At 42.1% G+C, this 72089-nt stretch overlaps 1 protein-coding gene across 4 annotated transcripts; it reads left to right on the forward strand.

Moving 5' to 3' along the window:
- The first annotated feature begins 5634 nt into the window (after window positions 1-5634).
- Window positions 5635-53388, forward strand: LOC135549760 (tyrosine-protein kinase Fes/Fps-like). 4 transcript variants are annotated; one of them, XM_064980032.1, is made up of 20 exons: window positions 5635-5845; window positions 6333-6486; window positions 7894-8123; window positions 9466-9639; window positions 17420-17516; window positions 17798-17981; window positions 26871-27008; window positions 27120-27239; window positions 38017-38139; window positions 39634-39829; window positions 43944-44021; window positions 47051-47260; window positions 47336-47458; window positions 48623-48676; window positions 48799-48917; window positions 49000-49094; window positions 49199-49322; window positions 50111-50268; window positions 50714-50836; window positions 51503-53388. In XM_064980032.1, exons 2-20 carry the CDS (start codon window positions 6480-6482, stop codon window positions 51652-51654), a joined length of 2505 nt encoding a protein of 834 aa, XP_064836104.1. In that variant the 5' UTR covers window positions 5635-5845; window positions 6333-6479; the 3' UTR covers window positions 51655-53388. The 4 variants fall into 4 exon arrangements, with proteins under 4 accessions (XP_064836104.1, XP_064836130.1, XP_064836121.1 ...); XM_064980058.1 differs by lacking the exon at window positions 43944-44021; XM_064980049.1 differs by lacking the exon at window positions 6333-6486 and having other exon boundaries at window positions 7863-8123.
- Window positions 53389-72089: the final 18701 nt, after the last annotated feature.

A 72089-nucleotide genomic window follows, 5' to 3' on the forward strand; every position in this document is an offset into this window, starting at 1 on the left:
ACCTTCGGTAATATTCGTGACATTTATGACTATCAACTCCCGAGATTAGGCTGGCAATACTAAAGTTCCTATAAGAACATCCAATAGTCAACGGTATATGAGATACAAATAATCAACGCGGCATAATTCCTATAATAACTACAACCTAAAACTTCTTAACTGAGAATATTGAAGACTCATGTTAAAAGGAACCTCCAGCTTTCATATCCATGCTTTCCACCTGGCCATCCTACCCTGGGTCATCACCTCTGCACCCCCCCCCCACATCAACTTTCCCAAGCCTCCCCCATTTCTCCTTCACCCAGATCCAGATAGCTTATGTTCTGAAAGAGCTGCAAAATCTTGACCCCTACATATCAGCAGGGCTAGACAATCTGGACCCTCTCTTTCTAAAATTATCAGCCGAAATTGTTGAAACCCCTATTGCCAGCCTGTTCAACCTCTCTTTCGTATCATCTGAGATCCACAAAAATTGGAAAGCTGCCGCGGTCATCCCCCTCTTTAAAGGGGGAGACACTCTAGACCCAAACTGCTACAGACCTACAGTGGGACAAAAAAGTATTTAGTCAGCCACCAATTGTGCAAGTTCTCCCACTTAAAAAGATGAGGCCTCTAATTTTCATCATAGGTACACTTCAACTATGACAGACAGAATGAGAATGAGAAAAATAAAATCCAGAAAATCACATTGTAGGATTTTTAATGAATTTATTTGCAAATTACGGTGGAAAATAAGTATTTTGTCAATAACAAAAGTTTATCTCAATACTTTGTTATATACCCTTTGTTGGAGGTCAAACGTTTTCTGTAAGTCTTCACAAGGTTTTCACACACTGTTGCTGGTATTTTGGCCCATTCCTCCATGCAGATCTCCTCTAGAGCAGTGATGTTTTGGGGCTGTTGCTGGGCAACACGGACTTTCAACTCCCTCCAAAGATTTTCTATGGGGTTGAGATCTGGAGACTGGCTCGGCCACTCCAGGACCTTGAAATGCTTCTTACGAAGCCACTCTTTCGTTGCCCGGACGGTGTGTTTGGGATCATTGGCATGCTGAAAGACCTAGCCACGTTTCATCTTCAATACCCTTGCTGATGGAAGGAAGTTTCCACTCAAAATCTCACGATACATGGCCCCATTCATTCTTTCCTTTACACGGATCAGTCATCCTGGTCCCTTTGCAGAAAAACAGCCCCAAAGCATGATGTTTCCACCCCCATGCTTCACAGTAGGTATGGTGTTCTTTGGATGCAACTCAGCATTCTTTGTCCTCCAAACACGACGAGTTGAGTTTCTACCAAAAAGTTATATTTTGGTTTCATCTGACCATAGGACATTCTCCCAATCTTCTTCTGGATCACCCAAATACTCTCTAGCAAACTTCAGATGGGCCTGGACATGTACTGGCTTAAGCAGGGGGACACGTCTGGCACTGCAGGATTTGAGTACCTGGCGGCGTAGTGTGTTACTGATGGTAGGCTTTGTTACTTTGGTCCCAGCTCTCTGCAGGTCATTCACTAGGTCCCCCCGTGTGGTTCTGGGATTTTTGCTCACCGTTCTTGTGATCATTTTGACACCACGGGGTGAGATTTTGCGTGGAGCCTCAGATCGAGGGAGATTATCAGTGGTCTTGTATGTCTTCCATTTCCTAATAATTGCTCCCACAGTTGATTTCTTCAAACCAAGCTGCTTACCTATTGCCGATTCAGTCTTCCCAGCCTGGTGCAGGTCTACAATTTTGTTTCTGGTGTCCTTTGACAGCACTTTGGACTTGGCCATAGTGGAGTTTGGAGTGTGACTGTTTGAGGTTGTGGACAGGTGTCTTTTATACTGACAACAAGTTCAAACAAGTGCCATTTATACAGGTAACAAGTGGAGGACAGAGGAGCCTCTTAAAGAAGAAGTGAGAGAGATCTGTGAGAGCCAGAAATCTTGCTTGTTTGTAGGTGACCAAATACTTATTTTCAACCATAATTTGCAAATAAATTCATTACAAATCCTACAATGTGATTTTCTGGATTTTTTTGCCCTCATTTTGTCTGTCATAGTCGAAGTGTACCTATGATGAAAATTACAGGCCTCATCTTTTTAAGTGGGAGAACTTGCACAAATTGGTGGCTGACTAAATACTTTTTTGCCCCACTGTATATCTATCCTACCCTGCCTTCCTAAGGTATACGAAAGCCAAGTTAACAAACAGATCACCGACCATTTCGAATCCGACCGTACCTTCTCCACTATGCAATCTGGTTTCCAAGCTGGTCATGAGCGTGGCTGAGGTGCACCCAAGGTCCTAAATGATATCATAACCGCAATCGATAAGAGACAATACTGTGCAGCTGTATTCATCGACCTGGCCAAGGCTTTCAACTCTGTCAATCACCACATAATTATCGGCAGACTCAACAGCCTGGGTTTCTCAAATGACTGCATCGGCTGGTTCACCAACTACTTCTCAGATAGAGCTAAGTTTGTCAATTCGGAGGGCCTGTTGTCCGGACCTATTGCAGTCTCTATGGGGGTGCCACAGGGTTCAATTCTCGGGCCGACTCTTTTCTCTGTATACATCAATGATGTCGCTCTTGCTGCTGGTGATTCTCTGATCCACCTCTACGCAGACGACACCATTCTGTATACTTCTGGCCCTTCTTTGGACACTGTGTTAACTAACCTCCAGACGAGCTTCAATGCCATACAACTCTCCTCCCGTGGCCTCCAACTGCTCTTAAATGCAAGCAAAACTAAATGCATGCTCTTCAACCGATCGCTGCCTGCACCTGCCCGTCCGTCCAGCACCACTAACTCTGGACTAGAGGTCGGCCGATTAATCAGAATGGCCGATTTAATGAGGGCCGATTTCACGTTTTTGTAACAATCACCTTTTATTTAATCTTTATTTAACTAGGCAAGTCAGTTAAAAACACATTCTTATTTTCAATGACGGCCTAGGAACAGTGGGTTAATTTCCTTGACAGATTTTTACCTTGTCAGCTCGGGGGATTCAATCTTACAACCTTACAGTTAACTAGTCCAACGCTCTAACCACCTGATTGCATTGCACTCAACATGGAGCCTGCCTGTTACGCGAATGCAGTAGGCCAAGGAAAGTTGCTAGCTAGCATTAAACTTATCTTATAAATAACAATCAATCAATCAATCATAATCATTAGTTAACTACACATGGTTGATATTACTAGTTTATCTAGTGTGTCCTGCGTTGCATATAATTGATGCGGTGCGTATTGTTGCTCCAATGTGTACCTAACCATGAACATCAATGCCTTTCTTAAAATCAATACACAGAAGTATATATTTTTGAACCTGCATATTTAGCGCAAAGAAATCCAGGTTAGCAGGCAATATTCACTAGGTGAAATTGTGTCACTTCTCTTGCGTTCATTGCACTCAGTCAGTGTATATGCGACAGTTTGGGCCGCCTAATTTGCCAGAATTTTACGTAATGATGACATAACATTGAAGGTTGTGCAATGTAACAGGAATATTTAGACTTATGGATGCCACCCGTTAGATAAAATACGGAACGGTTCTGTATTTCACTGAAAGAATAAACGTCTTGTTTTCGAGGTGATCGTTTCCGGATTCGACCATATTAATAACCTAAGGCTCGTATTTCTGTGTGTTATTATGTTAAAACTAAGTCTATGATTTGATAGTGCAGTCTGACTGAGCGGTAGAAGGCAGCAGCAGGCTCGTAAGAATTCATTCAAACAGCACTTTCGTGCGTTTTGCCAGCAGCTCTTCGTTGTGCTTCAAGCATTGCGCTGTTTATAACTTCAAGCCTATGAACTCCCAAGATTAGGCTGGTGTAACCGATGTGAAATGGCTAGCTGGTTAGCGGGGTGCACGCTAATAACGTTTCAAATGTCACTCGCTCTGAGACTTCCCCTTGTTCTGCATGGGTAACGCTGCTTCGAGGGTGGCTGTTGTCGATTTGTTCTGGGTTCGAGCCCAGGGAGGGGCCGAGGAGAGGGACGGAAGCTATACTGTTACACTGGCAATACTAAAGTGCCTATAAGAACATCCAATAGTCAAAGGTATATGAAATACAAATGTTATAGAGAGAAATAGTCCTATAATTCCTACAACCTAAAACTTCTTACCTGGGAATATTGAAGACTCATGTTAAAAGGAACCACCAGCTTTCATATGTTCTCATGTAGAGAGAGGAGAGAGAAGAGACTCCAGAGCCTTCTGACCAAGTAACTACCTGTGACCTCTCCACAGCACAGAGAAGTAACCTATACTCATAATAGTATAACTGATGCACTATGTCAACCTACTTCACTATGGCAGTCTGCCTGTGTGACATAGCATATTATCCCAAGGCCACTGATTGGATTTACTGTACCCAAGCCAAAGCTCATGTGCTCCCCTCCCTGTAAAAGTCTCCCAGACATTTATCAAAGCTAACATGTATCCATCCCCCTATCCCCAGGTGAGTCTGCTGGGCTATGGAACTCTAGAGCAGCACATCAAAAAAACTGCCACCCTGTTGTCAGCTATCTGCATAAAGTTCACTGTGCAAGGAGGCAACTATCAAGGCTTTCAAAAGGCCACATCTTTCGAATGACCAAATGCAATAAAGTTTTGTATAAACAAATGTTTATTTTGTTAGATTACTAAACACGTTTTTCATAGCATGTTTGTCAAGTTGTTCTTCACACTTACTTCTACTAACTTAGGTGGTAAACTTAACAGAGACATCAGTTCTAAAGTAAATGCAAGTCTCATTTCCAGGCTGAATACATTTGTATTAATGTATATCATATACATCACACACAATAAATAATATACAGTATATCCCAGAAAAGATTGAAGAATGGGACAAGTTGACAAAGTGAATAGAAGTCAGTGATTGCATCCATAGCAGTTTGTATAAATTTACATAGAATACATGTTAACAGAATGGAGAGGGGGAGAGACTGTTGCTTTACTCCCATATAAGGCCCTTGCTTCCAATACAATCGAAGTCCACAATTTTCACAGCGATCTAGGATAACCTCCCCCTTGTCAATGTAAACTTATCCTAAAATCAGTACTCTTTGTGAATATGGGATCTGGCCTGTCAGCAATGTCACTTCGCCTGAAATGCAACAAAGAAGTCACCTTTTCCTAGAGAGATTTACACTGTTATCAAAACGTCACGCCAGGGTAAGCCGACACGAGCCACAGCCCTTATTTTTTGTGTTTCTAATATTTCCGATCGGGAAAATGTATGTAGGAAAACGATTGGAACAATTTCCCTGTTTGCCCGCTAGGTTTTATGGGTATTATGACTCATACTGTGATGGTGCATTCCTATGCATGTACATTTCATACTTATACATTTCATTGTGCTGTAGGTTGGTGTTATGTATGTGGCAGGTGTTCTACAGCATTTTCATAAAGTATAATTTTGGATCATGAATGTCACTAGGGCAAGTACTCTAGGCCAACCGATGCTCAAGCTAATGTTGTGTTCCAATTTAGTCACCTGCTTAGCGTAATTATTGTCCCCGTTAATCCACGCAGTTAATGAGCTGTTATGTTCTTGAACCGTGCTGTACACATAGACATTAAAACCAGGGCTGTACCGAGCCTTCCGTCCCGAAGAGGACGCAGTCACTCACCTCCCCAGTCAGTCCCGCTTTGATAGGACAGCGCTGGCTTCCTGCTTTTCATGTTTCTGATGCGAGTATGGTCGCCGTGCCAGACCAGTGATATCAATACTACCTCACTGTAATAGTTTATGTCGGCACAATTAATGCCTCCTCGATAAGAATCGTCATAGCCTACTTATTCTATAAATACTTGAAACGTCGGAGTGAACTGCTTGCAATAACCTGAGGTGAGAATATTTTTTTGTCGACGTAAACTACACTACAGTATACTATTATTTAACTCTTAATGATAGCCGACATGGGCTATTGATAATGATACCATTTGTATCGGATTCAACAGCTAGCTACACATGCACATCTCCCTATGAAGTTAGATAAAGGATTTTATGTGATCGAATTTCGATCAAGGTAAACTCAGCAGGGCGTGTTTACATGTTCAGTTGAAGGTTTCGTAAACACATTACTCATCCCTGCTTTATGTACACAGAACAAATATATAAATGCAACAATTTCAAAGATTTTACTGAGTTACAGTTTATATAAGGAAATCAGTCAACTGAAATAAATAAATTAGGCACTAATCTATGGATTTCACATGACATGCATCTCTTGGTCACAGATACCTTAAAAAAAGGGGCGTGGATCAGAAAACCAGTCAGTATTAGGTATGACCATAATTTGCTTCATGCATTGGGATACATCTCATTCTCATAGAGTTGATCAGGCTGTTGATTGTGGCCTGTGGAATGTTGTCCCACTCCTCTTCAATGGCTGTTCGAAGTTGCTGGATATTGGGTGGAACTGGAACACGCTGTCATATACGTCGCTCCAGAGCATCCCAAACATGCTCATTTCGGTGACATGTCTGGTGAGTATGCAGGCCATGGAAGAACTGGGACATTTTCAGCTTCCAGTAATTGCGTACAGATCCTTGTGACATGGTGACGTACATTATCATGCTGAAACATGAGGTGATGGTAGGGGATGAATTCCATGACAATGGGCCTCAGGATCTCGTCACGGTACCTCTGTGCATTCATAATTTGCCATTGATAAAATGCATTTAAGTTTGTTGTTCATAGCTTATGCCTGCCCATACCTCCACCACAACCATGGGGCACTCTGTAAACAACGTTGACATCAGCAAACTGCTCACCCACACGACGCCATACATGTGGTCTGCGGTTGTGAGGCCAGTCGGACTTACTGTCAAATTCTCTAAAATTAAGCTGGAAGCGGACTTAAATCAAATCACATCAAATGTATTTATATAGCCCTTCGTACATCAGCTGATATCTCAAAGTGCTGTACAGAAACCCAGCCTAAAACCCCAAACAGCAAGCAATGCAGGTGTAGAAGCACGGTGGTTAGGAAAAACTCCCTAGAAAGGCCAAAACCTAGGAAGAAACCTAGAGAGGAACCAGGCTATGTGGGGTGGCCAGTCCTCTTCTGGCTGTGCCGGGTAGAGATTATAGCAGAACATGGCCAAGATGTTCAATAGGCTTATGGTAGATACATTAACATTCAGTTCTCTGGCTACAGCTCTGCTGGACATTCCTGCAGTCAGCATGCCAGTTGCACGCTCTCTCAATTTAAGAGATCTGTGGCATTGGGTTGTGTGAGAAAACGGCACATTTAAGAGTGCCCTTTTTTGTCCCTGACACAAAGTGCATGTGTGTAAACATCATGCGCTTTAATCAGCTTCTTTGATATACCACACCTGTCAGGTGGATGGATCATCTTGGCAAAGGAGAGTGGTTATGGATGATGCCAGAGTTCCACAGTAGGCTGCATTATATTAAGCCTCAAATTCAACTTACTTTACCATTCTACTCTGTACTAGTATAATAACTCACTTAGTAAAATTACACTAAAACCAATAAACAGTTTAGAGTCGTGTCACCCTTCTGATCAGTTCTGTATTTCAAGAGGAAGTGCCTCCTAACTGTTTTCTCCCTTGAAAATAAGTAACCCAGAAGTGAAACCCTCCACATGCCACAACTTGTTTAAATAATCAGTTGTGTAGTCTTGGTATTATTTATACACCTTGCCTCACAAGTTTAACTAATTCACCTGACTCTACAGTCCAGTAAAGAAAGTACACCCAAAGTTCTGAGTCTAGACTGAGGATAAATCCCATGCATTCTCATTCAGTTTTTATTTTCATCTTTCTGCACCTTATTAGCCAGGTCACATGTGTGTGTGGTTTATTCTCACATCCACTCCAGTGTTTACTGTCTACAGTTTGACTGGGTTCCCACTCCTCTGGGTGCAGATCTGATGGGGTTTGGGGAGGACCTGTGGTGTCCCCAGGCCCACGCGGCCCTGATGCGGCTGCAGGACTCGGAGCTGCGTCTGATGGAGGTGATGAAGAAGTGGATGAGCCAGCGGTCCAAGAGCGACCGGGAGTTCTCTGTTCAGCTGCACCAGATGGCTGCCATGGTTGAGAAACTGGAGGGGCCCCAGCCTGGGGGAGGACCGGACTACATCAGCCAGCTCAATCAGGTACTCTCTGGGTCTATTTGATTGACATTTTTTCTTGTTGACCGCACCTCTTTTGAATTGAATGAAACTTTCAATACATATTTGCCCATCATAGAAGTGGTCAGAAAGTAACTTTTTGGACCTGAATGCCAAAACATTTAGAAGATAGAAGTGCTTAATGTTGAACCATTTTGCATACCCCGCAATGAGACATCCATGTCTTCGTCACAGGAAAAGATAAACGGTTGGGTTTGCTATAATTTAAAAGCTTACAAACAGGGTTGTCATTATTTTATTATTTCTTGAAAAAAAATCTATAATAATAAAACAATTTTTTAACCTTTAATATAAATTATTTAACACGTGAATTTATTTGACAATTTTCTCATATGTTGTAGCTTAGATGCTATTTTACATAATCTTATGTGTTTGTGTAGTGCCTGCCATCAGTTGATACACATCATGCTCTTGAGTACAGGGTGGGTGACAGTTGTTTGAAATTATACTGTCAATCTTCCATAGAAAACCTATTGAATTTTGTATTATTCGAACCAGGGACTGCAGTGACGCCTCTAGCCATTCCTATTTAAGTTGACATTCGACGGTGGGTGGGTCAGTTGCCATCTTTGTGGTAGTAATTGGAAGTAAAAATGGATATTATATTTCAATGATGTACCAGCTAAATTGCAGTGGTCTGGGATATGTCCATATATTTTCATGACACCCACCCTCTTTTCAAAAGTATACTGCATCTCAACCGATGGAGGGAACAATATAAACATCTCAGATTATGTAAAATAGGGTCTAAGCTACAACATAAGGCGAAACAAAAAAAATGTATTTTACTCATTCGTAGGTAATCGACGTTAAAGGATAAAAAATGACATTATTCTTTCTTTGACAACCCTGTTAAAGTTTTTAAATTATGTCAAACTCAACCATTTATCTTTTCCAATGATTAAGACATGTACAGTATGTCTCATGGTGGGGTAGGCGAAATGGGTCAACTTTGAGCACCTCTAACTCCTAAATGTTTTTGCATTCCGGTCCATTAAGTCCCTTTCTGACCACTTACTTCAACCATGGGCAAATATGAATGGGAAGTTTCATTCAAATCAAAAGGGGCGGTCAAAAAGTGATTGAAATCAAGTGGAATGACCCTTACACTATATCAGTAGCAAGCTCACTGGTTTAGACATGAGACCACATCCACCCCCAGCTGCAATGTAGACTTGACCTTTCAAACATGATTGATGATTGAGCATTACGTGTGATCAGTAGATGGCGATATGCAGAGCATTCACTTTATTAATTCTGTCTCTCCCTGTCTCTTTTTCTCTCTCTGACCTCCTTCCTCTTTCAGTCGTGGGGTGTGCTGGTGGCTCAGACGGAGAGTTTGAGTCGTGTGATGCGACGGCAGTCTGAAGACCTGCAGGTTGGGCCTCTCAGCAAACTGACCCTGCTGATCAGAGACAAGCAGCAGCTCAGGAAGACCTACGCAGAGCAGTGGAGCCAGCTCAGCCAGGAGCTCAGCAGGGTCAGACACACACACACACACATAGATGAACATATCACTTATGAGTTCTGATAGTTTCTTTGGTTACCACTCTATTTTAGAGCCTTTTGTCACTGATCATGTCAGTGGCAAAAAACACTTCAGCGAGCAGGCCTTTCTAATCGACCCGGCCCGGGTATCCTGGAAGGATATTGACCTCATCCCGTCAGTAGAGGATGCCTGGTTGCTCTTCAAAAGTGCTTTCCCCTCCATCTTAAATAAGCATGCCTCATTCAAAAGAATGTAGAAATAAGAACAGATATAGCCCTTGGTTCACCCCAGACTTGACTGCCCTTGACCAGCACAAAAACACCCTGTGGCGTTCTGCATTAGCATTGAATAGCTCCCGCGAGATAAAAAACTTCAGGTAAGTCAGGAACCAATATACTCAGTCAGTTAGGAAAGCTAAGGCTAGCTTTTTCAAACAGAAATTTGCTTCCTGTAACACAAATTCCAAAAAGGTTTGTGACACCGTAAGGTCCATGGAGAATAGGAGCATTTCCTCCGAGCTGCCCACTGCACTGAGGCTAGGAAATACTGTCACCTCCGATTAAATCTATGATAATCGAGAATTTCAAAAAGCATTTTTCTATGGCTGGCCATACTTTCCACCTGGCTACAGCTCTGCACCCCCTGCAGCAACTTGCCCAACCCCCCGCTTCTCCTTCACTCAAATCCAGACAGCTGATGTTCTGAAAGAGTTGCAAAATCAGCTGGCCTACACAATCTGGTCCCTTTCTTTCTAAAATCAGCTGAAATTGTTGCAACCCCTATCACTAACCTGTTCAACTTCTCTTTCGTATCGTCTGAGATCCCCAAAGATTGGAAAGCTGCCGTGGTCATCCCCCTCTTCAAAGGGGGAGACACTCTACACCCAAATTGTTCAGACCTATATCCATCCTGCCCTGCCTTTCTAAAATCTCCGAAAGCCAAGTTAACAAACAGATCACCGACCATTTTGAATCCCAGTGTACCTTCTCCACTATGCAATCTGGTTTCTGAGCTGGTCATGGGTGCACCTCAGCCACGCTCAAGATCCTAAACGATATCATAACCGCCATCGATAAAAGACAGTACTGTGCAGCCGTCTTCTTCGACCTGGCCAAGGCTTTCGACTTTGCCAATCACTGCATTCTTATCGGCAGACTCAATAGCCTTGGTTTTTCAAATGACTGCCTCGCCTGGTTCACCAACTACTTCTCAGATAGAGTTCAGTGTGTCAAATCGGAGGGCATGTTGTCCGGACCTATTGCAGTCTCTATGGGGGAGCCACAGGGTTAAATTCTCGGGCCAACTCTTTTCTCTTCATATATCAATGATGTCGCTCTTGCTGCTGGTGATTCTCTGATCCACCTCTATGCAGACAACACCATTCTGTATACTTCTGGCCCTTCTTTGGACACTGTGTTAACAAACCTCCAAATTAGCATCAATGCCATACAACACTCCTTCCGTGGCCTCAAACTGCTTTTAAATGCTAGTAAAACTAAATGCATGCTCTTCAACCGATCGTTGCCCACACCCGCCCGCCCGACTAGCATCACTACTCTGGATGGTTTTGACTTAGAATATGTGGACAACTACAAATACCTAGGTGTCTGGTTAGACTGTAAACTCTCCTTCCAGACTCGCATTAAGCATCTCCAATCCAAAATAAAATCTAGAATTGGCTTTCTATTTCGCAACAAAGCCTCCTTTACTCATGCTGCCAAACATACCCTTGTAAAACTGACTATCCTACTGATCCTTGACTTCGGCGATATCATTTACAAAATAGCCTCCAACGCTCTACTCAGCAAACTGGATGTAGTCTATCACAGTGCCATCCGGTTTGTATGCTCTCGTTGGCTGGCCCGCACTACATATTCGTCGCCAAACCCACTGGCTCCAGGTCATCTATAAGTCGTTGCTAGGTAAAGCCCCGCCTTATCTCAGCTCACTGGTCACCATAGCAACACCCACCTGTATCTCTGGCTCCAGCAGGTATATTTCACTGGTCATCCCCAAATCCAACACCTCCTTTGGCTGCATTTCCTTTCAGTTCTCTGCTGCAATTGACTAGAACGAATTGCAAAAATCACTGAAGCTGGAGTCTAATATCTCCCTCTCTTTCTTTAATTATCAGCTGTCAGAGCAGCTTACCGATCACTGTACCTGTACACAGCCAATCTGTAAATAGCACACCCAACTACCTCATCCCCATATTGTTATTTATCCTCTTGCTCTTTTGCACCCCAGTATTTCTACTTGCACATCATCATCTGTACATCTATCACTCCAGTGTTAATGCTAAATTGTAATTATTTTGCCTCCATGGCCTATTTATTGCCTTACCTCCCTACTCCTCTACATTTGCACACACTGTACATAGATTTTTCTATTGTGTTATTGACTGTACGTTTGTTTATGTGTAACTCTGTGTTGTTGTTTTTGTTGCACTGCTTTGCTTTATCTTGGCCAGGTCGCAGTTGTAAATGAGAACTTGTTCTCAACTGGTCTACCTGGTTAAACAAAGGTGAAATTAAAAAAAGGAAATGTACAAATAATAATTATCAAAAAGCCTGTTTCACAAAGGGCTATTACTGTAAGACTATTAATATGACTATTATTAAGGCTTATTGCGCCTACATACCTTTCATAGTAATACTGTTATCACCTGAAACAAACAGTCAAAACAGACGGTCCCCGTGTACTAATATCTGTTTTATGATGTTCTTCATTTGAAGATCGTGGCGTAGGTTGCAAAGAAAGCTGTTTTAAACTTTGGGCTTGAAATAGTTAAAAGAACCACAAATGTGTGAATATAATGCATTCCCTTTTCACCAGTGTGGATATGCAGCAAGCGCTCCTCATTGAGATGCAGAGCTGCACAGTTATTGCAACTTCATTAACAGACAGCACTCAGTTGAAATGAAAGCCAATGGGCTGTAACTGAGTTCGGCCATTGTTGTCTAATTGAGAACTGCTCTTGCATAGCAAATGCATTTTGATGAGCAAAAGCCATCGGGGACTTTAATATGACAATAGTTTTTGCCCTTTCCATGGTTTCTATCATTACCCTATTACGGCGAGCAAACGATGTGTTCATCTTTAATGAATTGTTAGGTTTATGGGTTGCAGTTTGTACATTGCCTGGGTCAGGTTTTGCCTTAGTACCCCTGTACAGTACACTACAAACAAGCCACAGGCATCATGTAGACATCCTCTGCACTTTCGTAGTGCAATGTATAATTAACCTTTTGTGAACTTTTGTGAAACACCACAGCACAGTTGAAAAATATGGCAAATCAAAACTGGATGGTTTTCAGAGATAGATGGGAGGGGTTGAGTGGTTGAAGGATGGGGTTAAAAACAAACAAAAGATTACTATTGTAAAATATGCTGTCTGTAAATCAATCAATCAATCAAATGTATTTATAAAGCCCTTTTTACATCCGCCTATGTCACAAAGTGTTATACAGAAACCCAGCCTAAAATCCTAAACAGCAAGCAATGCAGATGTAGAAGCACGGTGGCTAGGAAAAACTCTCTAGAAAGTCAGGAATCTAGGAAGAAACCTAGAGAGGAACCAGGCTATGAGGGGTGGCCAGTCCTCTTCTGGTTGTGCTGGGTGGAGATTATAACAGTACGTGGCCAAGATGTTCAAACGTTCATAGATGACCAGCAGGGTCAAGTAATAATAATAATCACAGTGGGTGCAACAGGTCAACACCTCAGGAGTAAATGTCAGTTGGCTTTTCATAGTCTATCGTTCAGAGTTAGACAGCAGGTGCGGGCGAGTGTGGGGGGGGGGGTTGGGGAGAATACTTAAATTCACACAGGACACCAGATAAGACAGGAGAAATACTCCAGATATAACAGACTGACCCTAACCCCCGACACAAACTATTGCAGCATAATTACTGGCGGCTGAGACAGGAGAGGTAGTATGTAGAAGCCTAAGTGTTGTTAATTATTTTACTCCAATTAGGGGAGGGATGGTAGGGTTAGGGGAAATAATAAAGGAAAATATATGGGGGGGAAATGTGTGTGTGTGTGTGTATATATACAGTTGAAGTCGGAAGTTTACATACAGTGGGCAAAAAAGTATTTAGTCAGCCACCAATTGTGCAAGTTCTCCCACTTAAAAAGATGAGAGACCTGTAATTTTCATCATAGGTACACCTCAACAATGCAGACAAAATTAGGGGGAAAAAATCCAGAAAATCACATTGTAGGATTTTTTATGAATGTATTTGCAAATTATGGTGGAAAATATTTGGTCACCTACAAGCAAGATTTCTGGCTCTCACAGACCTGTAACTTCTTCTTTGAGAGGCTCCTCTGTCCTCCACTCGTTACCTGTATTAATGGCACCTGTTTGAACTTGTTATCAGTATAAAAGACACCTGTCCACAACCTCAAACAGTCACACTCCAAAGTTCACTATGGCCAAGACCAAAGAGCTGCCAAAGGATGGCTGACTAAATACTTTTTTGCCCCACTGTACACCTTAGCCAAATTTAAACTCAGCTTTTCATAATTCCTGACATTTAATCCAGTAAAACTCCCTGTTTTAGGTCAGTTAGGATCACCACTTTATTTTAAGAATGTGAAATGTCAGAATAATAGTAGAGAGAATGATTGATTTCAGTTTACATTTTTTCATCACATTCCCAGTGGGTCAGAAGTTTACATACACTCAATTAGTATTTGGAAGCATTGCCTTTACATTGTTTAACTTGGATCAAATGTAGCCTTCCACAAGCTTCCCACAATAAGTTGGGTGACTTTTGGCCCATTCCTCCTGACAGAGCTGGAGTAACTTTTAGGCCTCCTTGCTCGCACACACTTTTTCAGTTCTGCCCACAAATGTTCTATGTGATTGAGATCAGGGCTTTGTGATGGCCACTCCAATACCTTGACTTTGTTGTCCTTTAGCCATTTTGACACGACTTTGGAAGTATGCTTGGAGTCATTGTCCATTTGGAAGACACATTAATTTCCTGACTGATGTCTTGAGATGTTGCTTCAATATATCCACATAATTTTCCTCCCTCATGATACCATCTATTTTGTGAAGTGCAACAGGCCTTCCTACAGCAAAGCACCCCCATAACATGATGCTGCCACCCCTGTGCTTCACGGTTGGGGGTGGTGGTGTTTGGCTTGCAAGCCTCCCCCTTTTTCCTCTGAACATATCGATGGTAATAATGGCCAAACAGTTCTATTTTTGTTTCATCAGACCAGAGGACATTCCTCCAATAAGTACGATCTTTGTCCCCATGTGCAGTTGCAAACCGTAGTCTGGCTTTTTAATGTCAGGTTATGTCAATATAAAAACTGTTTTACTGTGGATATAGATTCTTTTGTACCTGTTTCCTCCAGCGTCTTCACAAGGTCCTTTGCTGGTCTGGGATTGCTTTGCACTTTTCGCACCAAAGTACGCTCAACTCTAGGAACCAGAAGGTGTCTCATTCCTGAGCAGTATGACAGCTGTGTGGTCCCATGGTATTTATACTTGCGTACTATTGTTAGTACAGATGAACATGGTACCTTCAGGCCTTTGGAAATTGTTCCCAAGGATGAACCAGACTTGTGGAGGACTACAATTTATTTTCTGAGGTCTTGGCTGATTTATTTTGATTTTCCCATGATGTCAAGCAAAGAGGCACTGAGTTTGAAGGTAGGCCTTGAAATACATTCACAGGTATACCTCCAATTGACTCAAATTATGTCAATTAGCCTATCAGAAGCTTCTAAAGCCATGATATTATTTTCTGGAATTTTCCAAGCTGTTTTAAAGGCACAGTCAACTTAGTGTCTGTAAACTTCTGACCCACTGGAATTGTGATACAGTGAAATAATCTGTCTGTAAACAATTATTGGAAAAGTTACTTGTGTCATGCACAAGTAGATGTCCTAACCGACTTGCCAAACTATAGTTTATTAACAAGAAATTTGTGGAGTGGTTGAAAAACGAGTTTTAAGTGTATGTAAACTTCCGACTTCAACTGTATGTATGTATGTATGTATGTATATATATATATATATATATATATATATTTATTTATTTATTTATATATATATATATATATATATATATATATATATATATATATATATATATATATATATACACACACAAATGGGGGATTGGAAATTATGCAGACAATTACATTGATGGAAGCCACAATCTATCTGCAGTAATAAATCCGATGTGCCCCATAAAAATAGTTATTTTTAACCTTAGATCAGTGGTCACCAACCGGTCAATTGCGGTCGACTGGTCGATCTCAAGGCATTCCTAGTCAATCACCAAACATTTCTGTAAATAAAACTACGATAAAGCCTTGTTCCTATTTTTTATTTTGTTTTGTTTTTTGTTTCATGCTGTTGGCGGTAGGTGCACTTCATTCAGCAGCCCCAGTCCCGGGAAGGCATAGTGTTCCCATTTTTAACCATTTCATGTGTCAGAAGGTAGAACTCCACCTATCCGGCGAACCTAGAGAACAAATCAAGTGCACCGTCATTGTCATAGCAAAGTTGATACTGTGAAATTTTAAAACTAATACAGCAAAGAGCTACTTTTTTTTGAGTAAGTTCATGTTTAAGTCGTTGTTCAACACTGTCAGCACCTTGTTCAACACTTTTATAAGCCATAAAATACACTTTCTCACTACTTCCACTCATGCTACAACCAGCACTGCAGCTGCAATGAATGATTGTATCAAATTTTTTGATAAGCTTGCATTGTTGTTGTTATTATTAGTGGCTTGTATTTCTTACTATCGAGGAATATTTCTCTTTCTCTGATCATAGGAATAACAACATGAATTGGTACATAAGGCAGAAATAATGCAGTGTGACTTGAGTTTTGCCATCAGCTAGAAGACTGTTCTCTTTTCTCAGCGGAGGGACCGTTCTCTTTTCTCAGCGGAGGGACCGCTGCTCCCTGCCTCCCCTCAGACTGAACATCAGATCCAGTAAAATAATAATACTATGCTCACTTAGCTCTGCCTCACAAGTACTACAACAAATGATCTATTCCCAGTGTGATCATATACCTACATTTTTTAAATATAATTTCAAAATTGTCTGAGAAGAACATAATTGGCAGGGCAATTCAAGCATAGCCAATATACAGTGATAATGTATTTGGCCTATAGCCTACTGCACAAACATCATTGCTACAGAACTGTTTTTAATTGGTTAATGTTACATAGGCATTTTGACTCAGAAAGTGATCATGACTCAGATAGGTTGGTGACCACTGCCTTAGATGGTGGCTTAATGGAAATGTTAAGGGTAAAGAATTGCAGTCAAACCAGTTTCTGTTACCAGGGCCTCTCTGATGTCACCGACCACTTCCTGTGTGCCTCAACCTCTGAGTTGAGAGGTGTTGGGATACAGACCTGTAGCGTCTGGGTCCCGGTCTTTCCTGTCTGGTCTTTCTACTCTCTCTCGTCTGTCTATGTTGTCTCAGAGGTGGCAAAGCTGGGGTCAAACAAAAGCCTGCATTGTGAAGGCACTCCTGCTTTTAACAAACCACACCCGTATCACTTGTTTGTACAGTATCATCTCCACTCCTTTTTAAGTACATTTATGATCCCCTCCTTTCCCTCTGATGACGGTGCTGTGTGGTTAGAAAGTAGAAATGTATTTGAGGACTCTCATTGTTCTTAGGGAGTGGCTGAATAGCTCTCTACTCATCCCATTTGTTCTTCAATTTATGCACCTTGTTTGGCTGAGGTAACACTAATATACCCTTTTCATTTGTCAGGTGACCCAGACAGAGCTGGAGAGGCTGAAGTCCAGCTATAGACAGCTGGTGAGGGATGCAGGGCAGGCGAAGAGGAAGTACCAGGAGGCCAGTAAAGGTGGGGAAGCTCACTCTTGCTCCATATCATTTCTCCAAACAGCACAGACACACTCTCACTTTGACTGACTGAAAGGATTACATTCTGGACAAAAGATGATAATTACCTCCTGATATTTCTGTTTAGACAACTGATGTCCTATTGATTCACCAAATTAACACAGTTGATCATATTAGTAGTGACTATTTGTCATGTGTATTGTTTTTCCACTTCTATGCTACATTTATGTGTGTTCTACTGATATATATGTATATACATACATATATCTTGTGTTTGTTTAGATAAAGAACGTGAGCGTGCGAGGGAGCGCTATGTGAAGGCTACTCTGAAGCTCCATGAGCTTCATAATGAGTATGTTCTGTCAGTCAGAGCAGCCCAGGTGTACCATCAGCACCACTACAGCCAGGCCCAACCTGCCCTGCTCATGGCACTACAGAGCCTACAGCAGGAGATGGTACTCGTACTGTAAGTGTGTGTGTGTGTGGATGAGTGTGGATGAGTGAGGGGAAAGCACAATTCCCAGTCAGTGATGATCATATTATGTGTGTACAGCGCGGTAGGGAAGTACTGTGACTCTATGGTCATCTCATTGTTACACTGCATGGTTTTGTATCTCACCTAATATCCTTCCCTTTTGATGGTAAGATTTCAAACACTCTCATGGGAAGTTTGATATAATAGTTTTGGGCTGTTGTCCAAACACACATAATGTAATCAATACTGGCCCTGGAGACCCACAGGGTGTGCAGGCTTTTGTTGCAGCTCTGTACTATACATACAGTGCCTTCGGAAAGTATTCAGACCCCTTGACTTTTTAAACATTTTGTTACGTTACAGCCTTATTCTAAAATTGTTTAAATAAAACAATTTCCTCAGCAATCTACATACAATACCCCATAATGACAAAACGAAAACTGTTTTTTATACATTTTGCACATAAAAAACTGAAATACCTTATTTAGATAAATAATATATCAATAATATAATAATATATCCCATTTAGCAGACGCTTTTGTCCAAAGCGACTTACAAGTCGGCTGGGGCCACTACTTTTACATATGGGTGGCCCTAGCGGGAATCGAACCCACGACGCTTGGCGTTGCAAGCGCCATGCTCTACCGACTGAGCCACACAGGACCCTTTGCTATGAGACTCGAAATTGAGCTCAGGTGCATCCTGTTTCCGTTGATCATCAAATCAAATTTATTTATATAGCCCTTTGTACATCAGCTGATATCTCAAAGTGCTGTACAGAAACCCAGCCTAAAACCCCAAACAGCAAGCAATGCAGGTGTAGAAGCACGGTGGTTAGGAAAAACTCCCTAGAAAGGCCAAAACCTAGGAAGAAACCTAGAGAGGAACCAGGCTATGTGGGGTGGCCAGTTCTCTTCTGGCTGTGCCGGGTAGAGATTATAACAGAACATGGCCAAGATGTTCAAATGTTCATAAATGACCAGCATGGTCGAATAATAATAAGGCAGAACAGTTGAAACTGGAGCAGCAGCACGGCCAGGTGGACTGGGGACAGCAAGGAGTCATCATGTCAGGTAGTCCTGGGGCATGGTCCTAGGGCTCATGTCAGCTGAAACTGGAGCAGCAGCACGGCCAGGTGGACTGGGGACAGCAAGAAGTCATCATGTCAGGTAGTCCTGGGGCATGGTCCTCGGGCTCAGGTCCTCCGAGAGAGAGAAAAAGAGAGAGGAGAGAATTAGAGAACGCACACTTAGATTCACACAGGACACCAAATTGGACAGGAGAAGTACTCCAGATATAACAAACTGACCCCAGCCCCCGACACATAAACTACTGCAGCATAAATACTGGAGGCTGAGACAGGAGGGGTCAGGAGACACTGTGGCCCCATCCGAGGACACCCCCGGGCAGGGCCAAACAGGAAGGATATAACCCCACCCACTTTGCCAAACCACAGCCCCCACACCACTAGAGGGATATCTTCAACCACCAACTTACCATCCTGAGACAAAGCTGAGTATAGCCCACAAAGATCTCCGCCATGGCACAACCCAAGGGGGGGCGCCAACCCAGACAGGATGACCACATCAGTGAATCAACCCACTCAGGTGACGCGCCCCTTCCAGGGACAGATTGAGAGAGCCCCAGTAAGCCAGTGACTCAGCCCCTGTAATAGGGTTAGAGGCAGAGAATCCCAGTGGAAAGAGGGGAACCGGCCAGGCAGAGACAGCAAGGGCGGTTCGTTGCTCCAGAGCCTTTCCGTTCACCTTCTCACTCCTGGGCCAGACTACACTCAATCATATGACCCACTGAAGAGATGAGTCTTCAGTAAAGACTTAAAGGTTGAGACCGAGTTTGCGTCTCTGACATGGGTAGGCAGACCTTTCCATAAAAATGGAGCTCTATAGGAGAAAGCCCTGCCTCCAGCTGTTTGCTTAGAAATTCTAGGGACAATTAGGAGGCCTGCGTCTTGTGACCATAGCGTACGTGTAGGTATGTACGGCAGGACCAAATCAGAGAGATAGGTAGGAGCAAGCCCATGTAATGCTTTGTAGGTTAAGCAGTAAAACCTTGAAATCAGCCCTTGCTTTGACAGGAAGCCAGTGTAGGGAGGCTAGCACTGGAGTAATATGATCAAATTTTTTGGTTCTAGTCAGGATTCTAACAGCCGTATTTAGCACTAACTGAAGTTTATTTAGTGCTTTATCCGGGTAGCCGGAAAGTAGAGCATTGCAGTAGTCTAACCTAGAAGTGACAAAAGCATGGATTAATTTTTCTGTGTCATTTTTGGACAGAAAGTTTCTGATTTTTGCAATGTTACGTAGATGGAAAAAAGCTGTCCTTGAAATTGTCTTGATATGTTCTTCAAAAAAGAGATCAGGGTCCAGAGTAACGCCGATGTCCTTCACAGTTTTATTTGAGACGACTGTACAACCATCAAGATTAATTGTCAGATTCAACAGAAGATCTCTTTGTTTCTTGGGACCTAGAACAAGCATCTCTGTTTTGTCCGAGTTTAAAAGTAGAAGGTTTGCAGCCATCCACTTCCTTATGTATGAAACACATGCTTCTAGCAAGGGCAATTTTGGGGCTTCACCATGTTTCATTGAAATGTACAGCTGTGTGTCATCCGCATAGCAGTGAAAGTTAACATTATGTTTTCGAATAACATCCCCAAGAGGTAAAATATATAGTGAAAACAATAGTGGTCCTAAAACGGAACCTTGAGGAACACCGAAATTTACAGTTGATTTGTCAGAGGACAAACCATTCACAGAGACAAACTGATATCTTTCCGACAGATAAGATCTAAACCAGGCCAGAACTTGTCCGTGTAGACCAATTTGGGTTTCCAATCTCTCCAAAAGAATGTGGTGGTCGATGGTATCAAAAGCTGCACTAAGGTCTAGGAGCACGAGGACAGATGCAGAGCCTCGGTCCGATGCCATTAAAATGTCATTTACCACCTTCACAAGTGCCGTCTCAGTGCTATGATGGGGTCTAAAACCAGACTGAAGCATTTCGTATACATTGTATGTCTTCAGGAAGGCAGTGAGTTGCTGCGCAACAGCCTTTTCTAAAGATTTTGAGAGGAATGGAAGATTCGATATAGGCCGATAGTTTTTTAGATTTTCTGGGTCAAGGTTTGGCTTTTTCAAGAGAGGCTTTGTTACTGCCACTTTTAGTGAGTTTGGTACACATCCGATGGATAGAGAGTTGTTTATTATGTTCAACATAGGAGGGCCAAGCACAGGAAGCAGCTCTTTCAGTAGTTTAGTTGGAATAGGGTCCAGTATGCAGCTTGAAGGTTTAGAGGCCATGATTATTTTCATCATTGTGTCAAGAGATATAGTACTAAAACACTTGAGCCTCTCTCTTGATCCTAGGTCCTGGCAGAGTTGTGCAGACTCAGGACAACTGAGCTTTGAAGGAATACGCAGATTTAAAGAGTCTGTAATTTGCTTTCTAATAATCATAATTTTTTCCTCAAAGAAGTTCATGAATTTATCACTGCTAAAGTGAAAGTCATCCTCTCTAGGGGAATGCTGCTTTGTAGTTAGTTTTGCGACAGTATCAAAAAGGAATTTCGGATTGTTCTTATTTTCCTCAATTAAGTTAGAAAAATAGGATGATCGAGCAGCAGTAAGGGCTCTTCAGTACTGCACGGTACTGTCTTTCCAAGCTCGTCGGAAGACTTCCAGTTTGGTGTGGCGCCATTTCCGTTCCAATTTTCTGGAAGCTTGCGTCAGAGCTCGGGTATTTTCTGTGTACCAGGGAGCTAGTTTCTTATGAGAAATGTTTTTAGTTTTTAGGGGTGCAACTGCATCTAGGGTATTGCGCAAGGTTAAATTGAGTTCCTCAGTTAGGTGGTTAACTGATTTTTGTCCTCTGCCGTCATTGGGTAGACAGAGGGAATCTGGAAGGACATCAAGGAATCTTTGTGTTGTCTGTGAATTTATAGCACGACTTTTGATGTTCCTTGGTTGGGGTCTGAGCAGATTATTTGTTGCAATTGCAAACGTAATAAAATGTTGGTCCGATAGTCCAGGATTATGAGGAAAAACATTAAGATCCAAAACATTTATTCCATGGGACAAAACTAGGTCCAGCGTATGACTGTGACAGTGAGTGGGTCCAGAGACATGTTGGACAAACCCACTGAGTCGATGATGGCTCCGAAAGCCTTTTGGAGTGGGTCTGTGGACTTTTCCATGTGAATATTAAAGTCACCAAAGATTAGAATATTATCTACTATGACTACAAGGTCCGATATGACTACATCATCCTTGAGATGTTTCTACAACTTGATTGGAATCCACCTGTAGTAAATTCAATTGATTGGACATGATGATTTGTATTATTGACTGTATGTTTGTTTTACTCCATGTGTAACTCTGTGTCGTTGTATGTGTCGAACTGCTTTGCTTTATCTTGGCCAGGTCGCAATTGTAAATGAGAACTTGTTCTCAACTTGCCTACCTGGTTAAATAAAGGTGAAATAAAAAAATAAGGCACACACCTGTCTATATAAGGTCCCACAGTTGACCGTGCATGTCAGAACAAAAACCAAGCCACGAGGTCGAAAGAATTGTCCGTAGAGCTCCGAGACAGGATTGTGTCGAGGCACAGATCTGGGGAAGGGTACCAAAACATTTCTGCCGCATTGAAGGTTCCCAAGAACACAGTGGCCTCCATCAGTATTAATTGAAAGAAGTTCGGAACCGCCAAGACAACCTAGAACTGGCCGCCTGGCCAAACTGAGCAATCGGGGGAGAAGAGCCTTGGTCAGGGAGTTGATCAAGAACCCGATGGTCACTCTGACAGAGCTCTAGAGTTCCTCTGTGGAAATTGGAGAACCTTCCAGAAGGACAACCATCTCTGCAGCACTCCGCCAATCAGGCCGTTATGGTAGAGTGGCCAGCCGGAGACCACTCTTCAGTAAAAGGCACATGACAACCCACTTGGAGTTTGCCAAAAGGCACCTGAAGACTCTCAGATCATGAGAAACAATATTCTCTGGTCTGATGAAACCAAGATTGAACTCTTTGGCCTGAATGCCAAGCGTCATGTCTGGAAGAAGCCTGGCACCATCCCTACGGTGAAGCGTGGTGGCAGCATCATGCCGTGGGGATGTTTTTCAGTGGCAGGGAGAAAAGTCAGGATCGAGGCAAAGATGAACGGAGCAAAGTACAGAGAGATCCTTGATGAAAACCTGCTCTAGACCTCTCATGACCTCAGACTGGGGTGAAGGTTCACCATCCAACAGGACAACGACCCTAAGCACACAGCCAAGACAACACAGGAGTGGCTTCGGGACAAGTCTCTTAATTAAAATAATAATAATCATTTCAACTTTATTCAACCAGGTAGGCCAGTTGAGAACAAGATCTAATTTTCAACTTGTGACCTGGCCAAGATAAAGCAAAGCAGTGTGACCAAAAACAACAACACAGAGTTACACATAGGATAAACAAAACATACAGTCAATAACACAATATAAAAAGTATATGTACAGTGTGTGCAAATGTAGTAAGATTAGGGAGTTAAGGCAATAAATAGGCCATGGTGGCGAAATAATGACAATTTAGCATTAACACTGGAGTGATAGATGTGCAGATGATGATGTGCAAGTAGAGATACTGGGGTGCAAAAGAGCAAAAAAATAAATAACCATATGGGGTGGGTGTGCTATCTACAGATTGGCTGTGTACAGGTAGAGTGGTTGGTAAGCTGCTCTGATTGTTAATGCTTAAAGTTAGTGATGGAGATATGTCTCCAGCTTCAGTGATTTTTTTGCAATTTGTTCCAGTCATTGGCAGCAGAGAACTGGAAGGAAAGGTGGCCAAATGAGGTGTTGGCTTTGGGGATGACCAGTGAAATATACCTGCTGGAGCACGTGTTGCTATGGTGACTAGTGAGCTGAGATAAGGCGGGGCTTTACGTAGCAAAGACGTAATAATTGACCTGGAGCCAGTGGGTTTGGCGACGAATATGTAGCGAGGGCCAGCCAACAAGAGCATACAGGTCGCAGTGGTGGGTAGTATATGGGCTTTGGTGACAAAACGGATGGCACTGTGATAGACTACATCCAATTTGCTGAGTAGAGTGTCGGAGGCTATTTTGTAAATGACATCGCCGAAGTCAAGGATAGGTAAAATAGTCTACGAGGGTATTACGAGGGTATGTTTTAGAGGTCCACCGACTATGATTTTTCAACTCCGATACCGATTATTGGAGGACCAAAAAAAGCCGATACTGATTAGTCGGCCGATTTTTTTTATTTTTTTATTTTTATTTATTTTTTATTTATTTATTTATTATTCATTTTTAAATGTAAAAAAATAAATATATATATATATATTTATTTATTATTCATTTTTAAATGTAAAAAAATATATATATATACATACATACATACATACATACATACATACATACATACATACATACATACATACATACATACATACATACATACATACATACATATATTTGTAATAATGACAGTTTCAACAATACTGAATGAACAATGAACACTTCTATTTTAACTTAATATAATACATCAATAAAATCAATTTAGTCTCAAATAAATTATGAAACATGTTCAATTTGGTTTAAATAATGCAAAAACAAAGTGTTGGAGAAGAAAGTGCAATATGTGCCATGTAAAAAAGTTAATTGCCCAGAACATGAGAACATATGAAAGCTGGTGGTTCCTTTTAACATGAGTCTTCAATATTCCCAGGTAAGAAGTTTTAGGTTTTAGTAATTATAGGACTATTTCTCTCTCTACCATTTGTATTTCATATACATTTGACTATTGTTCTTATAGGTACTTTAGTATTGCCAGCCTAATCTTGGGCTTGAAGTCATAAACAGTGCAATGCTTGAAGCATTGCTAAGAGGTGCTGGCAAATGCAGGAAAGTGCTGTTTGAATGAATGCTTATGAGCCTGCTGGTGCCTACCATCGCTCAGTCAGACTGCTCTATCAAATCATAGACTTAATTATAATATAGTAACACGCAGAAATTACGAGCCTTAGGTCATTAATATGGTCAAATCCGTAAAACTATAATTTCGAAAACAAAACGTTTATTCTTTCAGTGAAATACGGAACCGTTCCGGATTTTATCTAACGGGTGGCATCCATAAGCCTACATTTTGCTGTTACAATTCACAACCTTCAATGGTATGTCATTATTATGTACAATTCTGGCAAATTAGTTCTCAATGAGCCAGGCGGCCCAAACTGTTGCTTATACCCTGACTGCGTGCAATGGACGCAAGAGAAGTGACACAATGTCCCTAGATAATATTGCCTGCTAACATTAATTTCTTTTAACTAAAAATATATACTTGTGTATTGATTTTAAGAAAGGCATTGATGTTTATGGTTAGGTACATTCGTGCAACGATTGTGCTTTTTTCGCAAATGCGCTTTTGTTAAATCATCCCCCGTTTGGCGCAGTTGGCTGTCTTTGTTAGGAAGAAATAGTCTTCACACAGTTTGCAACAAACCAGGCGGCCCAAACTGATACATATACCCTGACTCTGTTGCACAGAACGCAAGAGAATTAACACAATTTGCCTAGTTAAAAGAAATTCATGTCAGCCGGCAATGTTTACTAAATATGCAGGTTTAAAAATATATACTTGTGTATTGATTTTAAGAAAGGCGTTGATGTTTATGGTTAGGTACACATTGATACAATGACGGTGCTTTTTGCGTATTGCGCTTGTTAAATCACCCGTTTGGCGAAGTAGGCTGTGATTCAATGATAAATTAACAGCCACCGCATCGATTAAATACAACGGAGGACAAGCTAGATAAACTAGTAATATCATCAACCATGTGTAGTTAACTAGGGATTATGTTAGGATTGATTTTTTTTATATAAGATAAGTTTAATGCTAGCTAGCACCTTACCTTGGCTCCGTGATGCACTCGCATAACAGAGACTGCTCCTTGTGGAGTGCGATGCAATCTGCCATAATCGGTGTCCAAAAATGCAGATTACCGATTGTTATGAAAACTATTAATCGGCCATTCCGATTAATCGGTCGACCTCCAGTATGTTGGGCAGCATGAGTGAAGGAGGCTTTGTTGCAAAATAGGAAGCCGATTCTAGATTTAATTTTGAATTGGAGATGCTTAATGTGAGTCTGGAAGGGGAGTTTACAGTCTAACCAGACACCTAAGTATTTGTAGTTGTCCACATATTCTACGTCAGAACCTTCCAGAGTTAGTGATGCTAGTGGGCTGGCGGGTGCGGGCAGCAATCGGTTGAAGAGCATGCATGTCCTTGAGTTGCTCAGCCAGAGCCCGGACTTGAACTCAATCAAACATCTCTGGAGAGACCTGAAAATAGCTGTGCAGCAACCCTCCCCATTCAGCCTGACAGAGCTTGAGAAGATCTGCTGAGAAGAATGGGAGAAACTACCCAAGTACAGGTGTGCCAAGCTTGTAGCGTCAAGCTTGTAGCGTCATACTCGATGAATCGAGGCTGTAATCGCTGCCAACGGTGCTTCAACAAAGTAGTGAGTAGAGGATCTGAATACTTATGTAAATGTCATAGTTCTGTTTATTTTTATTTTTTATGAATCAGCAAACATTTCTAAACAGTTTTTGCTTTGTCATTATGGGGTATTGTGTGTAGATTTAATTTTAGAATAAGGCTATAACCTAACAAAATGTAGAAAAAGTTAAGGGGTCTGAATACTTTCCGAAGTCACTGTACCTTATTTAATAACTGATCATCGAGCCTTTGATTAGATGGTGCATTAGTGCTGGGCTAGAAAAAAGCCTGCACACCCAGTGGGTCCCCAGACCAGGATTGAATAATACTGCCCTGACCTCTGACTTTTGCCCTGTAACCCAGGAAGGAGATCCTGCAGGAGTACTATGACATGTCCAGTATGCTCCAACATGAGGTCGTATCTGTCCACGAGGAGATGTCTGCTGCTTTGATGGCCATAGAGCCACACAGAGAGTACGAGAGCTTCATCCAACAGAACAGGTATTCAGCTGCAAGTCACTCTGGATAAGAGAATCTGCTAAATTACTCAAATGTAAATATTCAGATCTTAGTGCAGTCAAGAGGCTGAAAAGTTTCACCATGTGTGTTCAGGTCTGTAGGGGAGGTTCCGGTGTGTGTGGAGTTTGACTCTGGTCTTCTGGAGAACACAGATCGACTAAAGACTGGAGAGCTGGAACTAAATGAGCTTACAGTGGAGGGGATCCAGCACAGGTTAGTTTATACGCACACACAGACACATCGCAATCAAAAAGTATTCAGACCCCTTGACTTTTCCCTCAATTTTTTTTTAGATACAGCCTTATTCTAAAATGTACTAAATGTTTTTTTCCTCATCAATCTACATACAATACCACATAATGACACAGCGAAAACAGGTTTTTATAATTTTTTTCACATTTATAAAAACAAAAAATAGATACCTTATTTACTTAAGTATTCAGACCCTTTGCAATGAGACTTGAAATTGAAATCAGGTGCATCCTGTTTCCCCCATTGATCATCCTTGAGAATGTTTCTACAACTTGATTGGATTCCACCTGTGGTAAATTCAGTTGATTGGACATGATTTGGAAAGGCACACGTCTGTCTATACAGTAAGGTTCCCACAGTTGACAGTGCATGTCAGTGAAAAACCAAGTCATGAGGTCGAAGGAATTGTCCGTAGAGCTCTGAGACAGGATTGTGTCGAGGCACAGATCTGGGGAAGGGTACCAAAACATTTCTGCAGCAATGAAGGTCCCCAAGAACAGTTGCCTCCATCATTCTTAAATGGAAGAAGTTCGGAACCGCCAAGACAACCTAGAACTGGCTGCCTAGCCAAACTGAGCAATTGGGGGAGAAGGGCCTTGGTCAGGGAGTTGACCAAGAACCCGATGGTCACTCTGACAGAGCTCTAGAGTTCCTCTGTGGAGATTTGAAGAAACTTTCAGAAGGACAACCATCTCTGCAGCACTCCGCCAATTAGGCCTTTATGTTTGAGTGGCCAGCCGGAAGCCACTCTTCAGTAAAAGACACATGACAGCCCGTTTGGAGTTTGCCAAAAGGCACCTAAAGACTCTCAGATCATGAGAAACAAGATTCTCTGGTCTGATGAAACCAAGATTGAACACTTTGGCCTGAATGCTAAGCGTCACGTCTGGACTAAATCTGGCACCATCCCTACGGTGAAGCGTGGTGGCAGCCAGCATCAAGCTGTGGGGATGTTTTTCAGCGGCAGGGACTAGGAGACTAGTTAGGATTAGAGGGCGTCCGATTAATTAGGGCCGATTTCACGTTTTCATAACAATCGGTAATCAGCATTTTTGGATGCCGATTATGGCCGATTACATTGCATTTAACGAGGTAACTGCGTGGCAGGCTTGACCACCTGTTACCTGAGTGCAGCGAGGAGCCAAGGTAAGTTGCAAGCTGGAATTAAACTTATCTTTTAAAAAACAATCAATCTAAACATAATCACTAGTTAACTACACATGGTTGATGATATTAGTAGGTTAACTAGCTGCGTTGCATATAATCAATGCAGTGCCTGTTAATTTATTATTGAATTACAGACTACTTCGCCAAACGAGTGATTTAACAAAAGCACAATCGTTGCACGAATGTACCTAACCACAAACATCAATGCCTTTCTTAAAATCAATACACAGAAGTATATTTTTTTTAAACCTGCATATTTAGTTTAAAAAAAAATTCATGTTAACTAGGGAAATTGTGTCACTTCTCTTACATTCATTGCACACCGAGTCTGTATATGCAACAGTTTGGGCTGCCTGGCTCATTGCGAACTAATTTGCCAGAATTTTACATAATTATGACATAACATTGAAGGTTGTGCAATGTAACAGCAATATTTAGACTTAGGGTTGCCACCCGTTCGATAAAATACAGAACGGTTCCGTATTTCACTGAAAGAATAAAAGTTTTGTTTTCGAAATTATAGTTTACGGATTTGACCAAATCAAATTTTATTTGTCACATACACATGGTTAGCAGATGTTAATGCGAGTGTAGCGAAATGCTTGTGCTTCTAGTTCCGACAATGCAGTAATAACCAACAAGTAATCTAACTAACAATTCCTAAACTACTGTCTTATACACAGTGTAAGGGGATAAAGAATATGTACATAAGGATATATGAATGAGTGATGGTACAGAGCAGCATAGGCAAGATACAGTAGATGGTATCGAGTACAGTATATACATATGAGATGAGTATGTAAACAAAGTGGCATGGTTAAAGTGACTAGTGATACATGTATTACATAAGGATGCAGTCGATGATATAGAGTACAGTATATACGTATGCATATGAGATGAATAATGTAGGGTAAGTAACATTATAGAAGGTAGCATTGTTTAAAGTGGCTAGTGATATATTTACATCATTTCCCATCAATTCCCATTATTAAAGTGGCTGGAGTTGAGTCAGTGTCAGTGTGTTGGCAGCAGCCACTCAATGTTAGTGGTGGCTGTTTAACAGTCTGATGGCCTTGAGATAGAAGCTGTTTTTCAGTCTCTCGGTCCCAGCTTTGATGCACCTGTACTGACCTCGCCTTCTGGATGATAGCGGGGTGAACAGGCAGTGGCTCGGGTGGTTGATGTCCTTGATGATCTTTATGGCCTTCCTGTAACATCGGGTGGTGTAGGTGTCCTGGAGGGCAGGTAGTTTGCCCCCGGTGATGCGTTGTGCAGACCTCACTACCCTCTGGAGAGCCTTACGGTTGAGGGCGGAGCAGTTGCCCTACCAGGCGGTGATACAGCCCGCCAGGATGTTCTCGATTGTGCATCTGTAGAAGTTTGTGAGTACTTTTGGTGGCAAGCCAAATTTCTTCAGCCTCCTGAGGTTGAAGAGGCGCTGCTGCGCCTTCTTCACGATGCTGTCTGTGTGAGTGGACCAATTCAGTTTGTCTGTGATGTGTATGCCGAGGAACTTAAAACTTGCTACCCTCTCCACTACTGTTCCATCGATGTGGATAGGGGGGTGTTCCCTCTGCTGTTTCCTGAAGTCCACAATCATGTCCTTAGTTTTGTTGACGTTGAGTGTGAGGTTATTTTCCTGACACCACACTCCGAGGGCCCTCACCTCCTCCCTGTAGGCCGTCTCGTCGTTGTTGGTAATCAAGCCTACCACTGTTGTGTCGTCCGCAAACTTGATGATTGAGTTGGAGGCGTGCGTGGCCACGCAGTCGTGAGTGAACAGGGAGTACAGGAGAGGGCTCAGAACGCACCCTTGTGGGGCCCCAGTGTTGAGGATCAGCGGGGAGGAGATGTTGTTACCTACCCTCACCACCTGGGGGCGGCCCGTCAGGAAGTCCAGTACCCAGTTGCACAGGGCGGGGTCGAGACCCAGGGTCTCGAGCTTGATGACGAGCTTGGAGGGTACTATGGTGTTTAATGCCGAGCTGTAGTCGATGAACAGCATTCTCACATAGGTATTCCTCTTGTCCAGATGGGTTAGGGCAGTGTGCAGTGTGGTTGAGATTGCATCGTCTGTGGACCTATTTGGGCGGTAAGCAAATTGGAGTGGGTCTAGGGTGTCAGGTAGGGTGGAGGTGATATGGTCCTTGACTAGTCTCTCAAAGCACTTCATGATGACGGAAGTGAGTGCTATGGGGCGGTAGTCGTTTAGCTCAGTTACCTTAGCTTTCTTGGGAACAGGAACAATGGTGGCCCTCTTGAAGCATGTGGGAACAGCAGACTGGTATAGGGATTGATTGAATATGTCCGTAAACACACCAGCCAGCTGGTCTGCGCATGCTCTGAGGGCGCGGCTGGGGATGCCGTCTGGGCCTGCAGCCTTGCGAGGGTTAACACGTTTAAATGTTTTACTCACCTCGGCTGCAGTGAAGGAGAGACCGCATGTTTCCGTTGCAGGCCGTGTCAGTGGCACCGTATTGTCCTCAAAGCGGGCAAAAAAGTTATTTAGTCTGCCTGGGAGCAAGACATCCTGGTCCGTGACTGGGCTGGATTTCTTCCTGTAGTCCGTGATTGACTGTAGACCCTGCCACATGCCTCTTGTGTCTGAGCCGTTGAATTGAGATTCTACTTTGTCTCTGTACTGACTCTTAGCTTGTTTGATAGCCTTGTGGAGGGAATAGCTGCACTGTTTGTATTCGGTCATGTTACCAGACACCTTGCCCTGATTAAAAGCAGTGGTTCGCGCTTTCAGTTTCACGCGAATGCTGCCATCAATCCACGGTTTCTGGTTAGGGAATGTTTTAATTCATTAATTCTAATGAACTCGCACACCGAATCAGCGTATTCGTCAATGTTGTTATCTGACGCAATACGAAACATGTCCCAGTCCACGTGATGGAAGCAGTCTTGGAGTGTGGAGTCAGCTTGGTCGGACCAGCGTTGGACAGACCTCAGCGTGGGAGCCTCTAGTTTTAGTTTCTGTCTGTAGGCAGGGATCAGCAAAATGGAGTCGTGGTCAGCTTTTCCGAAAGGGGGGCCGGGCAGGGCCTTATATGCGTCGCGGAAGTTAGAGTAACAATGATCCAAGGTTTTTCCACCCCTGGTTGCGCAATCGATATGCTGATAAAATTTAGGGAGTCTTGTTTTCAGATTAGCCTTGTTAAAATCCCCAGCTACAATGAATGCAGCCTCCGGATAAATGGTTTCCAGTTTGCAAAGAGTTAAATAAAGTTCGTTCAGAGCCATCGATGTGTCTGCTTGGGGGGGGGATATATACGGCTGTGATTATAATCGAAGAGAATTCTCTTGGTAGATAATGCGGTCTACATTTGATTGTGAGGAATTCTAAATCAGGTGAACAGAAGGATTTGAGTTCCTGTATGTTTCTTTCATCACACCATGTCTCGTTAGCCATAAGGCATACGCCCCCGCCCCTCTTCTTACCAGAAAGGTGTTTGTTTCTGTGGGCGCAATGCGTGGAGAAACCCGCTGGCTGCACCGCTTCGGACAGTGAGCCATGTTTCCGTGAAGCACAGAACGTTACAGTCTCTGATGTCCCTCTGGAATGCTACCCTTGCTCGGATTTCATCAACCTTGTTGTCAAGAGACTGGACATTGGCAAGAAGAATGCTAGGGAGTGGTGCACGGTGTGCCCGTCTCCGGAGTCTGACCAGAAGACCGCCTCGTTTCCCTCTTTTTCGGAGTCGTTTTTTTGGGTCGCTGCATGCGATCCATTCCGTTGTCCTGTTTGTAAGGCAGAACACAGGATCCGCGTCGCGAAAAACATATTCTTGGTCGTACTGATGGTGAGTTGACGCTGATCTTATGTTCAGTAGTTCTTCTCGACTGTATGTAATGAAACCTAAGATGACCTGGGGTACTAAGTAAGAAATAACACGTACAAAAACAAAAAACTGCATAGTTTCCTAGGAACGCGAAGCGGCCATCTCTGTCGGCGCCGGAAGATGATCGAAATCTCGTATTTCTGCGTTTATTATATTATAATTAAGTCTATGATTTGATAGAGCAGTCTGACTGACGGTGGTAGGCAGCAGCAGGCTTGTAAGGACTCATTCAAACTTTACTCCGTTTGCCAGAGGCTCTAAGCAATGCTTGACCACAGAACTGTTTATGACTTCAAGACTATCAACTCCTGAAATTAGGCTGGCAATACTAAAGTACCTATTAGAACATCCAATAGTCGTAGGTATATAAAATACAAATGGTATAGAGAGAAATAGTCGATGCGTCATAATTCCATAATTCCATAATTCCTATAATAGCTACAACCTAAAACTTCTTAACAGGGAATATTGAACCACCAGCTTTCATATGTTCTGAGCAAGGAACTTAAACGTTAGCTTTTTTACATGGCACATATTGCACTTTTAATTTCTTCTCCAACACTATTTTTTTTTCATTATTTAAACCAAATTGAGACTAAATAGATTTTATTGATGTATTATGTTAAGTTAAAATAAGTGTTCAGCCAGTATTGTTGTAATTGTGTGTGTGTGTGTATACTGTGTGTGTATGTATGTGTATATATACATATATATATATAAGTATATATATATAAGTATGTATATATCGGCCGATTTTAATCGGTATCGGCTTATTTGGTCCTCCAATAATAGGTATCGCTGTTGAAGAATCATAATCGATCGACCTCTAGTTAGGATGGAGGGAAAGATGAACGGAGCAAAGTACAGAGAGGTCCTTGATGAAAACCTGCTCCAGAGTGCTCAGGACCTCTGACTGAGGCGACGGTTCACCTTCCAACAGGACAACTACCCTAAGCACACAGCCAAGACAATGCAGCAGTGGCTTTGGGACCAGTCTCTCTGAATGTCTTTGAGTGGCCCAGCCAGAGCCCGGACTTGAACCTGATCAAACACCTGTGGAGAGACCTGAAAATAGCTGTGCAGCGACATTCCCCATCCAACCTGACAGAGCTTGAGAGGATCTGCAGAGAAGAATGGGAGAAACTCCCCAAATACAGGTGTGCCAAGCTTGTAGTGTCATACCCAAAAAGACTTGGCTGTCATTGCTGCCAAAGGTGCCTCAAAAGAGTACTGATTAAGGGTCTGAATACTTAAGTAAATGTGATATTTCCGTTATTTAAAAAAAAAAATTGCAAAAATGTATAAAAAACAGTTTTTGCTTTGCCATTAGGGGGTAATTTGTGTAGATTGATGAGGATAATTTTCTGTCTGTAACGTAACAATAAAAACAAGCCTCCCCCTTTTTCCTCCAAACATAACGATGGTCATTATGGCCAAACAGTTCTATTTTTGTTTCATCATACCGGAGGACATTTCTCCAAAAAGTACGATTTTTGTCTCCATGTGCAGTTGCAAACCGTAGTCTGGCTTTTTTATGGCGGTTTTGGAGCAGTGGCTTCTTTCTTGCTGAGCGGCCTTTCAGGTTATGTTAATATAGGACTCGTTTTACTGTGGATATAGATACTTTTGTACTGGTTTCCTCCAGCACTTTCACAAGGTCCTTTGCTGTTGTTCTGGAATTGATTTGTACTTTTCGCACCAAAGTACGTTCATCTCTAGGAGACAGAACGCGTCTCCTTCCTGAGCGGTATGACGGCTGCGTGGTCCCACAGTGTTTATACATGCGTACTATTGTTTGTACAGATGAATGTGGTACCTTCAGGCATTTGGAAATTGTTCCTAAGGATGTAACAGACTTCTGGAGGTCTACAAAAAAGTTTCTGAGGTCTTGGCTGATTTCTTTTGATTTTCCCATGATGTCAAGCAAAGAGGCACTGAGTTGGAAGATAGGCCTTGAAATGCGTCCACAGGTACACCTCCAATTGATTCAAATGATGTCAATTAGCCTATCAGAAGTTTCTAAAGCCATGCCATCCTTTTCTGGAATTTTCCAAACTGTTTAAATGCACAGTCAACTTAGTGTATGTAAACTTCTGACCCACTGGAATTGTGATACAGGGAATTATAAGTGAAATAATCTGTCTGTAAACGATTGTTGGAAAAATGTCTTGTATCATCCACAAAGTAGATGTCCTAACCAACTTGCCAAAGCTATAGTTTGTTAACAAGAAATTTGTGGAGGGGTTGAAAAACTAGTTTTAATGATTCCAAAGTGTATGTAAACTTCCGACTTCCACTGTGTGTGTGTATATACAGTGGGGAGAACAAGTATTTGATACACTGCCGATTTTGCAGGTTTTCCTACTTACAAAGCATGTAGAGGTCCGTCATTTTTATCATAGGTACACTTCAACTGTGAGAGACGGAATTAAAACAAAAATCCAGAAAATCATATTGTATGATTTTTAAGTAATTAATTTGCATTTTATTGCATGACATAAGTATTTGATCACCTACCACCAGTAAGAATTCTGGCTCTCACAGACCTGTTAGTTTTTCTTTAAGAAGCCCTCCTGTTCTCCACTCATTACCTGTATTAACTGCACCTGTTTGAACTTGTTACCTGTATAACAGAGTCCAACCTCTCCACAATGGCCAAGACCAGAGAGCTGTGTAAGTACATCCGGGCTAGAATTGTAGACCTGCACAAGGCTGGGATGGGCTACAGGACAATAGGCAAGCAGCTTGGTGAGAAGGCAACAACTGTTGGCGCAATTATTAGAAAATGGAAGAAGTTCAAGATGACGGTCAATCACCCTCGGTCTGGGGCTCCATGCAAGATCTCACCTCGTGGGGCATCATGATCATGAGGAAGGTGAGGGATCAGCCCAGAACTACACAGCAGAACCTGGTCAATGACCTGAAGAGAGCTGGGACCACAGTCTCAAAGAAAACCATTAGTAACACACTACGCCATCATGGATTAAAATCCTGCAGCGCAAGCAAGGTCCCCCTGCTCAAGCCAGCGCATGTCCAGGCTCGTCTGAAGTTTGCCAATGACCATCTGGATGATCCAGAGGAGGAATGGGAGAAGGTCATGTGGTCTGATGAGACAAAAATAGAGCTTTTTGGTCTAAACTCCACTCGCCGTGTTTGGAGGAAGAAGAAGGATGAGTACAACCCCAAGAATACCATCCTAACCGTGAAGCATGGAGGTGGAAACATTCTTTGGGGATGCTTTTCTGCAAAGGGGACAGAACGACTGCACCGTATTGAGGGGAGGATGGATGGGGCCATGTATCGCGAGATCTTGGCCAACAACCTCCTTCCCGCAGTAAGAGCATTGAAGATGGGTCTTGGCTGGGTCTTCCAGCATGACAACGACCCGAAACACACAGCCAGGGCAACTAAGGAGTGGCTCCGTAAGAAGCATCTCAAGGTCCTGGAGTGGCCTAGCCAGTCTCCAGACCTGAACCCAATAGAAAATCTTTGGAGGGAGCTGAAAGTCCGTATTGCCCAGCGACAGCCCTGAAACCTGAAGGATCTGGAGAAGGTCTGTATGGAGGAGTGGGCCAAAATCCCTGCTGCAGTGTGTGCAAACCTGGTCAAGAACTACAGGAAACATATGATCCCTTTAATTGCAAACAAAGATTTCTGTGCCAAATATTCAGTTCTGCTTTTCTGATGTATCAAATACTTATGTCATGCAATAAAATGCAAATTAATTACTTAAAAATCATACAATGTGATTTTCTCTCACAGTTGAAGTGTATATATGATAAAAATTACAGACCTCTACATGCTTTGTAAGTAGGAAAACCTGCAAAATCGGCAGTGTATCAAATACCTGTTCTCCCCACTGTATACACACACATTCTCACTCAAAGGTTTTAGAACACCACCTTATTCAAGTGTTTTTTTTTAGTTTTTTTTTTACTATTTTCTATATTTAAGAATGATAGTGAAACATCGAAACTATGAAATAACACATATGAAATCATGTAGTGACCATAAAAGTGTTAAACAAATCAAAATGTATTTTGTATTTGAGATTCTTCAAATAATCACCTTAATGCCTTGATGACAGCTTTGCACACTCTTGACATCGTCTCAACCAGGTTCACCTGGAATGCTTTTCCAACAGTCTTGCCAACAGTCTTGAAGGAGTTCCCACATATGCTGAGTACTTGTTGGTTGCATTTCCTTCACTCAGCGGCCCAACTTATCCCAAACCATCTCATTTGGGTTGAAGTCGGGGGATTGTGGAGGCCAGGTCATCTGATGCAGCACGCCATCACTCCTTCTTGGTCAAATAGCCCTTACATTTACATTTAAGTCATTTAGCAGACGCTCTTATCCAGAGCGACTTACAAATTGGTGAATTCACCTTCTGACATCAGTGGAACAGCCACTTTACAATAGTGCATCTAAATCATTTAGGGGGGGGTTGAGAAGGATTGCTTTATCCTATCCTACACAACCTGGAGGTGTGTTGGGTCAATGTCCTGTTGAAAAACAAATGATAGTCCCACTAAGCCTAAACCAGATGGGATGTCGTATCTCTGCAGAATGCTGTGGTAGTCATGCTGGTTAAGTGAGCCTTGAATTCTAAATAAATCACAGACAGTGTCACCAGCAAAGCATCCCCACACCATAACACCTCCTCCTCCATGCTTCACTGTGGGAACCACACATGCGGAGATCATCCGTTCACCCACACAGTGGTTGGAACCAGAAATCTCCAAGAAATTCTCTTCTTATTGGTGTCCTTTCGTAGTGGTTTCTTTTCAGCAATTCGACCACGAAGGCCTTATACAGAATACCACATACCTTGTCATAACACAACTGGTTAGCTCAAACACATTAAGAAGGAAAGAAATTCAACACAAATGAACTTTTAAGAAGGAACACCTTCTTGGCTCAAATGCAATAAGGAAAGAAATTCCACAAATTAACTTTTAACAAGAGACACCTGTTAACTAAAATGCATTCCAGGTGATTACCTCATGAAGCTGGTTGAGATAATGGCAAGAGTGTGCAATGCTGTCATCAAGGAAGTGGGTGGCTACTTTGAAGAATCTCAAATATAAAATATATTTTGATTTGTTTAACACTTTTTTTGGTTACTACATGATTCCATATGTGTTATTTCCTAGTTTTGATTTCTTCACTATTATTCTACAATGTAGATTTTGCTTTTTTGTTTAAAGACCATTAATGAGTCGGTGTGTCAACTTTTGACGTGTACTATCTATCTATCTATCTATCTATCTCTATATATATATATATATATATATATATATATATATATATATATATATATATATATATATATATATATATATATATATATATATATATATATATATCATATATATATAACTGTTCAAAAGTTTGGTGTCACCTAGAAATGCCCTTGTTTTGAAAGACAATCACATTTTTGTCCATTAAAATAGCATCAAATTGATCAGAAATACAGTGTAGACATTGTTAATGTTGTAAGTAACTATTGTAGCTGGAAACGGCAGATTTTTATGGAATATCTGTATAGGCATACAGAGACCTATTTATCAGCAGCCATCACTCCTGTGTTCCAATGCCACGTTGTGTTAGCTAATCCAAGTTTATCATTTTAAAAGGCACGCACGCACACACACAATCTCAACACCAACAACACATTTCACCCCTTGGTCCCCCTTCTTCCCATGTCTCTACCCCTCTACCAGGTTGACTGCAGTGGAAGAGGAACTGCTGTCTCTAGCTGGTAATGTGGTTTCCCAACAGGCCTCAGTCAACCAGCTGGAGTTGGAGCTAGAGGCAGAGGAAGAGTGCATCAAACGTGGTCAGAGGTGAGGCGATATCCACATGTACTGGAAGGTCCAACTTTACATGGGCAAGCATACTTGGTAATCACTTAGGCAGATATAGTGTCATTAGATAGTACTTACAGCTGTTATACCTGATAACATGGTCATTTATCCTGGGTAAACAGAATAGAATTACATTTTTATGGTCTGAACCAGGATAAAGTTGGCTCTGGCAGTACCAAACCACCTTCTTCACCAACACTGACTGGAAAAAAAAGAGTAATGCATTCTGCCATTGATCTGCGTCATATTTTTGAGGTGTGTTGGTGTATCTCGTCTCAATGGTGGTGTTCCATCTGCAGGCAGTCTCCTATCAGAGTAGGTTAGGCTGCTCTCCTCTCTGCTATGGCTGGCTAAGCTGGCTGCTCTCTGGGGGACAGAATCACTATGCCTTATGAATATAACATGGTGATATGAGGAGACTTTTCAAGCTTCTCTCATTTGTCTTGGTTTAGATGCCTGTCCGCTGTTATTAGACGTTACTAATAAGCTCTTAGTGCGTAGATGGAGCAGCTGTGTTGACTGACACTAGCCTAATGTTCACTGGTGCCGAGGGAAACATGCCTCTCCGTAAGGAGTCATGGGTTTGATGAAACACTTTGGAAATCAACAGAGACAGACGGGAGCGACTGAATGCTTTCTTGATTAGTAAAGAACTCTTTTACCCAAGTGGTGATGTTAGTTAATGTAGCAGTGCAATATTTGAAAAGTAAGTAAGGAAGAATTTTGTCCACAAATATACCGACATTTATATTATATGTAAAAAGATTATGATTAGCGAATGCCATAATGTAGTTATTTTGTTAGGTACTCCCTATTAGCTGAAATATATATTTTTACAAAGCCATTTTAGCTGTCGCGCTAGCTGTTCGGTTTGAACAGATTCACAATTCATGGGAATTTGTCACACTATGAAGACGTCTCCCTGTAAGGCACGTGTTGCATGGCAATCTCCCTGCACTTGCCTGGGCTGGTCTGTTCTCGCCATGGCTAAAGCCAGTGTGAGAAACGTGCTAACAAACATTTGTGCTATGAATTAAATAAATATGCGCTCTGACCCAGAAAACCTCTTCACTAGATTCATGATAGTGTTGTTAGACAAAGCAAGGAAAGTGAGCTTTAAAACGTGATGTAGTTTTATTGGAATTTGCAGCTGTTGTTAAGTAATACATCTGCTACCTTCTGACATGACTTACTGCATTTTGAACCGTACTTCTCCCATATAGAATATCTAATTTCAACTATACTGTTGGTGAGTGCCCTGCGGAAGTGATATGGCTAAGGTGTAGGAGATGGGCCAGTTGACCAGTATTCTTGTGTAAAGCCATCGGGCATGTCAGTTATGCTTTAAATATATTAACCGTGAGGCAAAAGTCAATGGAATTGTTGCTATATGTTGAAATGGAAACACATTGTTCCACAGTATCATCACAATGATTTAATTGATGAGCTGACAGGCTGCTCCTCTCTCTGCAGGGTTTACCAGTTCAGTAAGAGGCATGCGCTGGAGGAGAGCCGACAGCAGGTGATGCTGTCCCTGGGAGCTAGAACCAGGCTGGAGGCACAGAGGTTGCTGCTGAAGGGGAAGCTGGAATGGCTGGGATCCAGTGAACCCCCACCTGCCCTGGAGCTGGAAGAGGATCGTATCTCCCTCTCCTCTATCACCTCTAGTGTAGGTCTCCTCTCTCCCTCTCTCTCTCAGACACACACACACACACCCTCTGCATATCTGATCCCTGCCACTCCTCTGAAAGAGATACCATGCTTCCTGTGGTTGAGATGATCTCTGTCCCTTGTGTCTGTTTCATTGTCTTGTTTCGTAAGGAAACCTGACCTGAGATTGCACTCATTGTGTAAGATGTTGTAAAACATGTTGTTATTGACTCTTGTTTGTTTCTAGTTCTCCATTGTGTGTTCTGAGTTCAGGTTCTTCTCGTTCATTATCATATAATGATTGTTGTGTACTTTTGTTTGTTAGCTTGGTAGTTTGCTGCTTTATAAGTTCTACAAATACATCATCACTAAAACACTAATGTACTGTGGGCTTATGAAAATCACTGAGCTATATATAAAAGCTTTTGAAATACCATTGTTTTGAAAATGAAAGAAATTAAACAAAAGGTTAATTGGTTTGTTGTCCACTCTATACTCACACAGTAGTACCATATGACTAAAGAGAATTGCATCATGTTCCCATGCAGGTTGTGTTGAAACCCTGGTGTTATGGGCATTTGTAAAATGCCACCATGTAAAAAGTCACACGAGCACTAAAATGTGACTCATTGGAGCGCATCAAATTTGCTGTCAAATGCAAGCTGAGTCTATTTTTTACAAAGGCATGTATAATGTGTTTAACCATTTTCCATCCTAAATATTAGGAATAAGCAAAGGCTGCTAAAGATGGCTAAATAGCCATAATACTGCTAAATGGTTACCTGGACTATCTGCATTGGCCCTATCTTGCACTGTCTCTATGCAGACTCACAACACTATATACAGTTGAAGTCGGAAGTTTACATGCACTTAGGTTGGAGTCATTAAAACTCATTTTTCAATCACTCCACAAATTTCTTGTTAACAAACTATAGTTTTGACAAGTCGTTTAGGACATCTACTTTGTGCATGACACAAGTAATTTTTCCAACAATTGTTTACAGACAGATTATTTCACTTATAATTCACTGTATCACAATTCCAGTGGGTCACAAGTTCACATACACTAAGTTGACTGTGCATTTAAACAATTTGGAAAATTCCAGAAAATGATGTCATGGCTTTAGAAGCTTCTGATAGGCTAATTGACATACTTTGAATCAATTGGAGGTGTACCTGTGGATATATTTCAAGGCCTACCTTCCAACTCAGTGCCTCTTTGCTTGACATCATGTGAAAATCAAAAGAAATCAGCCAAGACCTCAGAAAATAATGGTGGACCTCCACAAGTCTGGTTCATCCTTGGGAGCAATTTCCAAAGGCCTGAAGGTACCTCGTTCATCTGTACAAACAATAGTACACATGTATAAACACCGTGGGACCACGCAGCCGTCATACCACTCAGGAAGGAGACACGAACGTACTTTGGTGCAAATAGTGCATATCAATCTCAGAACAACAGCAATTGACCTTGTGAAGATCCTGGAGGAAACAGGCACAAAAGTATCTATATCCACAGTAAAACGAGTCCTATATCGACATATCCTGAAAGGCCGCTCGACAAGGAAAAAAACACTGCTCCAAAACCGCCATTAAAAAGCCAGACTGCACATGGGGACAAAGATTGTACTTTTTGGAGAAATATCCTCTGATCTGATGAAACAAAAATAGAACTGTTTGGCCATAATGACCATCATTATGTTTGGAGGAAAAAGGGGGAGGCTTGCAAGCCAAAGAACACCATCCCAACCATGAAGCACGGAGGTGGCAGCATCATGTTGTGGGGGTGCTTTGCTGCAAGAGGAACTGGTGCACTTCACAAATTAGATGGCATCATGAGGAAAGAAAATTATGTGGATATATGGAAGCAACATCTCAAGACATCAGTCAGGAAGTAAGGCTTGGTCGCAAATGGGTCTTCTAAATGGACAATGACCCCAAGCATACTTCCAAAGTTGTGGCAAAATGGCTTAAGGACAACAAAGTCAAGGTACTGGAGTGACCATAACAAAGCCCTGACCTCAATCCTATAGAAAATGTGTGGGCAGAACTGAAAAAACGTGTGCGAGCAAGGAGGCCTACAAACCTGACTCAATTACACCAGCTCTGTCCGGACGAATGGGCCAAAATCCACCCAAATTATTGTGGGAAGCTTGTGGAAGGCTACCCGAAACGTTTGACCCAAGTTAAACCATTTAAAGGCAATGCTACCAAATACTAATTGAATGTATGTATACTTCTGACCCACTGGGAATGTGATGAAAGAAATAAAAGCTGAAATAAATCATTCTCTCTCCTATTATTCTGACATTTCACATTCTTAAAATAAAGTGCTGATATTATTAACTGACCTAAGACAGGGAATTTTTACTAGGATTAAATGTCAGGAATTGTGAAAAACAGTTGAAATATATTTGGCTAAAGTGTATGTAAACTTCCGACTTCAACTGTATACACACTATGTATAGACTCACCCACAAACATTACACTGACAGTCTCACTCAAACCCACACACAGTCACATACACTACATACATATGCGCACACACACACACACACACACACACACACCGATGGCATAAACACATCATTACACAATCATCATGTGCTGCTACTGTTTTTAATTTTACTCTTTTATTATCTATTCTGATTCCTATTCACTTTACCCTGCCTTCATGTACACATCTACCTCAAATACCTTGTACCCCTGCTCAGTGACATGGTAGTGGTACTCCTTTTTATACAGCTTCATTCTTGTGTTACTATTTGTATTTTTCTTATTTTCTTATTTTTAACTGTGCATTGTTGGGAACAGCTCCTGAGATAGTTTCACGGTAAAGTCTACACGTGACAAATACAAGTTGGTTTGATTGAGTACAGTAAAGGAAAGTAGAGTATAGGTCAGTACTGTACTGTACAGTAGAGTTTAGTACAGTACAGTAGAGCACAGTATAATTTACTGTATAGTACTATACTGCACTGTACTGAACTCTACTCTGCTGTACTGTACTCTGTGCTAAACTGTGCTGTACAAACTTGTGAAACATAGACCTCTATGATTGGTACAGATTTGGTGCGGTCCGGACCAACCAAATTGCATCTTGTTTTGGGGCGGCGCTCATTAGAATAGCCAGTATGTAGAATATAACCCAAACATGCAAAGGAGGATATAAAATGTTTCTACCTTTTTGTACCTATTCAGGATACATCACCATGAAGAGAATGCCATTCAGGATTATGCATTTATGTAGAACAGTTCAGGCACACATGATGCCATTATGTTACCATCATCACTCTTATCGGGTGGTAATCCACTTCACTTACTGTGGTTCAATATCCAAAATATATATAAAAAAAAAAGAAATCTAACTCGATGTATCATGTTATAGCTGACACCCCAATCTTTCTGCAAACTTCTTTGAATCTCAATCCGGAGTAGATATTTAAGAGTTTTTGGAAAACGTGGTCAGGGTTAGGGTTAGGGTTAACCCTAAAACTGAAGGAGATTTTACCATCATTCTGTTAAACTTTACATCTGTACTCTTCTTTGAGTAAATGTGTTTTTGTAAAATTCTGTGTAAATGTTTAAAAGTACTGCTTGTGCATAGAGTTGTATGACTTGTTTAACTTTGCAATCAGTGGTTTTTGTTTGGCATACTTTTAAAGTAAAAAATCTCAGCATCATTCTGCTACCTTGGAATTGCCCTTATGCTACCTTACAGTTCAACTAGAAGGCATCTGAACTACCGACGGACTCAACCAGTCTGTTCTGTACTGAGGACAACCTATACTCATGTCTCGTTCAGACACAACCATCTCTATTGAAACAGAGACATGATTGAGGATCTTGGTGCTTTGCATACGTTGCTGTCTGTCATGGTGTTGACTCAAGTGCATTCCTTCACCCATTTTCATAGCGCTGTTTTATCTAGATCCACCCTAAAGCAAACAAGTATTTTCTTCTTTGACATTCTCTACTCATCATGTTTGTAATTTCTTGTGACATTCTCTCATCTGTGGATTATGTTGTGTTTCTGAGTGCTGTTACATGTTGTTATTATAAACACAGGTACTGGTGGTGATGAGCATTCCTAAAAGAGAGGTTGATGATGGTTGTGCTCTGTGTTGTTTCAGGAGAGGGACGGCCTCAGAAACCTCAGTGTGGACGGCATCATAAGCCATTTTAGCGGCCTGTTCAAACCCAAATACACGGTCAGTGATGTAACACACAGAGTCCGTGTTCAGAAATAGTCAGCTATGGTCATACATAGTACACAGTTATGGTCATACCAGTGATGCAGCATAGTGTCGTGGTAATTTCCTGTATTACTAAGTGAAAGGAGAGTTTACAAACCACACACAAGTCAGAGTTATATTTTAAACTTCATATTTTGATGACTAGGTATCCATTAGTGGTGCAACGGATCACAAAACTCATGGTTCTGTCCGGATCATGGTTTTGAGTCACGGATCTGATCATTTTCCGGATCAGCAAAAAAAAAGGGGGGTTGGGGACAAATATAACTTTGCTTTCCATTTATTACTTAAAGAACACTTAAAGCAAAGAGCTTTTCAATGTTTAAATAAAATCTTAAAATAAAAGATTGCACAAAAAGTGCAATATGAGGCATGATACTGTCTTCCTTTGAACAATAGTGAATGAAAAACTAGCCTGTGTCCACATCATCAAAACAAGTAAAGAAAAGAAAGCAAAGCAGACCTGAGTTTATAACTTCAAATTCTTTAAAAAAAGATGAGGTTGTCAACATTGTCTGGGGAGAGGATAGACCTCCTTTGCAGTCTCTATGTCCCCTGCTGTGGAGAACACCCTCTCGCTGGGAGCTGAAGTGCCAGGCACAGCCAGGTAGCATCTTGCCGTCATGGCAATGTGAGGGTATTTACACATTGTTTTTCCACTATGCCAGTGGATCACCATCCACTAGAACACCACTTGCTGCCTTGTAGGATGCCACCTCCTGTTGATGGTGTTGTCAAACATCTTGCCTGTGTCCTTGCTCGCAAAGGTCTCCCCGAAAAGCCCCTTTATGGCCAAATGATTTTGTGGAGGAGATGCCTCGGAGTCTGCTCCTGTCAGCTCTAAAACTATAATTGTGGCAATAAAATTTAATAAAAGTCATTATTATTGAAAATAAAAACTGGATGATTCCAATTCCAAATCTTTGATTTGACTGCAGTATATTTATTATTGAAGTAATTCACTCTTCTTTTTTGTTGTTACCTCTTCAGTGGCCACAATCTCAGTGGTGAGATCACTGTATGTCCTCCGATGTAGGGTTAGGGTCTAGGTGAGACAGGGACTTGAACCTTGGATCCAGTGCAGTAGATCTATGAATGTAGTCCTGTACATTAGGGGGGTATCTGGGGTTCAGGTCCTCTCTAATGGCAGCCTTGACATCTCTAGTGATGGTACTGTCTTCCTCACTTGGGGCCATGGATTGTAGAATCCTTGTTTTCAGAGGTAGGATCATGGACACAGACGGCCACTTTCAGGTCATCAGATAAGGTGATGATGTCTTTATTTTTTTTCAGGGTCTTGTCCGTCAGTGCAGAGTATACAGCTGCCTGCTGCTCAAGATAACACTCCCAACATGTCATAAGTGGAATTCCATCTTGTTGTGACATCGTGTATGAGCTTGTGGGTCGGTAGCTGTAGCATTTGTTGCTTGGTTTTAAGCACATGAACGTCTGGAAAAAGGAAACCACCTTCCTGATCCTCCCAAGGAGGCGTCCATCTGGTTCACTGAGATTCCCCTTTGGGATGCTAAATTGATCACATGTTCAAAGCAAGCTATCTGTGGCCCCATTCCAGCTTCTATCACTGCATTTACTTGGTTCTTGGCATTATCTGTGGTGGTTGGGATATTGCTATTGGGCCTCTCTAGCTTCCACTCTGCTACTGCTCCTAGTAGTACCTGCGCCAGATGTGTGCCTGTGTGACTCTCGCAGAGGGGGCGTGTCTGTAGCACCAGACTTTGCGTCTTCCACCCGTCTGTGGTGTAGTGAGCAGTCAGTCACGTAGCTTTCCGTTGCCCTGGAGGTCCACCCGTCTGTGTTGAAGGCAACAGGGGATGCCTTGGATAATTCATCGACAATTTTGTTATTTTCCTGTTCATAAAGATCTGGCACGATCTTCATACTGAAGTGGGTGCGCGAGGGGATTTCGTAGCTTGGCTCAAGCACTTTCACCATATTGTAACGATCCTGGGTTTATAAGCGCGGATATCGACTCTGCTGCTCGAGCATGCTTTTGGGGCACAGTCGATAGCGCGCTGGACTTCGGGCTAGAAGGTCGAGGGTTAGCGACCTGCTCCATTACAATATTTTGAAACCCTTTGTTGTCCACAACTGAGTATGGTGGGAGGCGTTTCCAGTTTTTCAGCTCCTCCCACTAGCCATGGTTGTCACTGCTCTTTTTTCTTCTTTGCTTTTTGTAACGCGATCATCCAAGATTGATTCGTTGTGATTCAACATTTCACGTGAACAGTACACACAACTGCTTTTTTTTTAAAAAGCTACCTTTAGGCTTTAGAGTAAAATACATCTGTATTGTCTTTATCTTTTCACTGCAACTCTGCATCGATATTTAGGGAATTATGACTTTAAAAAGTAACAGCGGCAGTAAAACTGTATTTCACACTATGATGGTTAAAGGTTGCAATTCATCTGCGGTTCACATGCGTGCCGAACCGTGGGGGTGATCCGGATCACGGATCAACTACGGTCCGTTACATCACTAGTATCCATGTGTGTGGTCTGTAGAGATATATTGTATTGTTTTTGAGCAGTCTATTTTGTATCTCCTGATCAATGTAGTTTGTAGCTGTATCTTCCATGTATCTAGTCTCCTTAACAGTGTATTGTAAACCTGTCTATGTATTCTTCTGTGATGTAGTTTTAACAAAGTTGGTGGGTAAACTCTGATCGCGTTTGTGGTGAAAAAAGTAACCTTTCCTATTCTTTCATTTCTGCATTTTTCTGCAAAAGGTGTGTAAACTGTGTTGACTTGTTTACCCTCCACTACACCACTGGATGTATGTGTGTGTTCCCCTGTGCTGAATCTCATCCAGAGATACACGTGTGAGACTCATGCATCTCAAACCGCACTAATCTCCCATTGAAATCAATTTATGGTTTATGAATGAGTCTCACAGTGGGCGCTCCATGCCCAGGTCCCTCCTTACCTGGCCCCTCATTGACCTTGCTGTGTGAACCCCCTCCAGGTGCCCCCTGCCCTGTCCCCAGTCCCAGAGGTAGAGCGCCCCCTGGAGCAGCAGAACTGGTACCACGGAGTCATCCCCAGGCTGGAAGTCCAGGAGCTGCTGAGGTGTGATGGAGACTTCCTGGTCAGACAGAGTCAGGGCAAACAGGAGTATGTCCTCTCTGTCCACTGGGCTGGCTCTTGCAGGCACTTCCTTATCCAGAGCACAGATGTGAGTGTGTGAGTGTGTATTTACAAGATGATCATGTCTGTACAGTTTGTATGGTTATAAAGTGTGTGTGTTTAGAATATGTACCGCCTGGATGGAGAGGGATTCCACACCGTTCCCATGCTGATGAACCACCTGGTCTCGTCACACCAACACGTCACCAAGAGATCCGACATTGTCCTGAAGAGACCTGTCCTAAAGGTAACGCTTCTCTCACTCTCTCACTCACTCTCTCACTCACTCATTCACTCACTCTCTCTCTCTCACACTCACTCACTCACTGGACAACTGTAATATATTGTAGATCCTGTTTTACCTTTGTTGAAAAGTCCCTTGTTTTGTTTTATCGTGTTTAATTCAAGGTTCCTCGATGCTTTATTTGTCTAAGTATTTCTTAAATATTAATGTTATTAGTTTAACTTACCTAAATAAGGATTAAATTACATTCCCACATGTTTAGTTATCTTTCTCCAGTAGTTCTGTAATGACAATTTTACCTTTAATTTATCTGGGACTTATACTGAGACCATGTCTCTTTTACAGATGAATTACATAAAAAAAAAATTGTATCTCAGAATGTGTTCTAAATCTGTCCTTGGCAGGATTACAGTAAAACCCCTCAGCTGCCTTTCTCATTCTGTGCTGTGGGACAAGTGGCCGTTGGTTAATGCTTCTAACAGGTTAAGAATAATGAGGCGGCCATCAATTAAGTCTGGGGCCTAGCAAAGTGTAGTTAATGGGCCCCGTGTCCCTGGTCCTGTGTGCTAGTGTTGGGTGGACCTGTGGGTTTAACTGTATGTATGTGGGAGGAGGGAGATGTGTGAGTCAGGGGGTTCTCTTGTATATATGTAGGTCTATGTTTTGTGTGTGTGGGAGGAATAGCGACCTTGTAGTGTGTGCAAAACACTGTGTGTGTGCCTGCATGCGCGCAAGCTTCTATTACACCTCTCCTGAGCATGTTGGGAGTGAATGGGCTTGGAACACGCCAGCTCTGCGTAGCAGCTGTCTCAGCGTTAGGATCCATCAGATTTTAATGAGCTCCCAAGATCCACATACTCATACTTGCTCTCCACCCTCCTGCAGAGTGCTATACATAACACACTCACATGTTCTCTAGAGCTGCATGCATACTGTACTACCACTATGCTGCCCATCAAATGGGCTCCAGTGTTTGGCACACACTACAAGGTCTCCATTCTACACACACACACATACTGTACACAAACACTATTTTACACTCGTACAACGCAGTTTTAGAAGTTGGTCCGAAATGCTTCTACCAGGCTGCAAAGTCAGTCTACCCATTCAGAAAGAACAGCAGCAATGTTATCTCTGATTGGTTCCTCTCTATCTCTCTCCCTCCAGGACAAGTGGGTTCTGGAACACGATGATGTCATCCTGGGGCAGAGCATTGGCCAGGTGAGCTTATCACCTGTGGAATGTCTGTTTGGAGTTATGAGAAGCTCTGATTGTCAGGTTGGCCTTCTGTTTTTGTTTCAGCCAAGATCCAGAATTAAGCTTGATGTGTGTCTCTTGTCCAGGGTAACTTTGGGGAGGTGTACAGTGGTCGTCTGCTTTCTGATAACACCCCTGTAGCTGTGAAAGCCTGCAGAGAGAACCTGGCCCCAGAACACAAGAACAGGTTCCTTATGGAGGCCAGGTCAGTCTTTCTTTCTCTCTCGTTCTCTTTCTCAGTCTCTCTCGTTCACATTGACCTTGCTCTCTCTCTCTCTGCTGTGCAGGATCCTGAAGCAGTATGACCATCCTAACATAGTGAAGCTGATTGGTGTCTGCACACAGAAACAACCCATCTATATCATTATGGAGCTGGTACAGGGTGAGCCAATCTGTCGCGGGCCTTTACACTAACCACCGCTACAGTACATTCTATCATTACAATGGACTAATAAAGTGTGTGTGTGACTGTGTGTGTTCTGCCAGGGGGAGATTTCCTGTCCTTCCTGCGCTGTGAAGGTCACAACCTGAAGTCAAATATGCTGGTAAAAATGGCAGAGAATGTGGCATCTGGCATGGAGTATTTGGAGAGCAAGAAATGCATCCACCGGTGAGAGGCTAGGGAAATGGATCTAGTCTTCTCAGACATTGAGCTGAATGAAGTCTGTCATACAATGTGACAAGATTACATTGCCTTTGATTGCACAATTTATTCTAGATGATGAAACAGATTGAGGTTTTTGGGACAGTGAAGTTAACCCAGTGTGTAGGGGTTACTGGAGATGTAGCGTAGGAATGACCCTAGGAGTGTTAAGCTGCCGTGTCTCTGAGGAGGTTGCAGAGAACAGAGGGCTCAGAGCCCTGGCTCCTGGCTCATCAGAGGAGTGCTGGATAATTAACCAAGCAGGAACACATTCAGGCTGGATGCTCCAGCCTCCGTTACCCTCTAACACTCCTCCTAACACTGCATGTCAAACTGCCTCTGCTCACTACTACACCCTGCATCAGGGAGCCCACAGATGACAAGAGGGGCTGATTTTCTCTCACTTATTTATCGGATGTCATTTGCTTCCTTCTCTGGCTCTCGCTCTCTGGTTCTCTCTCTGGTGCTCTTTCTCACTCTCTCGTTCTCGCTCACTTTCTCACTCTTTCTCGCTCGCTTGCCCTCTCTCTTTCTCGCTCTCTCTCTTTCTCGCTCTCTCTCTTTCTCGCTTTCCCACTCTGGCTCATCTTCTACCTGTTTTTGATTTCTGACTTTGATTATATTGCCTTGTAATTTTTTCCCTCAACCCCTCTGTCTTGCGCCTCCTTTCCTTACCCCCCCCCCTCTCTCTCTCTCTGTGTCTCTGTGTCTCTGTGTCTCTGTCTCTCTGTGTCTCTGTCTCTCTGTGTGTGCAGGGACCTGGCAGCCCGTAACTGTCTGGTGGGAGAACAGAGCAGGGTGAAGATCAGTGACTTTGGGATGTCTCGCGAACAGCAGGACGGGGTCTACTCTGCCGCGGGGGGCCTCAAACAGATCCCTGTCAAATGGACGGCCCCCGAAGCCCTCAACTATGGTACGTCCCATCTGGCTCTGCCCCGCGGCCACAACACTCACAACCGTCCCTCTCCCCCCTCCTCTCTTTATTCATCAATCTCTGCATATCCCAAGGCTAGAGAGAACCCACTAAACATGGCAACAACCTGTCAACCCAGCCATCATTCCTCACCCTGTGATTAGTGTACTGCTTTTGTATTTCTCTGAAATGTCATCTCTAACAGACACACGCTGAACTGTGCTCTCTGGGGTTGGAGTGCTGGCGAAACATAGAAGAGTTCTGTCAGAATAAAAGTCAGAACATACCTTTTGGGGCTTAGAGGAGGCTTAATTTCAAAACTCTATCACTACTTTTCTCACGCTGTGATTGTGGAATAGTGTACAGTTGAATGGGTATGGCATCTCTACAGGATCACTGTCAAATGTAATAGCTGTCTCAATACTGCCCCCTGCCTGTGTTTCAGGGAGGTACACCACGGAGAGTGACGTGTGGAGTTTTGGAGTTCTCCTATGGGAGATATTCTCCAGGGGAGTCACCCCCTACACCAGCATGTCCAACCAGCAGACACGGGACGAGGTGGAGAAAGGTACAGCGAGTCAATGAGATTTCTAACACATTAGTCAGAATTTGGAGTTGACTGTAGTTCATGCTCTGTAGGAGTGTCAAGTTTTAATGTCACATGCACAAGTGCAGTGAAATGCCTTTCTTGCAAACTCAAAACCCGACAATGCAATAATCAATAACAATGTATTACTAGAATGAGAAAAAAAAGAAATATGAAGAACACAATAAGTAAGTAAGCATATTATATACAGGGTCAGTTCCAGTACCATATTTACAATGTGCAGGGCTGCTGGAGTGATAGAGGTAAGGTGACAAGGCATCAGGATATATGATAAACAGAGTAGCAGCAGCTTGTATGTGAGTGGGTGTATGTGTGTGTAGAGTCAGTATAAATGTATGTGCATATTATGTGTGAGTGAGCAGTGAGTGTGTAGGACTCTGTGAGTGTGCATAGACAGTGCAAAAATAAAAAGGTCAATAAGGATACAAGGTTATCTCAGACAGTCCGTGTAACTAGTTTAGGAGTGGAGATGCAACATTATGGAAGTGTATAGAACAGACATGACTCTGGGTAGAAAATGGAGTTAGGTCAGCTCTATACAGGAGTCCAAAACATTACACCCCCCTGGATTAACCCCAGGTGAAGCCAACCTGATGTCCAATCATGCTCTCCTGTCCCGTCTCCTAGGATACCGGATGCTAGCCCCAAACTCCTGTCCTCCAGATGTGTATGCCATTATGTGTCGCTGCTGGCAGTACGACACCAGAAACCGGCCGTCCTTCAGCAAACTCAGGACCGAACTCAGTGCTTTATACCACAAAGTGTCCTTACTCAAGTGACTTGTTCGATTCTGTTTTACCTTTTTATATGGAGCAGATGTTGCCTTTATTTAATATACATTGACTATAGAGAACCAGTTGCTATGTGATCTTGATTTTACCATATTTAAGTAGTGATAATGTGCCAGGCTGTGAGACCACAGGTAATGTAAGTACACATGACGTGTGTATTGAAAACATTGGTACCATATTCTACAAAGTAGAATATTCTATATCTGTTGAATGTTGCTATTGTTTACTGTATTACGTTACTGTAAATGTACAAATTGAATGTTTCTATTATATCAGCTTTAAAGAGTTGATGGGATCTTTTTCTTTCTTGTCTTTTTTAATATACACTGAACAAAAATTTGAACACAATATGTAAAGTGTTGGTCCCATTTTTCATGAGCTGAAATAAAAGATCCCAGAATTTGTCCATATGCAAAAAAAAGCTTATTTCTCTCAAATGTGCACAAATTAGTTTACATCCTTGTTAGTGAGCCTTTCTCCTTTGCCAAGATAATCCATCCACCTGACAGGTGTGGCATATCATGAAGCTGAATAAACAGCATGATCATTACACAGGTGCACCTTGTGCTGGGAACAATAAAAGCCACAGATGTCTCAAGTTTTGAGGGAGTGTGCAATTGGCATGCTGACTGCATGAATGGACCAGAGCTGTTGCCATTTCTCTACAATAAGCTGTCTCCAATGTAGTTTTCGAGAATTTGGCAGTATGTCCAACCGGCCTCACAACTGCAGACCGTGTAACAGCACCAGCCCAGGACCTCCAAGTCTGTCTTTACCTGCAGGATCGTATGAGACCAGCCACCCAGACAGCTGATGAAACTGGGTTTGCACTGAAGAATTGCTGCGCAAACTGCCAGAAACTATCACAGGGAAGCTCATCTGCATGCTTGTCATCCTCACCAGTGTATTGACCTACTGTAGTTTGATGTTGTAACTCACTTCAGTGGGCAAATGCTCACCTTCGATAGCCACTGACACCCTGGAGAAGTGTGCTCTTCACAGATGAATCACGGTTTCAACTGTACTGGGCAGATGGAAGACGAGGCAATTTTCTGATGTCAATGTTCTGAACACTGCCCTATAGTGGTGGTGGGTTTATGGTATGGGCAGGCATAAGCTATGGACAACGAACACAATTGCATTTTATCGATGGAAATTTGAATGCACAGTAATACCGTGACAAGACCCTGAGGCCCATTGTCCCTGAGGCCCTCATGTTTCAGCATGATAATGCAGGGATCTGTACACAATTCCTGGAAGCTGAAAATGTCCCAGTTCTTCCCTGGCCTGCATACTTACCAGACATGTCACCCATTGATCATGTTTGGAATACTCTGGAGCAAAGTGTACGACAGCGTGTTCCAGTTACAGCCAATATCCAGCAACTTCTAACAGCCATTGAAGAGGAGTGGGACAACATTCCACAGGCCACAATCGACAGCCTGACCAACTCAATACGAAGGAGTTGTGTCGCGCTGTATGAGGCAAATAATGTTCACACCAGATACTGACTGGTTTTCTGATCCACGACCCCTACCTTTTTTTAAGGTATCTGTGACCAACAGATGGTTCTGTATTCCCAGTCATGTGAAATCCATAGATTATGGCCTAATTCATTTAAATTGACTGATTTCCTTATATGAACTGTAACTCAGTAAAATCTTTGAAAATGTTGCTTTTATATTTTTGTTCAGTGTATTTAAATTAATTCAAATCCTCTGATCATGCCTGTGTTTTCTACTATGTTTTAAAATGTAGCCACGAGAGGGCATCGCTGTGTGTGTGAGGGTGATTCACTTACAGTGAGGCTAGTGAAAAGACAGCTCACATGTAGATAACTACTGTACTGTATGGTATGTGACACACCCTCTGCATGTGACCTAAACATTGATACTGGCACTCATATTCTGGAACTTTATTTCTAGTTCATTGTGCCGCTCATTTAATTCCAGATTCTTAGACTGGCCTTTATCTTTAAAGAAATATGTATTTAACCTTAACTGACTTGCCTAGTTAAATAAAGAACAAATTCTTATTTCCAATGACGGACTACCCCAGCCAAACCTGGACGATGCTGGGCCAATTGTGCACCCCCTGATGGGACTCCCAGTCATGGACAGATGTGATACAGCCTGTATTCGAACCAGGGACTGTAGTGACGTCTACGGGCAGCAATATGTTTTTATTCAGATCTTTCATGTCAAAACCTTTCACAACAATACTAAATGACAAGAGGGGAAACAGTAGCTTGTTCCTAGATTTGTTTGTACATTAGCCAACTGACACGATAGAAGGGTTGGCCAAAGAACATAGATCTGAGATCAACCTAGCAAAACAGAGGTCTAAAAAGGAGCTAAAAGACAACGGTGACTCATCACTAAAGCTTGATTGCGAAAGGTCAGCAAATAGCATGACAATCAAGTTAAGTGACTTGTGCGCAACTTTCTCAGGATCAACCACTTATTATACAGGAGTGACACCAGAGAAACTTTGAGGACATGCTAACCCCTTCTGTGGAATCAGACAAGCACTGCTACTATGCATTACTTAGAATGAGACCAATTATTGTGGAATGTCATTGTTGGCCAAATATGTCACATTATTCTACCTGTCTAAGCATGAGTTAGAATGTACTATATCAGTAACCAAATCTCTGGAAATGGGCATTTGTATTGTGTTTATTTTACATGTGTGTGTATAAGATCAAAAGCATGAAGAGAACACAAAAATAGGTTTTTAATCTTGGTAAGCAGTGGTTAGCCCATCCACCAACAGATCCAGGGAAAATACAGATGAACCTACAGGAGAGTAGCCCAAGAGATGCAGATGTGTAATATGGCTGTGCTTAATAGATCAGCAGGGGATAAATGGCTAACAGGAGCAATACATACACAGTCCTGGAGTGGCAGCAATTCACTCTTCCCCCATCTTCAGCAAATAGCATGACAGGCAGACAGCCAGGTGATAAAGATGTCACATTCTCTGTGATTGTGCAACAAGCCTGATGTGAAAAGCACCTCACAAGTTAAGCATGTTCGGTCACTTTCTGCATCACCTGATTGTTTCATGATTTTTATTTAACCAGGTAGGCTAGTTGAGAACAAGTTCTCATTTGCAACTGCGACCTGGTCAAGATAAAGCAAAGCAGTTCGACACATACAGAGTTACACATGGAATAAATAAACATACAATCAATAATACAGTATAAAAATCTATATACAGCATGTGCAAATGAGGTAGGATAAGGGAGTTAAGGCAATAAATAGGCCATGGTGGCAAAGTAATTACAATATAGCAATTAAACACTGGAATGGTAGGGTGTGCAGAAGATGAAGGAAGATTTGGCTTTGGGGGTGACCAGTGAGATATACCTACTGGAGTGTGTGCTACGGGTGGGTGCGGCTATGGTGACCAGTGAGCTGAAGTAAGGAGAGACTTGTAGATGACCTGGAGCCAGTGGGTTTGGCGACGAGTATGAAGCGAGGGCCAGCCAACGAAAGCATACAGGTCGCAGTGGTGGGTAGCATATGGGGCTTTGGTGACAAAACAGATGGCACTGTGATAGACTGCATCCAATTTGTTGAGTAGAGTGTTGGAAGCTATTTTGTAAATGACATCGCTGAAGTCGAGGATCGGTAGGATGGTCAGTTTTACGAGGGTATGTTTGGCAGCATGAGTGAAGGATGCTTTGTTGCAAAATAGGAAGCCGATTCTAGATTTAATTTTGAATTGGAGATGTTTAATATGAGTCTGGAAGGAGAGTTTACAGTCTAACCAGACACCTAGGTATTTGTAGTTGTCCATGATGTGTGTTCGGTCTCTATAGAGAGCAACAAACAAAGCGAACCCATCTGATATTTATCTTATTGACTCCAGTGGATGAAAGTAAAGTATGGCAACGGCCTTTCTCTTTTCAATTATAGCACCCATTTTTCCTCAAACACGTATGTGATCAATAGCAGGTAGTCACAGGCAGTCATTAACCACAAAAATGTATATGCAAAAACAAACTTTGAGTTAGTTTGAGTCAAAGATGTTGCAACTACCGTAATTGCTGGACTATTAAGCACACCTGAATATAAACCGCACCCACTGAATTATTCAGAAATATGTATCTTGTACATAAATAAGCCGCACATGTCTATAAGCCGCAGGTGCTTACCGGTACATTGAAACAAATGAACTTGGTCACTATCTTCCTCCTCCTGTGCACTGAAACCACTGAAGTCATCTCCTTCGGTGTCGGAGTTGAATAGCCTCAGAATTGCTTAATCCGATGTTGGATCGTTTTCATTGTCGCTCTCGTCACTTTCATCCGGAGGCAAATACCCTGCTGAGCTCACGCTGCCCCTTCAACACACAGCAGTCCAGCCTTTCAAAACCCGTTGATGATAGTGGATTTTTTTGACAATGCTCCACGCTGTCAGGACCCACTGGCAGACTTGACCCTAAGTTGCTCTTCGCATGCAGCCCGTTTTAGTGAAGGATTTCTCCCCACTTGTCATCCAAGCCTCCCACTGAACAAGGAACGCCACCTTAAATGCACGATTTACACTGATGTCGAGTGGCTGCAAATACTTTGGGCCATCTGCTTTTCTTCCCTCTGAAAGCTTTTGTTGTCTTTTTGCACTGAGTCAGTTCCTCACGCTGCTGTTTCCAACATCTTATCATCGACTCATTAAGGCCAAGCTCCCATGCAGCAGCTCTATTTCCTTTTCCAACAGCCAGATCGATCGCCATCAACTTGAAAGCTGCATCATATGCATTTCTCCGTGTCTTTGCCATGATGAGGGTGATAAAATTACTACCGTAATCAGAATGATGGGAAGTTTGAGCGCGCTCGATTTACGTCACATTATGTGACGGTGCTCAGTTTTTTGGCGGCATGAATCTTGTGAAAGCGGGAAAAATCCATAAATTACCCGCGTCATTGTATAAACCGCGAGGTTCAAAGCGTGGGAATAAAGTAGCAGCTTATAGTCCGGAAATTACGGTACCCATTTAACGTGTACAAAAGTAGGGCAGAATTAACTCTTTGTTCTAAGTGAGATGTAAGGAATGGGCTGGTTTGAAAAGAAGGACCAAATTCACTCTGTTCCAGGAGTTTGCCTCGATTCCTGTAACAGTGAATTTGGAACATTGCCTTTAAAAGCCGCAATGCCTACAACTTGTGATGGGATTGAATACCGATCTTAATTTGGCCCGAATTTTGTAGACATGAAATGGATTTCTGCAGTTGCAACATATGACTCAGTGTTTATGCATGTTCATTTTTGTAGTTAAAATCTAACTACTAAACATGTAACTTAAAGTTGTAATTATGTATTATTGCAGTGTTCAAACACTCAGTGGTGTGTCTCTAGGTCTTTAGTAGTTGAATATTAACTACAAAATGAAAATGCATGAATGAAAAGTTAGTTTGAGTCAAAGATGTTGCAACTGCAGCTTCCCATTTATGTATATAAAAGTAGGGACAAATTCACTATTTGATATAAGCAAAATAAGGAATGGGACTGCTTTTGAATGTAGGACCAAATGCGTTCTGTTCCAGGAATCAACACCATTTTTTTTGGCTTGCTCCTCAAGAAATGCTGGAGGCCATGACAGAAGCCAAATGCAAGTTGGCTTAGGGGTGTGATTTGATGTGGGTGTTTCCTTGCCACAACCATCTGTCAAAACCTTTTTGGCCCGGCAGTCTAGGGGGGGGGGGGGGGGGGGTGTAACGAGACCCGTAACATAACTCATGCAAATTCTAATAGTGACAAAGTAAAAGTGCGAACGAAAAACCACCAAAAACTTAATTGCCGTCAAACACTCAGGGTTTATTTGAAAACGCACGGTAAAGGGGGGGCAGGAACGGCCTGAATTCTTCGGGAAATTCTACAAGGTGTCGGAAATATTCCAAAGGGATGTTGGTCCATACTAACGTGATGGCATCACACAGTTTCTGCAGATTGGACGGGGGTACGTTCATACTGCGAACAGCCTGTTCCATCTCATCCCAAAGATGCTCTATTGGATTAAGGTCTGGGGACTGCGCAGGACACTCAAGTCAACTGAACACACTGTCATGTTCCAGGCAATGTGTTCCCACTGCTCAATTGTCCAGTGTTGGTGATTGCGTGCCCACCGTAGTCGCTTCTTCTTATTTTTAGAAGATAGGAGTGGAACTCTGTGTGGTCCTCTGCTGCAATAGCCCATCTGTAACAAGGATTGACGAGTTGTGTGTTCCAAGATGCCATTCTGCACACCACTGTTGTACTATGCCGTTATTTGTCTGTTTGTGGCCCGCCGGTTAGATTGCAAGATTCTTTTAGAAGATTGCAAGCCATTCTCCTTTGACCTCTCTTGCCAATCACCTTCGGCCGCCCACAGGACTGCCGTTGACTGGATGTTTTTGTTTGTCACAACATTCTCAGTAAACCCTAGACACTGTTGTGTGTGAAAAGCCCAGGAGGGAGGCCGTTTCTGAGATACTGGATCTGGCACTTCTGGAACTAACTATAATACCATGCTTGAAGTCGCTTAGGCCATTCGTTTTGCCCATTCTAACATTCAATCGAACAGTAACTGAATGCCTCGATGCCAGTCGGCCTGCTTTATATAGCAAGCCACTGCCCAGTGACTCACTGTCTGTAGGAGCAATCCATTTTTGTGAACAAGGTAAACTGGCCACAGGATACAGTGTACAGTATACTATGTTAAAGTTTGAACAGGTCAGACTAAACCTACCAATTATGGTCTCCCCATCGACAACCATTGGTGAGAGGGCAAGAGGTGAGGCTGGAGGTAAGGTTTTTGTCAGCGCCCCATTGACGGGCATGGCAGCGTAGATCAGCTCCTGGCCCCTCATCAAAGATACTGGTGGGCCATACACAAACACACACACACAAAGCACTGATTACATTATCAATGGTGGTTAAGATTAGCATGGTGGAACCAACCTGACTGCTGTATTCACCTTTCTATTTCACTTCAGATATAATATGTGAAGTGAAATACAATGGTAAACACAGTGATCAGGCTAAGTTATGAAGGGGAATTGGGAAAAACTCTAAACTGTTTTGACCTTTGACTATAAATGTTCCATTTATAAGAATGCTCACAGCAAGGGCATGTCTGCATGATGCTAGTCTTCTCTATGTTGCATGTTCGGCTTCAAACTTGACATCTCTGCAGCAGGCAATCCTCATAAACAATGTACTTCCTCATCGTATGAGGTGGTGTTGACTGGGAGAGCCTGTGACTTTGTTATTCCATAGTGGTAAATTGCATTTTGTTACAAAGGACAAAGCTTTTTGATAAAGCACTTCACAACCAAAATAACTACTCATTGTATATGCTTGGCTGAGTAATTAACCTACTAATTTACAGTTTTTAAAACAATTTTCATATAGCACACATTACCATTGTTGATGAAGCCGTCTATGTCACCAAGGCAGTAACTCGTGTCAAGTTCATTCTAGGTCGTCACAAGTTACCACAGGCACAGTTATAAAGACTGCCTATTTCTACAATTACACTTCTTAGAATGTGATTTTAAACCTAACCATACTGCTAACCTCATGCATAACCCTAACCTTAATTTATTTAAGACCATAAGGCAAACTTTTCGATTTTTTACAAGTTTTTTGATAGAGACAATTTTAACTTTGTGGCTGTAGTAACTTGTGGAAATCCTAATTATATGCTTTACAGATGTATAATGGCAGTAGCTCCAGATTGCACTATATTCAGGCCGGTAACGCCGTTACGGTTTGTTGCTCCAGTCCGTGTTCACTGTATTAGTCAGACATTTGTTAGCTACCACCATAGCTGCATCCATTATTTTGTTTTGCCCTAGACAATACAGAACACACCTGTAAGAGCTATGAACTAACTTTCAAACCCGAATTGTAGGCCAACGTTAGCTAGCTAGATAACGAGCTAACATTAACTAGCCTATAGCTAGCTAACCTGACTCGCTAGCATTATCAAATGATAACTTTACATGACCAGCCGTATTCTAGACAATACACAATAAACTTGCATGAGCTACAAACTAACTAGGTTTTATTATCAAAAAACGAAGTAAACAAAAGTCAATGTTCTCCTTCACTTCACAAATGTACTCAGATCCCCACAGGCTCTGGGGGCCTGAGAGGTGCTGTCACTCTCGTCTGATGAAGAAGGAGTGGACCAAAGCGCAGCACGGGTTCATGATATTTATTAAAATCTGAACACTAGAACAAACATAACAAAGCGAGAAACGACCAGTTCTGTAACTACACAGAAAACAACTACCCACAAACCCAGGTGGGAAAAAAGGCTACCTAAGTAAGATTCTCAATAAGAGACAACGATAGACAACTGCCTCTGATTGAGAACCACACCCGGACAAACACAAAGAAATAGAAAACATAGCAATAAAGAAACTAGAATGCCCAGGCCAGTCACACCCTGGCCTAACCAAAATAGAGAATAAAAGCCTCTCTATGGCCAGGGCGTGACATGTGGAAGCATCTTCAAACAGTATTCCCTGCAATGTTTTCAGCCTTGAAATAGTGGAAATCCAAATATATTTTAGCCTAAGGTGACCAGATTTCTGATATTAAAACCGGGGACATTTCCAGTTCGGCGGTCAATATATAATTAAAATATCCAATGTTATTATCTATGAAATAAAAAAGGGGGACAATTCCGGTTTCATGTATTTAGTCTAACAGGCCCACTGTGATAGAGAAAACAACTATACTACAGAAACACTATAGACAAGACAGAACAGTCAGATCTGAACAGCCATTCAGTGGTCCTGTAGTCTGGGTAGAATAAGAGCAGAAGAGAACATGAGCAAAATTGAAGAAAAAAAACAGACAATAGTATATGTGAAATACTTAACAACTTATTAAAGAAATAAGATGATGATGAGATTGGTAACTACATAATATACTTATTCAAACCTAATCTGTATATTTCTCAGAAGAATGTATCTTCTTCAGGATTACTCTGTCGTTGGCCAGCTTCTCCATGAACTCCTGGCAGGGGAGGTTGAAGTTTGTCTTCACAATAAGCACGGCCTTGATGGTAGGAACAGTGAACCTATTTCTTGCTGCTGTCCATATATCATTCATTTGGGAGAACACTCTCTCAACTGGTGCATTACTTCCAGGTAAACACATGACAACAGACGCTAATCTAGCCAGGTTAGTGTGTGGGATGTCGTTCTCTTTGAAGTGAGTAACCACCGTGCACCATCTCTGACAAAGCAGTGTCTCAGATGTTTTCCATTCTTCAAGCGATACCCCCTTCAGGAACTCTTGTAGGCCAGTAACCTCGTCACACAATGCATCCTCATTGATGGTCACATTGGGGCATTTTCCCTGCAGTGTGCCTGCTGCCGTCTGGATCTCTTCACGCTGAGGTTGCCTTTTTAAAAGGAGACAATGTAAATATTTTAGATTATCTGTGTGCTTTCCCCATGCTTGCAAGTAGTTCACAGCCGTAGTGAAGAATTATTGGGATGTTTTGAGAAAGCTCTCTATAGACATTGCTCCATTTCCCTCTAGCTCTCTCAGAAGTCCTCTGACTAAAACTGGAATGAAGTTGTCATCATGTCTTGCAGTCGTCATCACATCTTGCAGTCAATTTTGCCTCAATGTTTCTCAGAATTGCAGCTGACTCCACAGCACAGCGGTCCTGGCATTCAAGCATCTTGATCATGTCACTGAATATGGTCAAGTTTCCATGGACAAAGGCCAGCCAAAGTTCAGTCAGTGGATCTTTGAACATTGTTCGCAGTACAACAGGGCATTTGTCTTCTGAAAGAAAAAAGGATTTCAATGGCACATACATTTTCTGCACTCTTTCTAGAGCAGGGAGCATGGACAGCCAGCGAACATTTCTGTGTCCTAAAATGTTATGGTACTCCTGGTCAACAAACTCACAAAAGCTCTTCAGTCTTCTATTCTGACGATGAAAATATCCAAATATCTTTGTGAGCTGGTACTCAACATCAAGGGGAATCATATCCAAAGCTGTTCTGGCCGTGTTATGAATGATGTGGGCAGGACAACCTAAGCCAATCACCTCACGCTGCAGAGCATTTTTAACTTTGGTATGGACATTGACCCTCCCCAGCCTATTCAGTCCTCCAAAGTTGGTATTTGTGTTGTCGGCAGAGAATGCCACGACTTTGTTTTGCAGGTTACATTTTTGGATGACCACCAGAACCTCAGCTGCAATCTCCTCTGCTGTTTCTCCTTTCAATTCAACAAAATCATGCAGTTTTGTTTCCACAGATGTGTTGCCACCATATATCTTACAATATCTGACTACTACTGGCAGCAGCTTTACATGTCCATGATTGGACGCATCAATGGACAGGGACACAAATTCAACCTGGTCTAGGTCCTGTTTTACCAAAGTAGTTGCCCATGGTGGTAACACGTTACTCACTATGGCTTCACATTTTGTCCGAGCACATGTAAACTTCGGCTCATAAAGCTTTTGTGTCAGTTGTGCTGTGCAGTCCATAGATCTGTAACTATGATTGTGTCGCATAGTGTGGTATGCAAAGACACACTCCTGCACACCCAAATCATATTCTTCTTGGGAAGGCTCTACCTTCTTGAAGAATGTGGAGACAGAGGGCATACCAACATGGGCAATCAGAGGCTTTATGCTTTTTGGTCTGTTGATGTTCTACCACTGCCGTTTTTCCCCCTCTGCCAATTGAAAAAGAGGAATTACAAAGGGTGCAGTTAACCATTCTATTGTCTTGACCTGAGCGTATAAATGGAAATTCTCTCATCGTGTTGTCATTAAAATGGCATTTCCGTTTCTTGGAAAGAGCAATTGTACCTCCTCTGTCTGCTCTTCTTCACTCTCCTTGTGTCACTCTTCTTACTCTCTTTTTCTTCTCCAATCTTTCTCCTCTTTTCTTCACTCGTCTTCCTGCTTTCTTCCTTTCCTTCTCTTTACCTTTCCACCTCACTCTTCCACACTCTCCTCGCTTCACACTTTTTACTCCCTTCATTTTTCCTTCTCCAAGCTTTAATAATAAATAATACACTATTAGATCAAATACTTTGGTTAACAGATTCCCATTTCTTGCCTCATTTTTGTATTTTATCTAAAAAAATGGTTTGCAATAATAAATTGGCAGGCTCTGTAATCATATATTTACCTTCCCTCCTCTATCTCTTTCACTCTTCTTCCTATCCAGTCTTCCTCCTCCACTCTTTTAACAGAAAATATTATGCTAATGTTATCCATGAAAATGTCAAAATATATTAAAATTGTAATCTACGAAAAAATATTCTCATAATTAATTGTGCATTAATTTAATATAATCATATTTTCAAAATAGCCCGTCCACTGCATGTTTACATGTGAACGTTTTTTAACCTAGCTACCATGACAGTAGCTGGCTAACCTAGCTAGATAACTTAGTCGACATACCTAATGTTAGATAGCATAACATATATAAAACCTTATAAAGCAGAGCATCTATCTATATAATAAATTGTAACATTATAACATCAACAACATTAGCTAGTATCTCAAACAAGTGTAACTGTGTTTGTTTGTGGTGATGTTGTGGATTCACTTGACACTTGCTAGCTTCTGGCCGAGTTTTCCACAGCAGTTTTTTTTTTTCTAAAACTATCGCGAGCAAGTGGTTAGAAGAAGAGTGAATGAAGCTGATATAGCGAGCAGCCCCCTCTGCTGGACAAAACAAGCACAACACGATTGGGACGTCAACCGGTAGGCTCTGCTGCCCGATTTTTCTTGCCACGTATAATATTATTTCTCTTTGCAGTCTGTTTTTAACGCACAGTTAAAAACGGGGACATTTCCGGGGACAGCTCCAGCCAGGGACAGGCCACCAAAAACGGGGACTGTCCCCGGGGAACGGGGACGTCTGGTCACCCTATTTTAGCCGCTTTCACAATGATTTACAGATGTTTTGTTAGTTTGTCCTGTACAATTAATGAACTGCGCAATTAACAAAATCTGCATTCTTCACGGTTAATGTTTCAGGATCTCTCAACTGACTGACGTTCACAGACTGTTGGGCATCCACTGTCATAGCTTCATCATTTCAACTCGCTGCTTTGACAATTTTCACTGCCTCTGCATAGGAGACCTTCTCGACAGCCCTGATCCTTCCTACTTTGACCTCCTTCATCCTAAAAGGGCACTCAGGGAACTCTGGAACTCTTCCCATCACAATTGGAACACCTTGCATCCTCAAGACTCTTCAACAATGATATTCGTTTGCAAACACTTGACACGTAGCCCAACTTTTTAACATTTATGACATTGAAGCTTTTGTACATAAACTCGCACCGCATATCTCAAATAACCCAGCTTTACATGGGTCAGGAGAAATTCTTAATTTTACATCAATAATACAGAAACGCCTTCCTCCCTCTTTCCATTCACAGTGTTTGTTAAGCAACGTGAATCAACTACCAGTAAAATACTACTTGAGTAAAAGTTTAAAGGTATTTGGTTTTAAATATACTTAAATATCAAAGTAAATGTAATTGCTGAAATATACTTAAGTATCAAAAGTAAAAGTATAAATCATTTAAAATTCCTTATATTAAGCAAACCAGAGGGCACCATTTTCTTCTTTTTTTTATTATTATTTATGGATAGCCAGGGGCACACTCCAACACCGGACATAATTTACAAACAAAGCATTTGTGTTTAGTGAGTCCGCCAGATCAGAGGCAGTAGGGATGACCAGAAATGTTGTCTTGATAAGTGTGTGAATTGGACATTTCCCTGTTCAAAATGTAATGAGTACTTTTGGGTGTCAGGGAAAATACATGCAGTAAAAAGTACATTATTTTCTTTAGGAATGTAGTGAAGTAAAAGTAAAAGTTGTCAAAATATAAATATTAAAGTAAAGTGCAGATACCCCAAAAAACTACTTAAGTAGTACTTTAGTACCCCCCCCCCCCCCCCCCCCCCCCCGGGCACACATTGTGGGTTTTGCCAAAGCACTAGAAAGCTGATCCAAATAGTCAACTCATCATCAAGCTTCAATTATTTCAATCAGCTGTGCAGTGCTAGGGTAAAAAATCAAACGTGCACCCAGGGGGGTCCCCAGGACCGAGTTTGGGATACCCTGCTTTATGGGTCGGCAGGGTAGCCTGGTGGTTAGAGCGTTGGACTAGTAACCGAAAGGTTGCAAGTTCGAATCCCCGAGCTGACAAGGTACAAATCTGTCATTCTGCCCCTGAACAGGCAGTTAACCTGCTTCTTCTATGCAAAAACTCAAATAATCTCCAAACTTCTCAGAAGCCTATCTCCCCATCCCTCAGCGTTACCTGGGATTTTTTTGTCCACACATCACGATGCAGGAAACCTTATGACACTGGCAGGGGTTTTGCATCAGTCCGTGACATCTTAAAAGTGAGTTATCACATGATTAGCCATTGTGAAGGGTTTCACGTCAGTGAGGTATGATGAAGTCTATCTCTGTTGTCGATCAGTGATCTCTGCTCTCTACTATGAGTGAGCGTGGGTCGGTGTCACCCAGAGAGAGTTGTCTGTCTCTCATTCCTCTACGCTATCACCTATCTCATGAATGCATACTGTATGTCTCTGTAACAGTCTGAGGAAAAAAATGTACAGTTGCTAACTCCATAAGCATCAACCAAGGTACACGAACAAAGGAGCAAACTGGAAATGTATCACATAAATCACATTTGATTCGTTTTCACAGTAGAGATTGTACAAGGAGCGTTCTGAGACAAAGGTAAACAATCACTGGGCTTGGGCCTTAATGGAACTTTTACTGCTGTTCCTGTTTTCTTTGGTTTGGTTTCTATTACTGTGGTATGGCAATGCTATTATGCAGAATGGGTGGATTATAAATCGTCTTGAGTTGTAAATCCCTGACTTAAAGGAAAAACCCACTCCAAAACTTTTCATTTGTCTACTGTTGATACAATCCCCAAATGTTTTGCATATTAGCATTCAAGTTCTCAAGATATTCGACAGTGTCATTTGCCACATCATCATGATGCAAAACGTATAGTTTATTTTTCTGTAAGCCTGCAAGGTGGAAAAATCTGCCATTCTACCCTTGAGCAAGGTAGTTAACCTCAAACAACATCTGCTTCCCGGATGCCGATGATGTCGATGTCAATTAAGGCAGCCCCCCCCCCCGCACCTCTCGGATTCAGAGGGGTTGGGTTAAATGCGGAAGACACATTTCGGTTGAATACATTGTTGTACAACTGACTACGTATCCCCTTTCCCTACCCATCTCCGATGTTGTGTCATTCATATTCACTGTCTCTCTCCTTCACAGCCATATCCTGGTCCCAGATTGGTGCTATCATTCCAACTCCTTGTCAAAGACATGATAATTCAATAAGTAGTTGGCAAGAGAGAAAAAAACAGACTGGCACCAAGGCAATCACAGCTAAGTTTAAGGAGAGAGGGCCCTGTTGCTTTACATTGTACATCTTCTCTTATCCTCAAAGCTCAAGTGGTTTTACAACCCTCAGTAGTGTCAGAGATGGTTAATAGTGTTATTGTATTGCAGCACTGGCAGGCAAACCACATTCACTGTTTTAGGCAGAGAGGGGTAAGAAAGCAAAACTCAGAAATTGCCTGAAGTATCTGTGGTAAGCTGTTCTGTGACTCACATGCCAATTGATTCATGATATCTTATGCTACATCACTAGTGGAATGTATCAGCGCTGCGACAATGACAGTTGAGGACACCACACCATGTGATAGAGAGCGTTGTAGGAATGTAGCTTTGAAGATAACTATCTGGGTGCCTCCATATTCCTCGGTCACATTCTTTCAGTGATTAGTTTTGTCTCTAATGGTTAGTTATTCGAAGGCTGTTCGGGCTCATAACAATGAGGAGGTGAGACCCAGTCATACATTACTTTTTGAATAAGGTTGTTGTATTATTCCGAACCATCAGAGAACTCCTTATTTGACAACCTATTAGATACGCAAGGCACTTTTGTCCTCGTTCAATTTCTTCTTCTTTTTTTTACAGACAAATTAGGTCTACTCATACAACATATTTTGTTGAAGTTTTATCCCGTAGTTGAAGCCCCAATGCCAGTTGAGCTACACTATCACTTATTATCATGCCAATGTCATGGTTGGCTTGACAATGACAGCAATTAAGGGGCGGCAGGTAGCCTAGTGGTTAGAGCGTTGGGTAGGTAATTCAAAGGTTGCTAGATCGAATCCCTGAGCTGATAAGGTAAAATTCTGTTGTTCTGTCCCTGAACAAGGCAGTTAACTCACTGTTCTTTGGTAGGCTATCATTGTAAATAATAATTTGTTCTTAACTGACTTAGTTAAATATAGGTTACATTTATTTATTTTTTTGTTGGCAAGAGCACGAACAGAAATGGAACCAGGCTACCATAGTTGAACACTGGAGATAACATTGTAAAGAGAAACTGCAAAATAGCTATTACAGCACAATTGACAATCATTACAGCATTCTTATCATTGTATTTCATGTTGATTACATACAGTACAACATCAATTTAGGTTTTACCTAACAGTTTTTTATGCTTATGTCACTAAGATCTTGTACAGTACCAATACCACGAGTTTGTCCATACATTCCCTCTGATTATCAACTCTCAAAAACAACAGTAGATGTTAGAATAGCAAAAGAAACGCTCCAGGGCCTTGATCATAGTTAAGATAAGAGTCGTCAGCAAGACACCAACTAAGACAGCAACCGACATCATGCTGTGTTTGCGTCTGTCACGTGTGTTCTTATCAGGCCCCATGTGCACGCGTCGCCCTCATACCTAGAAAACACATGCATTTAGGAGGATGTTCTCTTCTAGTACAGGTGCTCAGGCCCTTATTGATACAGCATACTGAGTTCACTAAGGGTTGTTTCAGAAGAGGAATATTCCATAATACTGTATTTCATCATATACAGTACCTTGCGAAAGTATTCGGCCCCCTTGAACTTTGCGACCTTTTGCCACATTTCAGGCTTCAAACATAAAGATATAAAACTGTATTTTTTTGTGAAGAATCAACAACAAGTGGGACACAATCATGAAGTGGAACGACATTTATTGGATATTTCAAACTTTTTTAACAAATCAAAAACTGAAAAATTGGGCGTGCAAAATTATTCCGCCCCTTTACTTTCAGTGCAGCAAACTCTCTCCAGAAGTTCAGTGAGGATCTCTGAATGATCCAATTTTGACCTAAATGACTAATGATGATAAATACAATCCACCTGTGTGTAATCAAGTCTCCGTATAAATGCACCTGCACTGTGATAGTCTCAGAGGTCCGTTAAAAGCGCAGAGAGCATCATGAAGAACAAGGAACACACCAGGCAGGTCCGAGATACTGTTGTGAAGAAGTTTAAAGCCGGATTTGGATACAAAAAGATTTCCCAAGCTTTAAACATCCCAAGGAGCACTGTGCAAGTGATAATATTGAAATGGAAGGAGTATCAGACCACTGCAAATCTACCAAGACCTGGCCGTCCCTCTAAACTTTCAGCTCATACAAGGAGAAGACTGATCAGAGATGCAGCCAAGAGGCCCATGATCACTCTGGATGAACTGCAGAGATCTACAGCTGAGGTGGGAGACTCTGTCCATAGGACAACAATCAGTCGTATATTTTACAAATCTGGCCTTTATGGAAGAGTGGCAAGAAGAAAGCCATTTCTTAAAGATATCCATAAAAAGTGTTGTTTAAAGTTTGCCACAAGCCACCTGGGAGACACACCAAACATGTGGAAGAAGGTGCTCTGGTCAGATGAAACCAAAATTGAACTTTTTGGCAACAATGCAAAACGTTATGTTTGGCGTAAAAGCAACACAGCTCATCACCCTGAACACACCATACCCACTGTCAAACATGGTGGTGGCAGCATCATGGTTTGGGCCTGCTTTTCTTCAGCAGGGACAGGGAAGATGGTTAAAATTGATGGGAAGATGGATGGAGCCAAATACAGGGCCATTCTGGAAGAAAACCTGATGGAGTCTGCAAAAGACCTGAGACTGGGATGGAGATTTGTCTTCCAACAAGACAATGATCCAAAACATAAAGCAAAATCTACAATGGAATGGTTCAAAAATAAACATATCCAGGTGTTAGAATGGCCAAGTCAAAGTCCAGACCTGAATCCAATCGAGAATCTGTGGAAAGAACTGAAAACTGCTGTTCACAAATGCTCTCCATCCAACCTCACTGAGCTCGAGCTGTTTTGCAAGGAGGAATGGGAAATAATTTCAGTCTCTCGATGTGCAAAACTGATAGAGACATACCCCAAGCGACTTACAGCTGTAATTGCAGCAAAAGGTGGCGCTACAAAGTATTAACTTAAGGGGGCTGAATAATTTTGCACGCCCAATTTTTCAGTTTTTGATTTGTTAAAAAAGTTTGAAATATCCAATAAATGTCGTTCCACTTCATGATTGTGTCCCACTTGTTGTTGATTCTTCACAAAAAAATACAAATTTATATCTTTATGTTTGAAGCCTGAAATGTGGCAAAAGGTCGCAAAGTTCAAGGGGGCCGAATACTTTCGCAAGGCACTGTTTATAGTAGTTGGCCTATGTGGTTAGCAACCGGTACCATTAGAAGATGTTGAAATTAATTTTGTATGTCTTTTCAATGACTGATCAATGAAAGTAGAGTTTGGTAGGGGCTTAGTCAAGGCAAATTATAACTCAAAATCACAGCTAAAGTTGGGGCTCTACTGAAAACCACAACAGGGTGTCTCCAAGGTAAACAAATCAACATTGATCCATATCAAGGTTCAGGTGAGAGTCATTTTCTTTACTGAACATTTGTTTCAGGATTAGATTACTTGAATTTCTAATTCTCACACTCCTCTATTTTCTCCCTATCCTGAACAAAACGTTAAGATTCCAGATTCCATTTAATTGAAAAGCCATTTCATTCAATATACTTTGTTCAGAATACATATTTAGTAGTAAGCTTATGTTATCCCACATTATACTTCCAGTTACCTCTTAGTGCTCTGGCTATGCACATATATCCCAGTCTGATACAGGCCTGCTGTTCAGGGAAGTCAGTGTGGCACTTGGAGTTACCGGATGCCCTTATAGCCTCAGATACACCTCATTACCACTTTGGGCAGATGACTGGACAGATATGGCTCTATGTGTGTCTATTTAAATTGATACAGACATAAACAAAACATTTGGTATGTTATCCTGCATGCCTGTGTTGTCTGCCAGAAATCTCCCTGTTGCCTGCAGTGTTAATTTAAGATCAATCCACAAATCAGCATCAACAGAAGTCAGGGCACCAAGTAGTACACTATCAACCCAAACATCACCATCAACATAAGTCAGGGCACCAAGCAGTACACTATCAACTCAAACATCACCATCAACATAAGTCAGGGCACCAAGCAGTACACTATCAACTCAAACATCACCATCAACATAAGTCAGGGCACCAAGCAGTACACTATCAACTCAAACATCACCATCAGCATAAGTCAGGGCACCAAGCAGTACACTATCAACCCAAACATCACCATCAACATAAGTCAGGGCACCAAGCAGTACACTATCAACCCAAACAACACCATCAACATAAGTCAGGGCACCAAGCAGTACACTATCAACTCAAACATCACCATCAACATAAGTCAGGGCACCAAGCAGTACACTATCAACTCAAACATCACCATCAACATAAGTCAGGGCACCAAGCAGTACACTATCAACTCAAACATCACCATCAACATAAGTCAGGGCACCAAGCAGTACACTATCAACTCAAACATCACCATCAACATAAGTCAGGGCACCAAGCAGTACACTATCAACTCAAACATCACCATCAACATAAGTCAGGGCACCAAGCAGTACACTATCAACCCAAACATCACCATCAACATAAGTCAGGGCACCAAGTTGTACACTATCAACCCAAACATCACCATCAACAGGACAACCAAGCTGCTATGTAGGCTGTAAATTAGTATATTTTATATTGCACTGACCTTAAATTATATCAATAATGCACCAACTAAACAGCAAGCTATGCGTAGAAGATTTGGTACTGTAATTTGCATAGCCTTGGTACTCATCTCAATATTATTAGGCTACATGAATTATGTCTGCTCAAATGGATTAAGGAAGACATACATTGTCATATAGGTCCTCACATGTTAAACAAAAATAATAATTTGTTTGTCCAAACATAAATATTTAAATACATGTTAATTCATACATAACAGACAGCGGATAGGGCAATATCCCCCCCAAGATGCAAATACAGTTCATGTTAACTCAAAGCAGCCAAAGTTGAGGTTGCTGATCCATCAGCTGCTTTCTTAAATAAACACTGCAGTTAGAAGGGGATACAACATAGTGCTGTGGGATAACATACCAAATGTGTTGTTTATGTCTGGTGTTCAACCTTCCTAAGTTCTCCCATGCCATCCTTCTCCACACTCCAATGGCTTGGCGCTCCTGATGTTTGCCTACGGAGCAGCAAGGGGAACTGCCCCTCCTTTCCTCCAGGCTCAAACCCTACGTCCCAACCCAAGCACGTTCAGCCACCCCTGGTCTCTTAGCCCACCACAAAGGGAGGGCAGCTCCCGCACAGCCCAGTCAAAGCTCTTCTCTGTCCTGGCACCCCAATGGTGGAACCAGCTTCCCCCTACAGTCAGGACAGGGTTCCTTGCCCCTCTTCCAAAAACTTCTGAAACCCTACCTCTTTGAAGAATATCTTAAATTACTCTCACGTACCATCTAAACTGCTGTAAAGTCTATTTTTCATAAACAACAATATTGTGGTTTCAACAGGCTTTTCCGTTGCGATGTCACGGAAGACCCATCTGCTAGCTATTTATTTCACTGTCGCCCCTAGTACAGCTCAACGTGCCTTAAATAGCTCTTTTGTCACACACCCCACACACGGGAGACCTCACCTGGCATAGCTGGTGTCTCCAGAGATGCAAGCCCTCTCATCGTCACCCAATGCCTAGGTTTCCCCCACTGTACTCACATCCTACCATACCCTTGTCTGTACATTAAGCCCTGAATCTATTCCACCATGCCCAGAAATCTGCCCCTTTTATTCTCTGTTCCCAACACACTAGACGGCCAGTTCTTATATCCTTTAGCAGTACCCTTATCCTACTACTCCTCTGTTCCTCTGGTGATGTAGAGGTTAACCCGGGCCCTGTGGCCCCCAGCATCACACCTACTCTCCAGGCTTAGATTTAGTTGACTTCTGTAACAGTAAAAGCCTTGGTTTCATACATGTTAACATCAGAAGCCTCCTCCCTAAGTTTGTTTTATTCACTGCTTCAGTACACTCTGCCAACCCTACTGTCCTAGCCGTGTCTGAATCATGGCTTAGGAAGGCCACCAAAAATTCTGAAATTTCCTTCCCCAACGACAACGTTTTCCATC

This window comes from Oncorhynchus masou, chromosome 1 (assembly GCF_036934945.1).
Source record: "Oncorhynchus masou masou isolate Uvic2021 chromosome 1, UVic_Omas_1.1, whole genome shotgun sequence".
In the NCBI taxonomy this organism is placed as follows: Eukaryota; Metazoa; Chordata; class Actinopteri; order Salmoniformes; family Salmonidae; genus Oncorhynchus; species Oncorhynchus masou.

Coding starts and splice junctions, on each gene's coding strand:
- LOC135549760 (XM_064980032.1), top strand. Junction 49,323..50,110: donor AGCAAGAAATGCATCCACCG/GTGAGAGGCTAG, acceptor CTGTGTGTGCAG/GGACCTGGCAGCCCGTAACT. Junction 50,837..51,502: donor ACGGGACGAGGTGGAGAAAG/GTACAGCGAGTC, acceptor CCCGTCTCCTAG/GATACCGGATGCTAGCCCCA.